The sequence below is a fragment of the Vicia villosa genome, linkage group LG6 (assembly GCF_029867415.1).
Source record: "Vicia villosa cultivar HV-30 ecotype Madison, WI linkage group LG6, Vvil1.0, whole genome shotgun sequence".
In the NCBI taxonomy this organism is placed as follows: Eukaryota; Viridiplantae; Streptophyta; class Magnoliopsida; order Fabales; family Fabaceae; genus Vicia; species Vicia villosa.
In genome coordinates, this window is record NC_081185.1 from 140,925,966 (window position 1) to 140,998,054 (window position 72,089).

At 30.9% G+C, this 72,089-nt stretch overlaps 3 protein-coding genes and 1 long non-coding RNA gene across 4 annotated transcripts; all 4 read right to left on the reverse strand.

Annotated features, from left to right (window-relative positions):
- Positions 1 to 6: 6 nt before the first annotated feature.
- LOC131610252 (phenylalanine ammonia-lyase 1) lies at positions 7 to 2,995 on the reverse strand. The gene is made up of 2 exons (XM_058882144.1): positions 2,419 to 2,995; positions 7 to 1,872 (listed from the first exon to the last, which is right to left on the reverse strand). The coding sequence occupies exons 1-2, from the start codon at positions 2,841 to 2,843 to the stop codon at positions 123 to 125; spliced, it is 2,175 nt and encodes a 724-aa protein (XP_058738127.1). The 5' UTR covers positions 2,844 to 2,995; the 3' UTR covers positions 7 to 122.
- Positions 2,996 to 19,500: 16,505 nt separating this feature from the next.
- LOC131612571 (uncharacterized) lies at positions 19,501 to 20,108 on the reverse strand. The gene is made up of 2 exons (XR_009287428.1): positions 19,938 to 20,108; positions 19,501 to 19,792 (listed from the first exon to the last, which is right to left on the reverse strand). It is a non-coding gene; the product is annotated as an uncharacterized LOC131612571 (long non-coding RNA).
- Positions 20,109 to 27,682: 7,574 nt separating this feature from the next.
- LOC131610253 (ethylene-insensitive protein 2.2) lies at positions 27,683 to 35,901 on the reverse strand. The gene is given in 8 exon segments (XM_058882146.1): positions 27,683 to 28,457; positions 28,778 to 31,444; positions 31,543 to 31,728; positions 32,835 to 33,047; positions 33,121 to 33,231; positions 33,346 to 33,432; positions 34,232 to 34,992; positions 35,636 to 35,901. Coding segments are annotated over 7 exon segments (3,921 nt in total). The 5' UTR covers positions 34,523 to 34,992; positions 35,636 to 35,901; the 3' UTR covers positions 27,683 to 28,091.
- A 15,649-nt stretch (positions 35,902 to 51,550) lies between these two features.
- Positions 51,551 to 52,234, reverse strand: LOC131614814 (uncharacterized). Its single transcript, XM_058886363.1, has 2 exons — positions 52,133 to 52,234; positions 51,551 to 52,063 (listed from the first exon to the last, which is right to left on the reverse strand). The coding sequence occupies exons 1-2, from the start codon at positions 52,232 to 52,234 to the stop codon at positions 51,551 to 51,553; spliced, it is 615 nt and encodes a 204-aa protein (XP_058742346.1).
- Positions 52,235 to 72,089: the final 19,855 nt, after the last annotated feature.

Sequence of the window (72,089 nt, forward strand, 5' to 3'; positions counted from 1 at the left end):
ATTAGATGAAATTGAAATGAAGATTTTCATATTAATTTTTTAAAATCATGACAAACCTCGTGATTATTGCAAGACATACATATATAGGTACAAAGAAATCTTTTCAAAATAGACTAATAAAATTAACAAATTGGAAGAGGAGCACCGTTCCACTCTCCCAAGCATTCAAGAAGAGGATCAATGATTTTTCCCTGACACATAGCTGTGAATAATTTATCACACTCTTCACCTGGTGAAATGACATTTTCTCCTGTTAGCAAACCAGTCCCCAACTCTTGTCTCACAAACCTATAAAGTGGATATGACCTGCATCCATTGATCTTGTTTGGAACTGTTGAATTTCCACTCTCATATGCAGCCCTAGTACTTTCGACCTCTTTTGGAAGAAGGGTCTTCAACTCATCCTCAAAAGTTGCAATCTTTTGGAAGATGGATGTGTTCAAATTCTTCTCATATTCACCATTTACTAGTGCATGATCCACTAACACTTGCCTTAGTTTTTGCATCAATGGATATGTAGCACTACAAGGGTCATCAATATAGGAAAAAATGTGTTCCCTATCAACCACTCTCAACAAGTCCTTTTCACAAAATCTTGAAGGGTGAAGTTCTCCATTGATACCTGTGGTAAGAGTCCTTTTGGCAACTTGGCTCACTATATTCTTGACTGAGTTTTTCAAGTTCTCTTCCAAATGTCTTAAATCAACTGCTTGACAAAGTGCAATCAAGAATGTGGAAGACATGAGTTGAAGGATCTCAATAGCTTCATAAGTTTTCCTAGAAGAAATCAAACCCAAAGAATTCACATCTTGGTTGTGTTGCTCAGCACTTTGGACATGAGTTGTAACTGGATTTGCAAGATATTGTAACTCAGAACAATAAGAAGCCATGGCAATTTCCGATCCTTTGAAACCATAATCCAAGCTGGGATTTCTACTAGCTGAGAGATTTGAAGGCAACCCGTTGTTGTAAAAATCATTGACAAGCTCGGAAAATTGAGCAAACATGAGTTTACCAATAGATGCAAGAGCCAAACGTGTATTATCCATAGATACACCAATAGGTGTTCCTTGAAAATTTCCTCCATGCAAAGCCTTGTTTCTTGATACATCAATCAAAGGATTATCATTAACAGAGTTGATCTCCCTCTCAATTGACTTAGTAGAGAATCTAATGACTTCAATCAGAGGACCGAGCCATTGTGGTGAAGTTCTAAGTGCATATCTATCTTGTTTTGGCTTCTGCAGAGGATCCATCTCATGCAACTTTTTAGCAGCTTTGACATAAGCACTTCCATCCAAAATGTGTTCCATAATAGCAGCAGCCTCAATTTGGCCAGGATGGTGTTTCAACTTGTGTGTCAAATGATCAGTAAATTCAGGCTTCCCCTGCATAACTTCAGCAAAAATAGCTGATAGGACTTCGGACAACACAGCCAGGATGTTAGCTTCAAATAGGACGATAGAAGCTAAACCAGAACCAACGGCGGTTCCATTAACAAGTGCGAGTCCTTCTTTTGGTTGTAATTCAAAGAAATCAGCATTGATTCCAGCTGATTGAAAAGCTTCTTTTGCATTAAGAATTTGTCCGGATGGTCCATGAGCTTTGGAATTTGGTCTACCGGTTAATAAACCAGCAATATAAGAAAGAGGGACTAAATCTCCAGAAGCTGTGATTGTACCACGGAGTGGTAAACATGGGGTGACATTATTGTTAATGAGTTTGGTTATGGCTTCCAAGATTTCAAATCTAATCCCTGAATATCCTTGGAGAAGTGTGTTGATTCTCACAAGCATAGCAGCTCTTGTTGCTGTATGTGGAAGTGTATGACTTGACTCAGTTCCATTTCCAAATATTCCAGCATTCAAAAATCTGAAAACAAGAATTAAGTAAGGTAAATAATAAGAAATTTTAAAATATATATATTTTAGTACCGATACATTAAAAAAAAGTATTTTTTGAAAAAACTAAGAAAAGTGACTTAACAAATGTTACTAATAAAAGATGTTACTTAAAAAGTTGCACCTATAAATAAACATTGAAAACTTTGTAACAGTCCACTTAAAATAAAACGCAAGTATATGTATTTATCAGTAGTGGTTAGAATACCCTACCACTTGTTTTCATTTTTAAGCAGTAAAAGTTGACAACAAAAAACACTTTAATATTTATTAACTAATTAAAAGTTACAAATAGGTAATAATCATAACAAAAAAATATTATAAGGATAAAATTTTGAAATTTGAAAAGATATATATATTGAATGAATTTAATTTATATACATGCAAAGAATTTTTTTACGTGAGGTTAAATAATTAAAAATAATTGACTTTTAATAATAAAATCCATGAATAAATTAATCTATCTACAAGGAGATAGAATATGCAAGTTATGAAGGAAAGAAAAAAAGTATGTTACCTGATGAGTTCTTTCTGCAAAGCACCACCTTGTTTGGTTCTACGGTGAGATGTGGCACCGAAACCGGTGGTAACACCGTAACTGTCAGTGCCTTTATTCATACTCTCCATCACCCAGTCACTGCTAGCCTTAACGCCCGCCCTAGCAGATTCTGACAACTCCACCTTCACACCATGATCATGTGCAGCAATGGCAGCCACCTGAGAAATCGTCAGCGTCTCACCACCAAGACGGACCACTGGCTTCCGGTACTCTTTCACCATGCGCTTCACCTCATCCAAGTGACTCCCTTTCATTGCCTCCGCCGCAATACCCCAATTCAAAGGATCAGCACCATTCACTTTCATGTTATTATTCTTAGCATTCGTCACGCAAAATGATTCGTAACCGTTGTATTTTGTTATGGCTGCTGCTACTGCTTCCATCTTAACTGATACTAAAAATATTGAATGTTTCTTTGTTGAGAGATGGTTGCAAGAATATTAAGAGAAAGGAAATTCAAATGATTATGAAAGAATATGAAAGAGTTATGAATTTCCTGAGATGTTAAGGAAGAGTGGTTATGCTTTATATAGAGATTTTGAAATGTAATGTGGTAATAATATTGTGTATTGCATGTGTGTTGGTGTGATATGTGAGTTTGGTAGGTGGGGAAAGACAAGTTGCACAAGTAGAAAAAAAGAAAAGTGGGTTTGTTGAATATTCATTATGGCCGTTTGATCATCACTTACTAATGAACGGTTCAGATATTGCCACGTGGAAACCTAGGGTCGTGGTTTTCTTTGTTTTTGGGTTGGTAGATAGATGCATGGGTGGATGGCATTAGACTAAGAGAAACACGAGGTAGTTGGCAAGAAATATGGTGGAAGCAACCATGCATGACCATGACTTTAGATTCAACTCTAAATGTCGGTCAACCCAATACACGTCTATTACATTATTTATAAATTTTTATAATACTAATACTTATCAATCATCATTTACTTAAAGAGTGTCTTAATAGGATTCAAATTTCTATCCTTTTTCAATTGTTTACTTAATGAAATTATATTCAATCAATGATACTATGTCATGCATAATGATGCGACAATGTATGAGATAATTCAATATAAAAGAAGCATATAAGGAATAATTCAATATAAAAGAAGCATATAAGAAAAGAAATTTAAATAACACATATCATTGTTAACTCAGTTCGGTTCAATATCACCTATCTTTCCTCTTCCAAGACAATTCTGCGTTATTTCCATCAGAGTTTATGTCCAATGTTTCGACATTCCAAACATTTAAATTCCAACCACAAACACTTTTTGTTATATTTTCTTTTTGCAGAAATTGTCCTTACAATTTTTTCGAATTTAATTCATTAAGTGAACTGAAATTTGTGATTTAATTTACTAAAAATACCTGTAAACAATAGTGCCACAAACATCAGCTAATATTTTGGAACTATTCGGTAGTGATACAAAAATAGACTAGATAGATGTGTGTTGAAAAAAATGCAAGGTTTTATGCAATATAGCCAATGGCACTGGTGTCTAATATGGAAAAGATGAGAGTGATTATCATCATTCTTAAATGACTTGGAGGTCAATGCTAAGGGAGAGGTAGAAACAACATTTTTTATTGCTCTATCAAGCTAAGGATACTTTGGTACTACTATTGTGTAAAACTATAGGACTTGGTATTAGAAGACTACTCTAATGAATCACCATTGTTGGAAGAATCAGTTGTTGCAACATGTATCTGATAAGATTTTCCCTTTAGTTTATAATCAGGTAGGTATCTATGCTTGACAAAGCAATGGCTACCTTAAATGGTGTGATTAGCCCTTCCACAATGAATGCAAATTATATTATTTCTCTTAGATGATCCTTTCCCTTTCCCTTTCCCTTTGATGCCCTGATTGAATTTTTGCTACTATGATTTAGCTATCAATTAACTTGATGACTAGACTAACCAACTATTACAAAATGTTGACCGAGCAACTTGTTGACCCGACAACAACTAATTGTATTTTAACAACAAATCATTAAAATTGCAAGAAAATCTATTTTTATATTAGAGTTTAGGCATAAATACGTCATTAACAAGATTTTGTGTTCTTGCATCGATTGTATTTTTGGCAAGATGCACTAACTTCTAACATGATACTTGTACTTTTATTTTAAAAAGGGTTCACTACACTATTATTTTCAAGTTGGTTGCTACCTAACATTCAGTATTGCAGTTGCAGTTAAGAAAATAAGAATCAACGTCAAGTTGCCGTTGTTAGAAGATATAATGCAATATCATTAAAAAAACACATGTAATGGATGAAATTTCATAAAAGATTAATTAGGTTTAAGCATCTAAGAGACAATGTGTTAGGATTAGGGGTGGCAATTGAATGCAATTATCCCTCCAATTCAGTCACTATATAATCCATTCAATGTATTCATTATATAAAATATTAGGTAATGAATTTGGTTCAATTCATCAATTTAAAGTCATAGATGGATCAATCCATCCAACAGATTCTAAAAATTCAATAAATTATTTTTAATTTTAAATTCAATGGACCAGATTGTTAAGTGGTTTGACCTAACTCAACCCGGTGAGAATTGCTCACACTTATAAATATATGTTTAGGTCATATATTGTCCGATGTAGGACTCCTAACACACCCTCTCACGTCTAGGCTGGAGCATGGAAATAAATGGTGGGTGGTCCATCGGATCTTAAACGAGACTCTAATATCATATTAAGAAATGTGGTTTGACCTAACTCAACCCTACGAAATCGGCTTATAAGGTGAGGATTGCTCTCACTTATAAACACATGTTCAGGTCGTATATTGTCCGATGTATGACTCTTAACACAGTTTTATTATAGAATAATTAAAAAAAATTATTCAACAATTTAAATTATATTTTGAATATATATTAAAATATTTAATATCACCTCTCTTATTTTACTTCAAAATATTCTATTACTCAAAATAAAATCTCATTTATTTATTTTATGCAATTGGCTTCAATTAATACAACCCTAATCTTAATTTTTCTCCATTAAAATTATAAAAAGAAATGAATAGATATTGTATGTATGAGTAGTGCTAACAACACTCTCTTCTCTTGCAGGGCATTTGTTGCAAAATGCAGAATCGAACCCAGGTTATTAAGTATTCATTGCTGTAAGCTAACCACCAAACCATGCATGTTTAGTTGTTTATAATTCCATAGGAGTTCTATATATTAATATTCAATTCTTTTGCAATAATATATAAATTATAACTGTAATAATATTTTAATAGCTGTATAAATGTATTATTTAATAATTATATAATTATAAATTATTTAAATGTATTTTAATTAATGTTTTTTTATAAAATATTTAAATGTATTTTAATTAATGTTTTTTTATAAAATATTTAAATGTATTTTAATTTACGGTTTTTTATAAAATATTTAAATGTAACGTTTTTTTATAAAATATTTAAATGTATTTTAATTAATTTTTTTTTAGAAAATATTTAAATGTATTTTAATTAACTTTTTTTTTATAATTATATAAATGTATTTTTAAATATTTTATAATAGTATAGTTATATAAATGTATTTTAAATATTTTAACATTTTTTATATTATTACAGTTTAAGGGGTGATGCACTGACAGTGTAAAATATTTTTACACTGTCAACCAATCACCACCCATGTATCCAATTAAACCATTTTTTTATTTAAAAAAAACTTAATGACATGGTACATTTATGATTTTCTATTGGATGACAGTGTAAAATTATTTTACACTGTCAGTGCACTACCTTTTAACTCTTTTTAATTTATATAAACGTTTTTATTAATAATTTTATATAGATAATGCAATGATTTAAAAGATTGAGCAACAATTATATATAGATAATGCAATGATTAAAAAAACTGAGCAAATTCCTAACAAATATTTAAAATGTTAATTAAAAAACTAAATAAAATTATTAAAAAAATTTAATTAAAAAAATAATTAAAAAAAACATATTAAATAAAATTATTAAAAAAACGTTTATATAAATTAAAAAAACTGAATAAAAATGTTTATGAAAATTATTTAAAAAATGTTTATATAAACTATTAAATAATACATTTATATAATTATAAAAAAAAAACTTTAAGTAAAAAAATTATTAAAAAAACATTTAAATAAAATTATTAAAAAAACATTTATATAAATTAAAAAAACTGAATAAAAATGTTTATGAAAATTATTAAAAAAATGTTTATATAAATTATAAATATTACATTTATATAATTATAAAAAAAACGTTAAGTAAAAAAATTATTAAAAAAACATTTAAATAAAATTATTAAAAAAATGTTTATATAAATTAAAAAACTGAATAAAAATGTTTATGAAAATTATTAAAAAAATGTTTATATAAATTATAAATATTACATTTATATAATTATTAAATAAAATTAGTTTTTATACTCAACGTTTTTATTTTAAATAACTTTTCAAAATGTAAGAAACTTATAATATATGGAACTCTTTTGCAATTACTTTCAACAAAACATGTATGGTTTGGTGGTAAGCTTACAACAATGTCACTGTAGTGACTTGGGTTCGAATAATTTGCAATTTTTTCAAGCTTCTCAGCCAAACATGGAACAGGGAGTATTTGAAAACAGACAAGTGACAGGGAGTATTTGAAAACAGACAAGTGAAAGTCATTTAACCCTTATAATAATATAAAAATATATTAAATGTTTTTATTTCTGTTTTATATATATATATATATATATATATATATATATATATATATATATATATATATATATATATATATATATATATATATATATATATATATATATATATATATATATATATATATATAAAAAAATTCTTTTTTAACAATATATTATTGGCTAAATTATAGTTTTGATCTCCTTATTATGTCTTGCTCACGAAATCAATCCCCTATTTTATTTTTAAAAGGTTTTGGTACCCCATCCGTAATTTTAATCCATAAAAATATTGAATTGTAGGTTTTTATTATAGGTGGCATTATTTGGATGACCTGGTAGGTGAGTTATTGGTTTTTAATTTTCCAAATCATTTTATAAATAGATTAAAGCAAATCATAATTTTTATTAATACATAAATTATTTATTTTAATCAAACACACCTCACCATTTCCCCTAATTTGAGAAGATGAACATGCATCACCATTTTTTGCATGTGAGAAGACACATGGTTACCAGAAGCAGAACTACAATTATAATAGTCGTGAAAAATGATGTCAAAAACAAAATATAATAGGAATTAGGGAAGATAAGAATAACATAAGAATTGGTTATATCAGCTATTCTTTTACTTTCTCATTAAAACAAGATTACAAGTTTACAAGAATAACAAATAACCTCTCTCACCCTAAATTAAGATTTGCAGCTTAGGAATGATGAGAGACTAGTATGCTATTTATAATAAAACATAACATACTAACTAATGGGCTTTTTCCACAAGGCTCATTACACAAGCCAACTTAATAAACAAACTAACTTAACAAATTAGGGTTTAAATACTAAAACCTAATTTAACATGCTAACAACCCTAGTATCTTCGACACAAGCATGTGAACAATCTTCGACTTCATGCTTAAATCTGCCGAACCAAGAAGCTACCATTCGACCATACTAGAGTTCGATTCAATATCCCACGATAATAACAACTACAACAACCCTGTTCTCTCTCTCAAACTTCATAACAACAACTACAACAACCCTATTATCTTAACAGTCATCACATCACCATCTTCTTAATTTTGCAACAATCTTCTTTTTATTCATTAAATTTTCTTCTTTTTGGTGTTTATGATGGTTATGGAGGTAAGGTGTTTATGGTGGTTTTATCTATGCAGGAAGAGTAAAGGGCAGTTTAAACCATACCAAAAGCTATTGGTGACATGAAATTTAAACATAGCAAATTTCTTCCTATTTCTTTCTGCTAAAAAACATGTTGACCGAAACTTATAGGAAGTGAAGTTTAGTACTGTAAGTCTCCGATTATGATACGGTGTTTCCGATTACGATAATAAAATCTCCGATTATGAGTTTCGTGTTGCTGGAAATACAATTTTTGGGACGGAGAGAGCTTTGCGATATCGGAATCGAAAGCTATTACTTATTGCTTGATTTCGTCCTGTTATGAAAAAGAGCTTGTCAAGGTTTACATTGTTATGAGAAAATCCATTGTTGACAAAGCCCTTTATTATCTTGGAGTTGAACGGTTAAGCTTCTTTCAGATTCAGAAAAAGTTTCGAGTTGGGATATTATCTGGAAAAAAATGGAGTTGGACTGTTCATCTTCTCAAACTTATCAGAAATTGGGGAAAATTGTGCGGTGTAATTGATTAAAATAATAATTTAAGTATTAATAACAATTGGGTTTAACGGTGATACGTGTAAAAAAGTTTTACACTGTCATCCAATCCAATGAGAATATATTTTTCTGGCATGTTATCTCAGATATTTAAAAATAACAATATGACTTGGTAAGATACATAATCGTGATTAGTTGACAGTATAAAACATTTTTACACGGTCGGTGCATGATCCATTTTCTCATAAAAATTATAGTTTATTTTAATCTATCTATAAAATGATTTGGAAAAAAAAAATCAACACATGTGCCATGTCATCAAAATAATGTCACATATTAAAAGAACTTAACTTCAGCATTTTTTAGACAAAAATTACGGATAGAAGACTAAAACTATTTAAAAACAAAATAGGGGAACTGATTTCGTGAGCAAGACATAATAGGGAGATAAAAACTGTATTATATTTTATGTAATTTTATGTTTTTAATAATATATTATAGTTCTGATTTAAAAAATAATACAATACATAATAATTCTGTTTTCAAAAAAAAAAATTAATAATAATAATATTAATAATAATAATAATAATTTTTAAAATAATAGTATATTAAATTTATTATATGTATCTATTTCTCTTTTAATAATATTGGGTTTATAAAAATATAATATTTTATTTTAACAATATATATATATATATATATATATATATATATATATATATATATATATATATATATATATATATATATATATATATATATATATCGGTTTTTAAAAAATAATTATAATATAATAATATTCTGTTTTTGAAATAATAGTATAATAATAATAATAATAATAATAACAATAAATCTGTTATTAACAATCTATATATAAAAAAATTGTTTTTTAAAAATAATAATAATATAGAAATATATAATAATATTCTGTTTTTAAAATATATAATAATATTAAATCTTTTATTAACAATATATAATAATTATATATATATATATATATATATATATATATATATATATATATATATATATATATATATATATATATATATATATGATATAACAATATATAATAATTTTATGTTTTTAAAATAATTATAATAATATTAAATTTATTATAAGTATTTATTTCTGTTTTAATAATATTATGTTTTTAAAGATATAATAATATGTTTTCAACAATATATATAAAATCAGTTACTAAAAATAATAATAACATAAAATCTGTTTTTAAAAAATTAATAATGATATATGTTTTTAATTATAATTTAATTATGTTATATATAACCTAAAAAATAGAAATTACAAAAAATAAAAAACAAAAATAATTACTCAATAAAATAATTAATAAATATAAAATTTTTTAACCTAAAAATCATATTTCATATCTCCAATTTGTTAACACATTGTATACAACAAAAATTTTACATAAGTAAAAAGTCCCAATTCTATCATACAATCATAAACTAAAACAACAAGATATACATCAACTACTCATGCAACTCAAGCAATAGATTTGATGAAGAGAAAAATAACAAAAAAAATAATAATAATTCGAGATGTGTACCTTTTAAAGATGAAGAGAAAAATGGATTTGATGAAAATCCGGATCCAACAGAGGATACCATTTCCTATGGCATTATTTCAACCAATTTAGATATTTCGTCAAAAAAAAAAACATTTTAGACTTGTGTTTTACAAAGCATCCATGTTTATGTAGATTGTATTTTGAAGATATCCATGCAAAAAATTAGTCTTGACATCCATTTATTCTAACTCAAAATTATTTTAATTTCCAATAACTATAAGTGCCCTTATAGAAAAATGATTTTTTATAAGTGAAAATATTACATTTTAATTAATTCCCTCCGGTTGAATAAAACACATTGCTCGAAGCATTGTTTTATACCTTGGATCGTATATCACCGTAATACATTTTTTTATTCTCTAATTCCTACTTGCATCCAACCATCACTTGTCTTACAACTAGTCTCTTAATTTTTCAAGCATAGTTTTTTTCAAATGAATGCATTTCATTATTCATTGTCTTAAATCATTTATGACTTTGTTTTTTTTCAAATGTCTCCCTAAAAATCTTTTGGTCCAGGGTCTTGCAACCCTTTAACCATATTTAAAGCATAAAAATACGATCAACATAATAATACATTTGAGGTGGTATAATCTCCATCTTCACCTAATCACGCGCCAACTTATAGTCTAGATTCGGTGTAGTTTTCCTTTCCCTAGAACTAGAAGAAAAACCTCAACATCCTCCTCATGTCAAATATCTCTAATTAAAACCTCCACCTCAAATTAAGTGTTATCCACTTTGATTTCTAAGTCTTTAACTTCCAAGTTCCATTATGTACAACTTGTATCCCTTCATACCATCGTGATAACCAATAAATAAACATTTCATATCTCCAAATTTATGACCATTAGCACACCTCCACTCTCATGGTCATCCTTATCTGATGCAACCATAATCTAAATATAATCACACTTGCTCCCCCGTCTCTGGACAAAAGGATTGTTAGCATCTAGTTGGATTCGAACTTAAGACCTTGAGAGGATCACACTCTCAAGACCCAAGTCTCCACCATTAGACTAATTCTTAGGGGTAATTTTTTTTTTAGTTTTACAATTTGGTTTAATTTTATGGGAAAAGCTAACATGTGCCCCAAGGGCACAAGTTAATGAGATATTTATAGAAAAAAAAATTTGGAACGCGTGCATTCAATGTACTCCCTCTGTCCCAAATTATAAGAGAAAATCACTTTTTAGATTCATTGAATAATTGATGTATCTGGTCTATATATAGATTAGATACATTAATTATTCAATGAATCTAAAAAGTGATTTTCTCTTATAATTTGGGACGGAGGGAGTATCGAAATTTTTAATATGACTTTATTGAATTTAATTATATTTAACTTTTTCCAATTATAGTATCCTTAACATGTGCCCTTATGGCACAAGTTAGCATGACCCTAATTTTATTTATATTTATTTTGATATTTGTTTTATTTTGAGATTTGTTTAACTTGATTGAATTTGTTTTAAAATTTATTTTATGTTGAAAGATTTGTTAAATTTATAATGGTGACATTGTTGCTTTTTTTTTTTTGGAAAAATTGATATATTATTCACAAAAACGAACGTCCAATAATACAAGAAAAAGGACCACAAAAGTCCCAAACCAAGCTATAATAACAGTTGGGCCGTATACTCTCTAAGTTTCCTATAGGCCCAACTTTTGTAAACTATGGCCTCTATAATAGTATTTACATGATCTATACTATTAGAATGATTAAAGATGACATTATTCCTCCTATTCCATAGCACATAAAGAGTCTCCACAAAAGCTATTCTCAGGATCTGTGCCTTGCTTCCCTTCCTCGAAATTTCATGCATAATCCACTTTAATTCTTCATTCCACGGCTGGGGACTGTGATCATAGCTCAACCAGTGCAGAATTTGTTTCCAAGTATCATAGTTAGAAGGGCACTCAAAGAAGAGGTGATCTCTGGACTCTTCACAGTTCCTACACAGCTCACAGGTAGCATCAGTTAACATGTTGAACCTAACCAATCTATCCTTGCTTGCTTGTTTACCATGGCATATCAGCCAAGCAATGAATTGTGCCCGTGGCCTGGCTTTGTTCTTGTAGAAGATATATCTCCAATCTACTTTTTCAACCCTCTTGTTGAGCTCACTGTACAGCATAGTCATCTGAAATCTATTGGAGGCAAGCAATCGATTCCATTCCACCGGTATTTGCATGACAGTTCCTCTCATCTCCATAATCCTTTTGAATATCCATGACCAGCTTGTAGACACTTGCATTGTCATGATCTCTTTCCCTTTCAAATAATACATGTGGATCCACTTAACCCACATATTATCAGCCTTCTTACACAGATTCCACAAGCACTTTATCATGGTAATCGTATTCCAAGTGGCTAGATTTATAATCCCCTGTCCTCCCTGGCTTTTGGGTCTGCATACAATGTTCCAGGCTATGGGACTTTTCCTACTGGCATCCACCTTACCAGTCCAAACAAAAGTCCTACATAGGGCATCTATTTTGGCAATAACAGCCTTTGGCAGAGGTAGGCATTGCATCCAGTATTGAGTGATTGCAAGAATCACACTCTTGACCAGCATAACTCTGCCTGAGTAACTCAACAACTTGACAGTCCAGTGCTTCAATCTTTGCAAAATTTTATCAATCAAAGGCAGATACTGATTTATACTCAGCCTTCTACTAACAATAGGCACTCCCAGGTATTTCATTGGTAGTTGCCCCTCATTAAAACCTGTGGCATGCTTCAGCACCTCCTTAGTGTCACTATCCATCCCTCCACAATAAAGCTTGCACTTGTTAGGATTGATAATAAGGCCAGTAGAGCTAGAGAAGGTATTCACCATATTCATCAAGACTTGAACAGAATGGATGTCTCCCCTGCAAAACAACAAAATATCATCTGCAAAAGTCAAATTGGTAATGCCGGCCTTCTTACATTTGGAATGATATTTGAACCCTGGATCTCTAGTCTTTTTCCTCAATAACCTGTCAAAGTACTCCATCATAATAACAAACAGCAGGGGTGATATAGGATCACCCTGCCTCAATCCTCTCCTTGCTTGCATTTGTTCAGTATAGTGCCCATTAATGTTAAATTCATAGGAAACATTGGTAACAGCAGTCATGATCCAATTGCAGAACTCCTTTGGCATTCCAATCTCATGCAGAACCTGTTCCATGGCTTGCCACTCCACCATATCATAGGCTTTTTGCAAATCCAGCTGTAACATGCATCTAGGAGTTCCACCCTTTCTAGTGTATCCCCTCATCAATTCAAAAGCCATGAGTATGTGATTATGTATAACCTGACCAGGGATGAAAGCAGCCTGGTTAGATCCTACAATTTTTGGTAATATACTCCCCAACCTCTGTGTCATGATCTTGGATATAATTTTGTAAAATGTGGAACATCCTGCAATAGGCCTATAGTCCTTAGCTGATTTGGCCTCATTAGACTTAGGGATTAAAGTCACTCCTGTTCTAGTAAAATCCCTAAGGATCCTCCCATGATTGAAGAATTCATGAATAGCGGCAATAACATCATCCTGAATTATATCCCAGCAAGCCTTGAAAAATTTGGCACCATACCCATCCATTCCAGGTGATTTGTGATCCCCAATACCTCTGACATTGTTGCTTTTAATAATAATTAATTTTTAATTAAAAAATGTGTTAAAAAATTTTGTTTGTCGTGTACACCAGCCAATTCACTAGCCTGTCCTTCGAGGAATTTAAGCGAAGGGAGACCTATAGAGGTTAAACATAACGGTTCTACTCATATTGGCATTCCTAATATTCACACTCGTACACCAACTATCGCAACTAAATCATCAGATTCACTGCATTAATAATCAAACAAAATTTCTCTATCAAATGATAAATATAACAAACTTAATTTTAGTCAATTTTAACCCGTACAAAACTTTATGTTATAATTTATTGCTCTTTTTTCTTGTCTACTACACTATCTTTATTTTTTGTGTTACACACATCTTTAACTTGACTTAACATATTTCCACAAACAACCTGTCAAAAAAAGAATAATATTTCCACAAACAAAGACTTGGTCATCTGAAACAGGAAAGATTACGATCATTTACACATGGAGTAAGTCACTAATGTCATCTATTTTATATCTTTTTGTTTTTCTACTAAATATATGCGCTCAACTTTATTGACTTAAAAGCAATGACCAAGGAATTAGTCTGCATGAGAAAGAAAATAAACAAAAACTTTAACATTTTTTCACCAACTACCATTACCATCAAACTGTGGTCTGACTGGTTCAAGTCTTGCTATTCTGTTCTTAATATTTGACTAAACTCTTTGATTTGTAGTATTTTTATTCATGGGAAACATTTGAGTTGGTATTCTAAAACTATATAATTAATTGATGATTAAATTATTCTTACAAGAATTAAAACTAAAAGCCAATACAATAATCTTTTATAAGATTTATAGTGAATTGGTTTCTAAAATAATATAAATATCCATTGTCTTATTGATTAATACTTTAATTAATTTTAGATAAATAAATATTTATTTTAGTATCTATTAAATAACAGATTATTTTATCAATATTTTTTCTCATATTTATTATTTTTTAGTGTATTTAGTTACATTATTTTTTTATATAAGCAAAAGAAATTTGAAATTAAAAGAGGCACAAGCAGTACTCACCCTATTACAACCAAGAAAACTTCAACAAACAAAATCAGTCTAAACACAACAAGCAAAAACAACTCCAACCAAAGACAAATCTAACATTCAAATCATGTTATTATCAACAATTAAGCACTTATTTAAAAGACTCACAAAACTATTCCCAACAATTTCTCGGATTGATACACTAATCCAACCATGATATATTTCTCCCTTTACTAATAAAGGTATTGAACCAATCTCAAACAGGAATCTTAATCAAACTCATAAATCCAAATTTTTGAGAATGCTACCCTTAAAAAGGATTAAGTTTCTACAAGATCAAATGGACCAACAAAAAGCAAGGCCAAAAAATTTTTTAAAAAAAAATTAAAAATTTAAAGCGACGAACCCATCCAATAAAGTGTCTACTGAAAAGAAAAAAAAAAGCATCCACTCCAATCTACAAAAAAATATTGTTCCGATTGATATTCGAGAAAGAGCAAAAATCCAACAAATGGTCAATATCCTCTTCTTCCAAGAGAAAGAAAGGACAAACCACCTTATAAGCACAATTGATTATTCCACGCTTAACCAACTCCATTCTTGTAGATAAAACAGGAGACAAATATGATCCTGAAATGTTTTCACAAGCCATGAGTTCTAAGGAATCAAATTTATGGCACAATGCCATGAAAGAAAAGATAAATTCAATGGCATCGAACAAAGTTTGGGATCTTGACAAGTTGCCTAATGGTGTAAAAGCCATTGGGTGTAGATGGGTCTTTAAAATAAAACAAGACTCATAAGGCAACATTGAGAGACATAAGGTAAGACTCATTGCCAAGACATTAACTCAAAGAGAAGGAATTGAATACACAAAGAAATTTTCTCCTATGTTCAAGAAATATTCTTTTTGAGTCGTTATGGTATTGGTAGCTCATTTTAACATTGATTTACATAAAATGGATGTGAAAAAAATCCAAAATGTTTCTCTAGATGAAGAATTTTACATGAAATAACCTGAAGAATTTTTCTCTATCGTAAAAGGTGATAAATTTGAATTAATCCAATGTCCATAAAATAATTTTGAATGGGAACACATGAAGAACATTTCATATGCTTCAGCTAAAGGAAGTCTTATGTATGCTCAGGTTTGCACCAGACCTGAGATTGACATGTTGTTGGAGTTTTGGAAAGATATCTGAGTAATCCAGTTGCTGGCCACTAGAAAGGAGAAAAGAATGTGATGAGATATCTTCAAGGAACAAATAATTTCATGCTTATGTACAAATGAATAGATAATTTATAATTAATAGACTGCTCTAACTCAGACTACGTTGGTTGTATTGATACTCAAAAGTTAACATTGGGCTATGTTTTTATGCTAGCTAGTGGAGCCATGTCTTGGAGAAGTGCAAAGCTAACCTTGGCTGCTACTTCCACTATGGAAGCTGAGATTGTTTTTTGTTTTGAGGCTACCTCACATGGTTTGTGGTAATAGAGTTTCATATTCGGGCTTAGAGTTGTTGTCTTTATTTCGAGGCCATTAAAGATGTATTGTGACAATTTTGCTGCAGTTTTTATGGCTTAGAGCAACAAAAATGGAAGTCAAAGTAAACACATCAACATCAAATATTAAGATGTAATAGATCATGTTAAAGAAAACAAATTGGTCATTAAACACATTAGCACGGGGTTGATGATTGCTTATCCTTTAAATAAAGGCATGCCACCAAAGAATTTTAAAATTATGTAGTAAAGATGAGACTTGGTTCCATGATGTAATTTTTATTTAATCAACTTTTTTTATTTTGTTGAAATTATTATTCATAATGATTTATCTCATTTGTTTATGTGCACATATTTATTTATTTCGAGTAAAATCACTCCATTTAGACCAGAAAATAACATGGGGGTTATTTCATTATGTTGAGGATCGATATTGAGAAATTTGATATATAGTAATACATGGAAGATACTACTCATTATTAGAGGATGTATCCCCATGATTCTTATGTTTTGTTTATGTTTATGTTTAATTATGAGTTATATGGATCAAGAGGGAGAATCTTAGTTTGTTCCCCTTTTTTATAATAGCAGGTGGTTATTTTTATTTGTAAATCTGATGTAGTGTGTTGTTGTTTATTGGGAAAATCTAACTAAATTGGGTCACTCCTATTCTCCCTTAACCCATGATCTCAGTATTTCTTCTAGTAACTGAAATGTGTTGAGTAACAGCCCTAAAACGTGTTACACGTTAAAATACGTTGTGATGGGCAAGACTCTCTCTCTATATATATATATATATATTCAAAACGTATTCACTTTGTTTCATGGTCACTAAACTTTCTTTCGCTCTTCATAATTACTGAAATTTTGGCCTATAGATTTCAGATGTCCTATGACTTATTGGGACGTCTGTTCTGACACAACTTACAACGGACAGATATCCATGAATGAAAAACAATACTGGAAAGTAATTGAACACAAAGAATTGTTAACCAAGTTCGGTGTACAACAACACCTACTCTAGGGGCTACCAAGTCAGGAAGGAAATCCACTGTTAGCAGTACCAATTTAAAGTACTATGCAAATAACCTCCAGTTCACACGTAAACAACTTTCAATTTACTGACTTCTCACTTAATCCTTATCTAGTGCAACTTCTACCTAAGAAATTCCTAGATAAGAGAAACCCTTCTCACTTCCAATCACCGCAGTGATGTCTCACAATAATAACACACGTTATTGATATTGACGACCCTTTACCTTACTCTTCAATTACAAGATACGCGAGATTAAGAAATTCTTAATCACGAATACTTGATCTTACTTAAAATCTTCGATCAAGAAAAATAGCTTGAAACACAAGCAACACACACTTAGATAACCGTATCAATGATACTTAAGTGACACACATACATTCAATAGTTAGCAGCTTATGAATGCATGACAGAACTTACAACTCCGTAAACAGTCCTACTCTTCTATCAACATGATATTTGAGAGGCTCACAATAAAAGGACAAACCCTAACCTAATCCCATAAGTTTTGCTCTTCAAAAGTTTTGTAGCTTGCTATTTTTAGCACACATCTGGACTAGACTTGGGCTTCAAAAACGCAGTAGGGAGACTTCTAGAGATCAGCAAAATATTCTCCAAGAAAATAGATCTTCAATCATTAGTTTCCTAAATATTCTCCATATTTAGAAACCAATCAAATCTCTTGAACACAGATAAAATATTTTATCCTTAGATTAAGCGTTATATTGGATTGCATGATATTCTTCAAATATTTTGCATCTGTATTACTTAAGACAGAATCCAAAATCCCAACTTAATCACTTAGTTACGATGTAGGATGATCCTGCATAGAACATCTTTTTCGACATGTTATACCAGATGCAGTAGATAGAACATCATGTTCAACATATATTTTCTACAATGTTGAAACATTCTATCTAACATGTTGTTGTCTAATTGGTTTTACTAAAATTAATGCCAACCATACAAATAGAGAATCTACAATTACACCATCAAGTTTGAGTGAGTAAAGGTTTGGAATAATGAAATAAAGTAGTTGCTACAACAAGAAGCTCATTTCCGACACAACAATGGCAGGAGGTTAGGGCTCACCAATTTGCTTCTACTTACTAGTTTAAATGTGTTTTTTATGATGCATAACATGATTAAATCAATTAATAATTACCATCTAAGAATATAATAGAAACCTTCACACCACTAAGAAAATGGCAAGCTAGATCTCACACCAAGAACCATATCAGCAGAAACAGAATCCTCCTCCAAAAATTCAAAAACACCCCAAGAATCAAAGCTAAGATTCTTAAATTCTTATTGGCTCAAATAGAGAAAATGATTCTCTTGGAAGTGAGATAAATGACATAATAGATAAAAAAACTATCAAGATACCATTGCAAAAATAGAAAAAATGATTTATTAAATGAAATGTTTGAAATCATCATTCTACCTCGTGAAGTTAATGTGGTTTTCTTAAATGTTATATTATTTCTTGTTGTTTTTTATTTTGTAAAAACACCTGAAGTTTTTACATTTCCTACGAATTTACTTACGTTTTTTCTGCTAGTAATAGTATCCAAAAGCTTCCTTCTAAACAAACTTGTTTAGTAATTTTCTTACGGAAATCATATGAATAATATAGTAACGAGGATTTATATGGTTTGAGAGAAATACTTAAAGTTTAATGAACATTTTTATAATTGAATCAAATTTATTTTTAATATTTCATGAAATAATCTGATCAGTCCATGGCAATTCATTTATAAATGTTGGTACAATTTGGCCGCGCGAGTTAGACTACTTGACACCTCTATGAGTGCTAACTTATTCACAAATGAATTCATGTTAGGTGACGTGTTGTGATGTTATGAACACATAGTTACATGCAAATAATGATCTCTTATTTTGTTAAAATAAACAATCACCCAACATAACCATTAATGAGACACCAAAACTAAATTTCTAAACAATTTATTCGACAACAATAGTAACAATCCATATCATTAGGAGATAGTTATTACAATTATGTAGCAATTTTCCAAATCTAGAATTGTTATATTCTATGATCCTTTTTGGTCTTTTGTTATCTTGGTTGGGTTTGTGGTAGAGAAGCTGCCTGGGCTTGTTTGCGACCCTTGGCTCTACCCAACAGGTAGCAAGCTATAGCCATTATCAAGACCAACAATATTAATGGCAACGATATCACCATGTCGAACATCATTCTCTAGAAATAATAGCAAAATCAATCTAGATACATAATCAAAATATTTAATATTAGATTCATGATTGTTATATAGAGGAATTTAAATATCATGGAATAAAAATGTGTTTGTTTTATTGGCAATTCAAAGTTGATACAAATTATAATGAAGAAAAATTGTTAATTGCATACCTGGTTGTATTAGTGATAATCTCAGTGAAGAAAGTATCGTCTGCAACAGAAAATCTAATCATGAAAATGGATGATGTTACTTTACAAAGCCACTTAGTTAAGAAATATTCTTGTATTTTTAACAGAAAATAATGGAAGATGAGATAAGATGGGATCTCATTAGGAGTTAACAAAGAGTCACCATTTGTATTAAGAAGTATTTTAATATAGTATTTACTTATTGAGAAATAAATGCAATAAGTATTTTATTATATTTATTTGAGAGGCAAAGGGTGCTAAACCATATAATATTATGCTATGTTTTTATTTACATGAATTATATTTAAAAAAGTAGCTTGAATACAAAGTAAATGTGAAAATAGGTTATGTTGGTTAGGTTTTGTAGTGTCAAAGTATGGTTTTAAGGCATATCTCTTATTCGTTATTTTTCATTGTACATTTAGTTTTAAATTTGATATTATTGGCTAGTCTATTAAAATACTTAAATTAGGTCCTTGATACGACGCGAAGTCGGGATGTGCCTGCATGGTTAGCACTCCAGCATTCAAGTTAATGAGGTTAGGGAGGTGACATTTTACAAGAGTGAATGAAGAATATGTTGAAATACAAGTGAGAGTTTAAAGTCTCATATTGTTTGAAAATGTGGAGGTTAATCACTTTGTAAATGATAGGACCCATTGTGTACTGTGGATTTTGGTAAACAAACGATATATAGTCTATTAAAAAAGGTTACTTGCAGTATTGACTAGTTAATCCTAAGACATATATGCATAAACTCATGTAATTTTATTTGAATGTTTAGTGTGAAATAAAAGGCTACTCTAATTTCTATGAAAACTCGAAATGTAAAATTGCAGAAAATAAGGGATTTAGACGTAGTCGAAATCTTAGTAAGAGTAATAGAGAGAAGGTAAAGAAATTCTTGTAAAGAGAAAAGTGAAAGTAAAAAGATTTTTCTTAAATATAAAGAAAGTGGTGTTCAAAATCATACATTTCACTCAAGTAATTCGTTTTTCACTTCTTCGATTGGGTACTTTGAGCGTGTGAGTTTTTGTAATAAATTTGACACACTAAATCATAACGCTAGAACTCATATTTATACTAATATAAGACTAACTGCTTGCAACGGCTTTCTCCTTAGAAATTGATACGTCTTCGCTACAAGCTTTTTGCCTCTGGATTTTCGTCTACGTGTTCCTTCGGGTAAAACCAAAAGACAGTTACTTATTTTTCTTGGCACCAACTTTTGTTGTCGAATCTCATGCTAACTTCTGATGTCGAAGGCCTGGATGCACATTTGACGTTAAAATCTTGAATGGACATTCTTAACTTTCATCCTATTTTTGAGACTTCGACTTCTTGAGTCGAAGGGATTGTATCGAAATGCTCTTCTAATCCTCCAGATTTTACTAAGCTTTTCTCTGAACTTCTCTTTCATATGCTGAGCTCAATGACATCAAAAATTCAAGCTAACAAATTTCCCCCAAAATATGTCATTTTCGACTAACTAGAGATAATAACATTTTTAATATTCTCAACATTATGTCCAGTAATGCGCTGACATCATTGTCATCATAATCACTTTACCAAAATGTCACTTCGAGACGTGCAGCCTCCAAAAACTCATTATGGCTCCGATTTTCCAAGACATCATGGGCTACGAAAATCAACCGTCTAATTCCTCTGCTAGGCGAAGAACACGTGTCCCACGTTTAGGCATCATTTTTCAAAAGCGAACTGAAAAGTTTCTTTTTTCTTAATATCCTTTTTCTTCATTTCTTTTTCTTTCATCTTCCGCTTCTTTTGGTTTTTAAATAGAGAATTTTCTTCAACTTTCTTTTTTCTTCAAACGTCAAGTCCATCATCTGCAATAGTGACCTCTTCTTCAAAAGTGAAAAGCACAATGGCTATTTTAATTTGGGAAGTTGTTCCTCGTGAAAAATAGTGAAGTGCAAAAGAGATTCAAAAGATAAAAAAAACTTCAACTCGGTGATTGAAATCAAAAAATAGAACTAGAGAAGACTAGGAAAAATGTGACCCGTATTTATAAAGAAAATTCAAGTTTATTTTCTTTCTTTGGCTTACAATATAATGTGTATAAAATATTCATACTTTATGTCAATGATAAAATCACCCAAAGAATTTATCTAAGGTTGTTTAGTAAAATTTTGCTATCCATTTAATTTTTCATCATCTGATGGAAATCAAAGACATTATTTCAGAGAACATAATAAAAATCCAACCAATATATATATATATATATATATATATATATATATATATATATATATATATATATATATGTCAAATATTGGATCGAACTCTAGTATTGTCGAAGGGTAGCTTCTTGGTTCGACAGTTCGACAGAGTTAAGCATGAAGTCGAAGGATTGTTCACATGCTGGTGTCGAAGTGTGCATGATGTAGTCGAAGATGGGTCTAGCATGCAGATGTCGAAGATGCTAGGGTTGTTAGCATGTTAAATTAGGTTTTAGTGTTTAAACCCTAATTTGTTAAGTTAGCTTGTTTATTAAGTTGGCTTGTGTAATGGGCCTTGCTGAAAAAGCCCATTAGTTAGTATGTTAGGTTTTATTATAAATAGCATACTAGTCTCTCATCATTGCTAAGCTGCAAATCCTAATTTAGGGTGAGAGAGGTTATTTGTTATTCTTGTAAACTTGTAATCTTGTTTTAAGAGAAAGTAAAAGAATAGCAGTTATAACCAATTCTTGTGTTCTTCTTCTTCCTTGTTCTTTATTCATCCCTTATTTTATACTTTGTTCGTGGCATTGAATTCACAACAATATATATAATGAAAGAAAACTCTTGTGCATCATCGTTGCTTATCACACAACAAATTAAAGATAATATTTTCACAAAAATGAAAAACTTATCAATTAATAACTTTAATAAAAGGGAAAATTAAAAGTGACAAAATGTCTAAATCAAAATATAATATTCTTTACTATAATGATATATAGATGTAGCACTTATTAGGTAATCCAACGTATTTTTCAAAAATACATTGAATTTTTATATTGATACATAGGTTTTTTATTTGACGCATTTGAAAATCACTAACGATTCATTATTGAAACACGAGATTTAAAAATAAAATGTGAATTCAAACATGCTAATAGTAACTTACCATAATTATATCATAAAAAAGTAACAATTTTAATTTTTAAAAGTTAAAAACTATTAGTCGATAGGATATGAATCCTCAAAATATATTTTTACTATAACAATAAATAGGCTTTATTTAATAACTAAACAGAAAAGTAATACTAGTAGATTGAATAAACATGTCGGGATATTTCAAGCCATCCAAAGATAAATATCCATTATTAGTGCTAGGCGAGAGATGTAGACAAAGAACGATTAAAGAATTTGTGTAAGGCAACGTTGATCTAATCACAAGGAATAAAAGGTTCAAAGCATTGCTTACTAAAACTCCGATAGACTTTATGTTAGGCTTACTGAGGTTAAGTTCAAATTAAAAGATATTTTAATGTATTAGCATTCGTTGTTTACCTTTTCTAAAATTGGTCTTGTCATTATTAGAACATGTGGGTGATTGTTGTAGTTAATGAATAATAAATATCTATGGGTGTGTTTCAAAATGACGAGAAAAATATGCTAGTGTGTAAATGACAATAAATGCATGGAAAATAGTCTCACTTAGAAAGTGTTACTCAATTAGAAAGCATTTATAAAGAGTTACTTTTATTAACTCAACAAACGAGCTAAAGAGGATAAAGTGTCACATGGATAAGTATGGTGGTTCCAAGTCTTATGTCACTTGTCTCTTCCATACACCCCCTTGCAGGTGTCGCCATAGCTCTGCATCTGGGACCGAGTCTGAGGACGTGGGAGTACAGGCACTAGTGGTGATTTGCAGGTTTAGGCACGATACATCGAAGAAATCGAGCTATTCGCGGAGTTAAAGGGCGACATCGGTGGCACTCTGGAAGTCAACCTTCGGCCGGCTTACTGCAGCAAGCCAACACACTTGGCAATGGTTGTTGTTCCTATTTTTTGTGGTCATTGTTTAAGATTGATTTTTTATTCGAAAATAAGCAACGCTTCGTAAAGTTTTGCAGAATGGAAGTAGCCAATGTTTGAAAGCATTGATGTAGGAAAAATAGTACACTATTTAAAAATTGTTGTTGTAGGAAAAATAATATAACATTTAGTAAAAGTGTTGCTGAAAGGGAGTGTCTCATCAAGAGTCAAAATCTTATGAAACAACACTACTTTGGCCTATAAATTAAATATTCCAGGTTTAGAAAAATACATTACAAAAATTTATCTTCATACAAAATTTTAGATTTCATTTTTTCTACGAGTTTTCATTAGTCTTATACAAACTCAAGTATAGGCAGAATTATCATATGTATTCCTGCGTCTAGACTCTTAAGATATTTTGAAACTGCTTGAAATACTATTATGAAAGTGATATAATTCACGATTCAAGCCTGAATCTATTCGATCTTCAAAGTTTATCTAACAAAAGCATTCATGGAGGTTGGTAGTGATAATCCTAAAGTGAAGGCCTCAAATTTTAGATATGTTCGGGTGGTGGCTCCTCGTGAAAGATGGTGAGGTGCAAAATAGATTCAAAAGATTAAAAAAAAAGAAACTTCAACTTGGTGTTTGAAAGAAAAATAGAACTAAAGAAGACTATAAAAAGTGTGACCCATATTTATAAAGCAAATTCTTGTTTATTTTCTTTCTTTCACTTACAATACAATGTGTGTAGTAAAATATTCATACTTTTGTCAATGATAAAATCAACCAAAATTTTTATCTAAGCCCATTTAATAGAATTTTGTTTTCCAACTAATTTTTTATCATCTGGTTGAAATCAAAGACAATATTTAACAGAACATACTATATATATCATGGAAGAAAACACTTGTACAACATAGTTGCTTATCACACAACAAATTAAAGATGAAATTATCACAAAATGAAAAAATTATAAATTAAATAGCTTTAATGGAAGACAATATTAAAAGAGAAAATGTCTAAATCAAAATATAATATTATTTTTATATAAACATAAAGAGATAACATTCGTTATGTGATCCACCATTTTTTTCAAAAATACAAATAATAAGTTTGTTTTATTTATTGCGTTTCGAAATCATAGCAAATTCATCATCGAAACATGAGATTGAAGAATGAAATGTGGATTCAAACATGACAATAGTGGCTTACCACAATTATATCATAATCAAATAACAACTCTTACTTTTGAAAGTTAAAACCACTGGTCCATAAAAGATAACCCTCAAATTATATTTTACAATTAAAAAAAGCTTTATTTAATAACTAAACAAAGAAGTAATACAAGTATATTGGATAAACATGTTAGAACATTTCGAGTCAACCCAAATAGGTAGTTTAGCTTGTTGAGCAAGAAAAAATAATAGAATGTTAAAAAATTAAAACAACATTTCTAAATTAGCTTTGTGTTCATGGGACAAGTAAAAATTTTGTGTAGAAATTGAGATTAATATCATTCTCAAGATGTATTAGAACAAAACATCATCCACAATATCAACTTGTAAGTTCTCATGAGATTCTTAAGAAACATCTCAAGCGCAATTCTTATATAAAGTTCACATATTAGAGTGGAAAGCAGACATAGAGGTCGGTAGCGGCAAACCCTAAATTGAAAGCCTCGACTTTTACATATGTGGAGGCGATGGCTCGGAGTGAAGGATGGTGAAGCGCAAAGGAAATTCAAAAGATAGAAAACTTCAGCAGCGCACTGATTGAGAACAAGAAAAGAACTGGAAAAGACTATGAAAAATGTGACATGTATTTACAAATTAAATTCATGTTATTTTCTTTCTTTTATATATATATATATATATATATATATATATATATATATATATATATATATATATATATATATATATATATATATATATATATATATATATATATATATATATATATAATATTCGTTATTAGTTAATATCCACACACACAAATTATTTAAACTTTTTTAATAAAATTTTACTTTTCTACCAAATCTTCGTCAGCACTCTCAAAATTAAATAATTATTTAGTTGAATAAAGTGCAAATCGAACGGGACAAATATGTATATAAAAGAGTGCACCATCGTTGCTTATCACACAACAAATTAAAGATAATATTTTTGCAAAAATGAAAAAATTATCATTTAATAACTAATGAAAGGAAAAATTAAAAGTGAAAAAATGTCTAAATCAAAATATAATATTCTTTTTTATAAAAATATAAAAATATAGTATTTATTAGGTAATCCAACGTATCTTTCAAAAATACATTGAATTTTCATATTGATACATAAGTTTTTTTATTTGACGCTTTTGAAAATTGCAACAAATTCATCATTGAAATGCAAGATTTAAGAATAAAATGTGAATTGAAACACGCTAATAGTAAATTACCACAATTATATCATAAACAAATAGCAATTTTAACTTTTAAAAGTTAAAAGCCATTAGTCGATAGGAGATGAATCCTCAAATTATACTTTAAATGAGAGGAAGTTGAGATTAACACTATTTTTCATCCCTACTAGATCTATACATCCTTTTCAATAAGGATAAGCTCTTGTGAAATTCTTAAGAAGCATCTCAAACGCATTTTCACATATTAAAGTGAAAAACATACATAAAAGTTAGAGGTGGCAATCAAAGGTAAAGCTTTAGTTTTAACATATGTATTGGTGGTTACTCGTCGCGGCGAGGGAATGTGAAGCGCAAAGGAGATTCAAAAAACAAGAAACGTCAATTGATGATTGAGATCAAAAGTAAAATCGGAGAAGACGTGACTCATATTTACGAGGTAAATCCATATTTATATTCTTCCTTTTACTTAAAATACAATATGTCTTATATATTTGTAGTGTTCGTCATTGATTAATATCCACCAAAGAATTTATCTTTAATTTTCTTTTCCACCCAAATTTCACCATCATCATTGATTAATATCCACCAAAGAATTTATCTTTAATTTTCTTTCCCACCCAAATTTTCCCCATCATGCTTAAACCTTAAACCATGATTTCAAGTATGCTCAATGATTAATATCCACCAAAGAATTTATCTTTAATTTTCTTTCCCTCCCAAATTTTCTCCATCATGCTTAAACCCTAAACCATGATTTCAAATATGCTCAAACCCTAAATCATAATTTTAAACTAGAGTCTGCAACCAATATATTGTTGATGTGGTAGTTTTCACAATCACATCAGACCGTAATTGCAGTGTGAATTAAAATCATGTGTCTGACCCATTAGAAATCACATCGAGCAAATTTTCTCATGTTTTTTTAAGTATTTTTATCAAAACTCATCTTAAATACTAAAAAAATCCAATTTAGTTTTTATGTAATGAAAAATCTAAACATTTTAAAATAACGCTATGCACAATAGTAATACATCACATCAACCACGATGAAGGTGATAGAATACATATTCTACAACCGCAATACCCGCAAGTTAAAACCGTACCCTAGACATTGTTTAAGAAAACATGGCATATATTTTTAAAACCACGTCCTAAACTTTATTTAAGAAGACATATTGAAAATCCACCCAGACCAGAATACATAATATGGAAGAAAAGAAACTCGTGTACACCACTCAATATCATAATGTAGACTGTACTATCACACAACAAAATTAAAAATAAAATAGAAATGTGTGCATGTGATCGAATAATACGATATTTTGAAAACAATTCAACCAATTTTGGACTTGTATTACAATTATTTCAGACTTCATTGTAAAAACTTCAAAACAACAAAATTCCAGTGTTTATACAAAAGTTAATTCTGGAAACAATCGGGTCAAAACTTAATTGTCTCCCTGCCTTCTATCCACTAGCTAGATAAGCAACGAAATCCAAACAAAACAAAAAACAGACTGGAACTATTTTCCATCTACCGTTTTTAACCGATTTGCCACAACTGCATATAATTCTTTTCTTATATGTATGTAACATACAAAGATAAAATCTGCTGCAAGGAATTTGATACATGGAGGCAGAGCACTCCTTGATCTAGGTATGAGCTGCTTCACAGTATAAATTATAAAACATCCCCAAAGAAACCTGATCTTGTTAATGCAAAATGTTATTGAGTGTATGTTCATGAAAAGGGGATCTTGCAAGAACCAGTCCCCTAATGATTACCAACAAGCTTCTTGGCTGATAACTTTCGCTTGTACCGTTTAAGAACAGATGCCAAATTTTCCTTCCCCTTTGGGAAAGCCACGTCACCAGCTGCAGTACCTGAACGTCCTTTTCTGCTAGAGATAGCGATATCCACATCTTTAATCAGCTCAAGAAACGTTGATGGAGTAGTGCATTTGCCTCGGCCTGCTTTCACAGTTGGAGGTAACATCCCGTTAGAAAGAGGGGGGCTTGACTTTTGCAGGTGTGTAGTGGGAACTTGAAGGCAAAAACAAGGTGCCGAAGGGGTACGGGGATTCAGAAAGGCTGGATCGATGATGCCCTGCTCATTAAAGCAACATAAAATGAAACACAAAAGACATACTAAGATTGTTGAAAGAGAATGCAAGGAGCGATATAACAAGTGATGAATATATAACATGTTGATTCCAAGTGATCGATCAACAACAAATGAATACTCCTTTTTTTAGGATTTGAACAATAGAATACCACTTTAAGAGCATATAAACATGTGTTTTCTTCTTTAGAGATATGCAAAAACCAGCAGTCTGTGACTAGGGTCCATTTCTAAATGTATGAAAAAGCACGGCAAAAATAGACATTCTGACTACTTAAAGATAGCATATTGTTCAGATAATTTACCTGGAGGCGATTGAGCACATAGGTGTATTTCCCCCAAAGCTCTGGCCGGCTTTCCAAAATTGAGAGGTCAAGAACACGGTGGATACACCAGACGCCAAAGCTTACTACTAAATCTAATCTCCATGCACATCCCTCCCCACAGTTAGGAACTGAGGAAACTAAAAGACTAGAGGCATTTGCCTCGCTTTTCATCGAAGAAACAGATTTCCTATCAGAAGAAAAGTAACGAGTATCGCTCATATGAGCGATCTGACTTGTCTCCCTAGCTTCAATTTCATAAACAAACTTCTCCCTTGCTGCTACACGATCAACCAGATCTTCATCAATTCCATCATTCTGTTTAAACAACCAATCAGACCCCTCCAGTTTTAAGAGCTTCATAATGCAAAGTCTGAGAGATTGAAGAAGTTTCCCTTCTGTATCTTCAAATGTAGTTTCTTGAACAATTGCATTCGGCCTTCTTCCTGCACCTTCCATTCCAACATTATGAATTTTATCAGCAACACCAAACTGCTCAAAAGGCTGTCTAGACCAGAGGGATCCAGTGTCAAGACCAGAACTCAACTGTGAAGAGAGTGCTTCTCTGTACACTTTAGATGGGGAGACTTCATCAAAGGCCAAATGAGCTCCTGCTCTTGATCCAGCATTTGAATATAAAGAGGGTTCGTATCCCATCCTACCAGCATAAGAACCATATCCAACAGAACCATTCCACGGTGCATTCTTATCAGCCACGTAGCCAGCTCTGTGAGGGATGGAGTATCCTGAAATGTCAGGCAAGCTGTGGTACTTCTTAGTGTTAACTGAATTGATTGTATTAGCTGCAGGGCCAGAGGTGCAAGAATCGTAATTGGACCTCTCAGATAGTAGTTGGCGATTTCTAGAGACAGCTACATTTTCAAAACCAGGGGGGTGGCTTACACCTGAACCATTATGCAACTTTTTCCCCAAAGCAAATGCAAGGGAATCTCTGTAGTTTGAATTACCAATGGAAGGGGACTTCAGTGATGACAATTGCATTGAACCATTTATGTTTTCAGAACTTCTATCTTTCACACCCCGGCTAAGATAGGATGCAGTCTGATAACCATGTATTGTAGCTGGCTGATAATCCCAAGCCTCGGATGAATGAAGACTGCGCACACTGGAATAGCGCCTCTCACCAGATTCAAGGAAATTGCGGGCAGAGTTTTGTGCATATGCATCCAGTAACTGGATGGGATTTGCCCGCACTGAGGAAGAACTCCTTTGAAGACCATATGACAACTCTGAATTACTTTGCATCCTAGTCTGCGCTGAATAGTCATACGGACCAGCGTTAATTGAAGTGTCGGAAGCTCTACTGCCTGCAGATACTAAGTATTCCGGATAGTCCTTTCCACATGCATCCATTTTCTGCAAGGAAGTGGTGGGTCTTGAATCTCCTTCCACCCCCAGCAAAACATCAAATTTCTTTGCTGTCTCGGAAGCCACCCCATGAAAATCATAAAGCTGTCCCCAGAACTCATCAAGAATAAGAGTTAGCTGACGTCTTGCCGCACGTCCTAAGCCTTCTATTCTCGATAGACTTCCGAAGCTACCCCCACCGTCGTCACTTTTCCCACTAATACTCCTGAATGATGGAGGGCCTTCTGATGTTGAAGATGGGGCATTTGGCAAGACCACTCTGGATGATTCTTCAGTTTCCCAGGACTCTCCATCATCATCATCCCTTTCAGCGTTTGAATCCTCTTCAATTTCCACAGTCTTCTCAATTAGGGCATCTCTTTCCATTATAGTTTTTGTATCTGCAAGTCTAGAATCAGAACTATCATCAACTACAGTAGATGCTTCCCCAGTCTCTGATGTGGAAACAGATGGTGAAACAGAATTATTCCCCTTTACGGCATTCACTTGGGGATCAGGTTCCATTTTGGTTTCAGGAATGGAACGAAAACTTTCAAGTGATACTTCTGGGTACTCAAATGTGCTAGCTAAAGCGGGTGTTGGTTCGTCGACTTCAACAGATGCTTCTTCATGATGCGCTGTTTCAGTTATATATGATTCTTCACCATCAACCAGTGGAATCGGTATAGTCTCTGGCATATCCCAGTTCAACACCTTATCATTTAATTGAATATTGGCAGATCTTAAAGGTGTGGCAGCTAACCAAAGCATCAAACATAATGACATAAAACCAACAATGAGAAGAACTGCATATGAGACAGACATGCCATTCCCAACATTCCACCTCAAATCAGCCGCCCAATCACTATTGCCAAATATCATTTCTACCAAAAAGACGATATTCAAGCCAAGCATCCCAATGAATATGGTCAATGCCAAAAGTTCCAGAGACTGGGAGATTTTGTGTGCACCCATTATTGATCTAGACATAGCAACTCGAAAAAGGGGAATCACAGACGATGGAAGTTGCAGGGCTACTAAAACCTGAGTGAATATAAGTAGTTGATACATCCCTTCGGCTCCTGAACTCCAGACACAATAAAGGGCGGGCAGCACAGCAATCACTCTAATTGTCGCATAATGAAGCCAACCTGGAATATCTAGTTTTAAGAAACCATTCACTACTACTTCTCCCCCTAAACTCCAAGTTAATGCTGCAGTCTGATTTGCAAGAAACAAAATGAATACAAAACTAAGCAGAGCTATTGGGCTGCGCAACACCTGCAATAAGAATAACAAAACTATATTAGTTCAGAATGTGTATGACAGGAAGGATGAGAGCAATTTTTTATGTCAACCAATTATGTAGTAAAAGAGACCTGTTCCATTGATGACAGTGCATCTTGAAAAGTAATCAAAACAGGACCTGTACTGTAAAACTCATTTGCTGATGTGGTCATCAGCATATTATTTACCAAATAAAGGCCACTGAAAACAGATAAGATGGCCAAAAAATGGTTATGACACAATGCATCCTTAGAAATGTTTTTTGGTCCCTGATGCCACTGCAAAAAGAATATGAAATATCAGATCGACAAAACTCAACTACTACAACCAAATATGACAGAACATGATGTGCATTCTTTCCTTCTAAGTGCATAGCTGACAAAAAGTGTGAAAGAATATCAGATCATAGACGATATCTTATAAGAAAAACACACATCGGTGTTATCGATGGTGGATGGAAGAAAACCAAATATCCGCCGTATCCATCATAAAACACCATGGGGCAGCCATCCTTTGCGACCCACATTGATCAAGAGATATGTGTATTTTTAATACTTAATAAGAAACCTACTGGGTAAGTAACACCATATTCTGTATGCAAGAGAAACCATCTCTAAAGGACTATCAGTTTGAGAATTCATAAAACACTTTTTTCCCATTTAAAATGTACCATTACAATGCTCCAATTTCATATCATGCATTCCTCAAATAAGACACTTCCGATGAACATCCTTACAGTAAGGCTTTGTTTGCGAGTTTGAAGGACAAGGGGGAGGAGGGCTTTGGAAAATAGGAAGGATTGGGTGAAAAGAATATAAAGATTTTGGGTTGGAGGGTTTGATTTTATTTGTAACACCAAAAAAACCCCTAATATGGGGAAACTCAAAAATTGTATTGAAGGAGGGGTTTTGAGGGTTTTGGAGGGATTACATAAATTTTTCAAATATATTTTAGATTGTTATAGTATTCTAAAAATTAAAAACATAGTAATGATAATGACTCTTTTATCATTGTAAACAAAATCATTTTTTTAAAAAATGTCAAATATTTTCCTATATTTTCTTAAAATTTCGTTTTCGGAAGCCTTTCCCTCCCCTCCCCTTCAAACTCGCAAGCAAAGCCTAAGAGAATTGATAGGCAAGAATCTAAAAGTCCTATTAAATAAGACCATTTATAACTGGACGCGCTCCCAAACATGTAACACAGTTTAGATGAAGCATATGCCCACACAACACAACCATAGTATCAAAGAGAAACTACCGGATGTTTCAAATACACACACAAGCAAATAAAAGATATTTCTTTGGCAGCATGCCATAGAGACTGACATTTCACTACATTTGCAAAAATGCAAATAGAAAGTGAGAATGAGAGGAAATAATACCTGTACAAGAGAGGAATGAAGGTAAAAGTTGTGAGGCACAAGAGTTGCTCCAAGAAGACTCATAAGCATAAATGCACTCTCCCCACTCAACTTTATTAGTATTCCATTCACAGAAAATGGAACTTCTGACTGATTGATGAGTAGTCCAAGTATAAAAGATAGTAACACAAAGCCTGCCACAAACTGTCCTAGGAACTTTGCCTTCTCAATGTCCTACGAAAAGGCAATATAATAAGTCCAGTGTTGATCAACGAGGGATGGTGAACAAGTGAAGAATAATACTTACAAGGAGGACAGAAAGAAGTATATGAAAAACAGCACCAGTGGCAGTTAAAAAGACACAGGTGAACAAGTCCCACCCAAAAAGAAGATTTAATCCTTGTGCCATGCCCAAGATCTTGCAAAAGAGTTTAAACCATAGTTACAAGTCAAAAGATACTGACAAATAGAAGATGACTGTGTAAATCAAATTCACTGGATATTTAATGTTAATCAAGAGTAAGGGAATTACCATGTTAAGATCTAGCATAATAACTGAAAGTTCTGTTTGAATTCCAAGGAGAAGGCATGTCCAGGTATCATACTCATCACTGCAAATCTTTAGATAACAAAAGAGAAATTAGTCTATAAACAAAGCATACAAATCAAGTGAATTTATCAAATTCAATTTAAGCTTGCTCATGTAAACACCATATTATCAGCATGACTTTGAAGCAGAAATACAGAAATCCACTATAGACTCAATAACCAATTCAATAAGCAGAATGGAGAGAAGACAATCACAACTCACAACCACCATAATTAGACTAGTGTCAACAGGGTAAGAAAAATACTATCCATCTCCAAATTTTTCTCTCTTCCAGTTTCACAACCATAACACATTTGATTGAGGAAAGAATAAAATGGAAAAAAAAACGGGAGCGTAAGAAAGAAATGAGTGGAGGAAATGGACAATCTAATTTGTTTTACTGAATTACACTTCTAAGATGGAAGAAGAAAATTAAAAAAGATATCAACATAAAATACAATATCCAGTTCCATATAAACTTTCAAATTTGGTCTGTCAAAACTCTAGTTGATTAACAAACTGCACGAACAGAAGACTGAAACAAGCAACAATTAATTTTTTGGGTTCATTTCTTTTTGTGATGTGACTTCTTCTTAATAGCCCTCTATATTTCAATTTCCTAATGTCAACTACTTATTTGACAGGGACTGAATGGCAAGGTACTACATTAATTAGTATAACATTAACCTAAAAAAATGTTTAAAAATCATACTGATAGGTTTTTTGGGGGGCGGGAGTTTAAATCAATTCAGAGTTCATGAGCTTTTTAAATATAAAATTTTTACTACATGAGTGGTGTATCTAACTGTATAAACCCAAAAGTTGATACCTGAGCAAGATCTCTTCCAGTGATTATAGCAACCCGGGCAGATAAGTACTGACAGAATATAGCTGCAAAATTGAAAATAAGCGTGAAAGCCACCAGATCAAAACCAAACCTTGAACCGCCTTCAATACTTGCCACCCATTTTCCAGGGTCAACATATCCAATCGAAATCAAAAGCACGGGTACAACAGCCGGAAGAGCTCGGCTAAGAAAGCCAGGAGCGTGATTAGAGCCCAGTGTCTCTGCCCCCATTTTACTCTTCAGCTGCTCACTACTAAACCTCTCTGCTTCCATTTCCTCTTCGATACAGCCCAGAAGATAAAACCCGGAAAATAAGATATACTCCGACAAATACTTTGAAGTAACTAAAACTTTCAACGACCAACAGATGATTGTACAATTGTATTGCAACTATATTTCTATCAAAAGACTAAATATTACAAGCCAATCTTCAATAAAATTGAAAAGGACTTAAACTATAATAAGTCAACTTATAAAATTGAAAAGGACTTGCAATTTGCAAATAATTCTACAAAAAGCTTATCCCTACACCAGCAGCCAACCAGTCTATAACAACATCAACTATTAACTGAGATCATCAAATACAAATCAGATATCTTCAATCAAGTCAACCTATATCCCATCACAAAAACCAATTTCAATCATCACCTCAACATAACAGAAAATCAATCCGATCGATATTAAGCTTTCTCACTTAGAGCTGCAGCGATCCTCAAAATAAAAAACCAACCACTTTTCAAATCCTGCATCAACCAAAAAAAAATATTGATCAATGTAACAAACAAACAAACATCAGTATCAAAACATAAACAGAACAAAACAGAGAAATGAATTCAGCATTTAAGAACTAACAGTTACTCCTTCTCTCAATTCAGATTACAACAATTAATGCTTACAAATTAAAAATAATAATAATAATAATCAAACAAGAAAACTCATACGTTTTGAGTTCATCCAAAGCAAGTGTCAGCATAAAGCAAATAACAAATCAATATGAAAATAATAATAATAAACCGACTTTATCAATATCAATCATGAAAATCAGAGCCAGAAAAAATCATACAGTAAAAAAAAATCGAATAATTAAATCAAATCAAATCCAATCCACGTAAGATATAAGACAAGTGGCGAAAGATGATTCATCTAAGAAGAAACACAAAGTAAACGGAAGAGAGAAAGAAAAAAACGCACTAGTTGCAGAAGAAGAACAAGAAGCAGAGTAAAACCCTTAACCCTACAGTGAAAAAAGTGAAGTAATAAGAAAAACACAATGAATGAAAAACGATAGCGTGGATCTGATGCAGGTGGTGAAGAACATTTGCACGAATTTCAAAGATGATGATGACACAACAGTGGAAGAATTTTTAAATTATTTTTCGCAATTACCGTAGAATTAGGGTTCTGTAATCTCGCTACTCGGCGAAGTAGATCTCACACAACTCTGAATAAAAACTTCACGGAACGGAACCAAGTATATCATCATCAAAATTATAATAATAATAATTTTTATATTTTCGTATTATTGATAATTGATTGATGATATTATTATAATAATAATAATATATTATTTTATCTGTACTATGAAGAGAGAGAGAAAATGAAATGAAACTATGGGTTGGGGTTTCAAGATGAAGAGAGAGAAAGTGAGTGTGTTTTTTGTTTTCTAAAGGAGACTAGAAAGCTCTCTGATATAAAGACATTTATAGTTTTTCTTTTTCTTTTTTTTCTTGGGTGCTTTTTATTAATTTTATTTGTAGCTAGGTTATTGGTCTTTTTTTTTGTTATTAAAAACACATTTTATTGTTATTTATTGATGGTTGTCATTAAGATATATTAATGTTGATTTAGGTAGAAGGGTGAGATCATGTTTACAGGCTTATTTATAAGAACCTAGCTATTTGCCAAGTTGTACTATCAAGCAAATCTATGAAAATGTCTGCAAGTAATAAATGGCAATCTATTTGTGATGCTGTTTATTACCTATAAGTTTTTGTCATTAAGATATCCTCAATTTGGTAGAGTACTTTTGTTTTAAGAGAAATGATGGGAAACTCATAAGATTGCTAGTTGTACTTCATTTTGATTATTAATCATCGTCTAAATTAGAGATTATTAAGGTAGTTATAGTTGGCGCGAAACTTATTTGGTAGCGCGTGTTTGTTTTAGTGCGGGATTGAATATATTTGTGTGGGAAGAGAAGTTTGGCGCGAAAATTAGTTTTTAGTGCGTGTTTGTTTTGGTGTGTATTGGAAACGTTCATGTGAGAAGAGAAGTTTGGCGCGAAAGTTATTTTTTAGAGCGTGTTTGTTTTGGTGGATATTGAAGGCAATCATGTCGGAATAAAAATTTGATTATCAAATTTTGTAAATTTGCAATAATGAGATATTGAAATAAAAGAAACCTCAATTTGAATGCAGAATTAATGAAATAACTAGGTGAAAGATTCTCAAAAAAAGTTTAAGAGAGAAGAACTATTAAATATCTAAAATATAAAATACTAATCTAACCACGGCTATTTAACTAAAATTTTGGCACAAAATTTCTTTTTTAATGAATGTCTACTGAAATGTGAATTATATGCATATGTATACTTAGAAATAAGTCTGATTATCAAGTTTTGTATAATTGTAATAAATACGACATTGGATAAGAAAAAATCTCAATTTTGACGCAAAATCGAATAAATTATTAGTTATTAATCATGTCTAAATTACGAATTATTAATGTAGTCACAATTGGCGCGAAAGTTTTTTCTTAGCACGTGTTTATTCTGGTGCCGATTGAATATCGTTGGCGCGAAAGTTATATTTTAATGCGTGTTTGTTCTGGTGTGAATTGAACATTATTGACGCGAAAGTTATCTCTTAGTGATTGTTTGTTCTGATAATATGATTGAACGTGTCCGTGTAAAGAGAGAAATTTGAATATCAACCTTTGTAAAAATGCGTTAACACGATATTGAGATACATGAATTTCAACTTGAATGCACAACCAAACAAGTTATTAAGGATTACATATGAAAGATTCTTTAAACTTTTTAAGAGTGTATTAGATAAGAAAAAAATTACTACTTGTATCTAAAATATAAACTATTAATATAACCCCAACTATTTAACTAAAGTTTTGGTGCAAAATTTTATTTTAATGAATGTTTGCTCAAATGTGAATTATATATTTGTATACCTAGAAATAAACTTGAAAATATAAATTTTTAAAATTGCAATAAACTCGGTATTAGAATTTGTTTTTTTAATGAATGCTTATTCAAATGTGAATTATATGCATTCGGATACTTAGAAACAAGCTTGAATATTCAGTTATACGTACTTGTAATAAATGCGACATTAGATTAGAAGAAATTTCAATTTTGATTCAAAATCAAATAAATTATCAATTATTAATCATGTCTAAATCAAGAATTATTATGTAGTCACAATTGGCGCGAAAGTTACTTCTTAGCGCGTGTTTATACTCGTGTGGATTGAACATCATTAGCACGAAAGTTATCTCTTAGCACATATTTGTTCTGGTGTAGATTGAACATTATTGACGCGAAACTTATCTCTTAGTGACTGTTTGTTATGGTGATATGATTGAATGTGTCCGTGTAAAGAGAAAAACTTGAATATCAAGCTTTGTAAAATTATGGTAACACGGTATTGAGATACATGAATCTAAACTCGAATACACAACCAACCAAGTTATTAAGGATTACATATGAAATATTCTATAAACTTTTTAAGAGAATAATAGGATTACTACTCGTATCTAAAATATAAACTATTAATGTAACCACAACTATTTAACTAAAGTATTGGTGCGAAATTTTATTGTAATGAATGTTTGCTCAAATGTGAATTATATATATTTGTATACCTAGAAATAAACTTGAATATAAGATTTTTAAAATTGTAATAAACTTGGCATTGGAATTTATTTTTTAATGAATGTTTACTCAAATATCAATTATATGCATCTGTATACTTAGAAATAAGCTTGAATATCAAAGTTGTGTATAATTGTAATAAATACGACATTGGATTAAAAGAAATCTAAATTTGACGTAAAATCAATTAAATTATCAATTATTAATCATGTCTAAATCAAGAATTATTAATATAGTCACAATTGGCGCGAAAGTTATTTCTTAGCGCGTGTTTATTCTGGTGTGAATTGAACACGAAAGTTATCTCTTAGCGTGTGTTTGTTCTGGTGTGGGTTGAACATTATTGATGTGAAAGTTATCTATTAGCAATTGTTTGTTCTTATGACATGATTGAGCGTATCTGTGTAAAGAGAGAAACTTGAATATCAAGCTTTGTAAATCTCAACTTGATTGCACAACCAAATAAGTTATTAAGGATTGCATTTGAAAGATTCTCTAAACTTTTAAAGACGATATTAGATAAGGATAAAAATACTACTTGTATCTAAAATATAATATATTAATGTAACCCCAACTATTTAACTAAAGTTTTGGTGCGAAATTTTATTTAAATGTATGCTTGATAAATGTAAATTATATATATTCGTATACTTGAACATAAGATTTTCAAATTTGTAATAAACACGGCATTGAAATTTATTTTTTAATGAATGTTTACTCAAATGTGAATTATATGCATCTATATGTTATAAACTTGTATTGTATATATTATTGTTATATCTGCAAGACAGTAACATATGCATATATTTACAAGTGAGTCTTGGAGACCAACATCCAAGCATCATGCTAGTTATAAAGTCTCACCACTAATATGCAAACTAATAATGCTAGACTATTAATGAATGTTAATTACAATTGATATTTTCATGACATATCCAAGATATAAGGGGTTATGTCTCTAATTCCCCCTTCAAACTGGTGGTGAGAGGATCACCTCATGTTTGTCTCTAAGTTGATTGAATCGTATATGGCTTAGGAACTTAGTGAGACAGTCAGCAATCTGATCAGCTATAGGAACATAGGCAACGACAATATCATTTTGTAGCACTTGATCTCTGACATAGTGGACATCAATTTCAATATGTTTTGAACGAGCATGCATGACTGGATTGGATGCTAATGCCTTAGCACTTAAGTTGTCACACCATAGTATTGGTTTCCTTGAAAATGGAAGCTTGAGTTCAGCAAGTAGTGATCGAGTCCATGCTACTTCAAAGGCCAAATCAGCCAGTGCTCTATATTCAGATTTTGTACTTGATCTTGAGACTGCCTTTTGTTTTCTTGAGGACCAAGAAATAAGATTTTCACCAAGGAAAATGCATTAGCCTGCCATTGATTTTCTATCGTCAATACTAGTGGGCCAATCAGCATCTGAAGACCATGTTATGTCTAGATCAGTTGATTGCTTGATATGTAAGCAATAATTGATGGTGCCTTTGAGATACCTCAAAATCCTTTTTATGCCTTGCCAGTGATCAATGGTAGTGAACTCATGTATTCGCTAAGTTTGTTGATGGAGAATGCTATGTCTGGTCTTGTGTGTGTCAAGTGTTGCAATCCTCATATGGCTTGCCTAAACACTGTTGGATCTTGTAACTTGTCCTCCTCAACTGTGAATTGCTTCCCTGTTACCATAGGGGTTGGACAAGATGAAGCATGTTCCATCTTGAATTTCTTCAACAAGTCACCTATGTATTTGGATTGCTTGAGTTACATGCCACTTGCATCTCTATGGGCCTCTATTCCCAAGTGTATTTCACCCGGGTCTTTAAATGAGAAAACAACGTTGAGTTGTTTGATATATGCATCAAGAAACTTGGTGTTGTTGCCTGTAATTATGAAATCATCAACATAGTTGAGGAGAAAAATAATATGATCTTTACCTTTGAGTATGAAAAGAGAGGAATCACTTTTTATATTTTGAAATCCCCAGCTAAGCGGTGCATTTTTTAGACTATCAAACCAGGCTCACGGTGCCTGCTTTAATCCATAGATTGTCTTCGACAATTTTCATATGTGATTTGGTTTAGTTGAATCTACAAATCCCATTGGTTGGTGCATGAATATTTTTTCTTTGAGAGAGCCATTGAGGAAGTTGATAGGATGATCTTGACAGTGCTTGCTTTGACCACAAGACTAAATGCCTCTTCATAGTCTAGTTTTGGTGATTGTTGGAAACTTTTGGCAACTAGACGTGCTTTCCTTCTTTCTATACTTAGAAATAAGCTTGAATGCCAAGTTTTGTATAATTGTAATAAATACGACATTGGATCAGATGAAATCTCAACGTTGATGCAAAATCAAATAAATTATCAACTATTAGTCATGTCTAATCAAGAATTATCAATGAAGTCACAATTAGGGGCGAAGTTATTTCTTAGCGCGTGTTTATTCTGGTGTGGATTGAACATCATTGGCACAAAAGTTATCTCTTAGTGCATGTTTGTTCAGGTGTGGATTGAACATTATTGACGCGAAAGTTATTTCTTAGCTACTGTTTGTTCAAATGATATGATTGAACGTGTTCGTGTAAAGAGAGAAACTTGAATATCAAGCTTTGTAAAAGTGCGTTAACACGGTATTGAGATTCATGAATCTCAACTCGAACGCAAAGTTTCACAAAACCACATTTTTATGAACTACCCAGTTCACCTCTCCCTGTTGTGTGTGAAGTCACAGGTCCAATAACATGTAGGTGCATTTTCTTCTTTGGTAAGTTTTTGCCTAGGGTCAAAATTTTCCCAATATCGATAGATAAACTAGAATATCAATCAAACTTTGTAAAATTGCGATAACACGATAATGTGATATGCAATTTTCAACTAAAATCCATAACCAAATAAGTTATTAAGGATTTCATGTGAAAACGTGCTCTAAAATTTGTAAGAGGATATTAGATAATCATAAAATTACTAATCGCATCTAAAATAAAAATTATCAAAGTAACCACAAATGTTTGTTGTTAGCGCAATATCGGGGGAGGGTCGAGTTCGGGAGCATTGTTAATTTCCGGAACATATCACTTGAGCAACATACTTTTGTGAGAGACACACCACTTCTCCACCTAAAACCTTAAGGTGATAAGTGAGTGGGTTCTCTCATCTATATATGCTCAAGTTACCACATGCATTTCCAATGTGAGACTATTATCCAGACTCACACTTGCATTATTCTCAACACTCCCCCTCAAGTGTGAGTCCATAATGCCCCCCTCAAGTGGAAACTCCTCTTCCACTTACACTTGTACCGCCGTTAGACACACTTCAACGGGACACTCTACTCACTTGCGGAACACATACCAACGACCATGTGGAGATACTTTCGATACAAGTAAGTCGGTCTCTTTCTCGAACCAAAGGCTCGTGATATCAATTGTTAGCGTAATATCGGGGGAGGGTTGAGTTCGGGAGCATTGTTAATTTCCGGGACATATCACTTGAGCAACACACCTTTGTGGGAGACACATCACTTCTCCACCTAAAACCTTAAGGTGATAGGTGAGTGAGTTCTTCCACTTATATATGCTCAAGTCACCACATGCATTTCCAATGTGAGACTATTATCCACACTCACACTTGTATTATTCTCAACAATGTTAACTACAATTTTGGCACAATTTTTTTTTAGTGAGTGTAAAATGTGAATTATATGCACATGTATACTAACAAATAAATTTAAATAAAGCTTTGAAAATTTATAATAAACACCACATTGAAACACAAGAAATTTCAAATTTGTTGCAAAATCAAACAATTTATTATGAATTTTTACTTATGAAAGTAATAATGAGTTTTCACCATAATAAAATAATGAGTTTTCATTAATATTTTTATAAACTAAAATATACATGTATAATTTAGAACAAAACAGGTATTGTCTACCTTCTCTAATATAAACAAATTTTAACTTCTTAAATTTATGCATTTCGACTATATAAAAATTACTTACATCAATTATTCAATGAGTTAAAATATTAAAATTATTTATTATAAGAAATGGAATGGGTAATTATTTTAATACTAAGGGTGTGTTTGTTTGATGGATTAAATTTACAATCTTGAGAATGTTTTTCCTAGAAATGTTATTTTGAGAAAATAGTTTCCATCAATTTGTTTGGCACATTATTAAGGTTCCTAGGAATATTTTAAAATTTTATTTTATTTATAGTTTTAGAATTTTAAAAACAAATTCAAAAATGTTAAAAGTAATATAAAAGTGGGTAGTTATTGGTAGTTACTTTTATTCTCGAGGAATATAGGATTCCCACCCATTAATATGAGAATAAAACTTTCAAATTCTATGAGTAAATTTTATTCAAGGAATAAAAGTAGCTAAGAATAATTTTTTAAACATTCGAACAAATATGGAAACATGGGATTCTCAATCCCACATTCTCGTGAATCTTATTTGAATCCATCAAACAAACATTAATGGTTAAGAGTGTAACAAATAAGCACTAATAGTTCAATAGCATCAATGACAATGACAAGGGGAGCGTCTTACAAATATTCACAATTGAGATTCAATTGGACTTATTAAAGTGTGCAAATATTCCGTGTATATCGACCATTAGCATGTTTGGTTTGGCTTTTAGAATGGCCAAAAGCACTTCTACAAATGTAGAATTGATTTTGAGTGATTTTAAGATGTTTGTTTAGGCAAAAGTAGAATTGATTCTGTCTCCAGAATTGATTCTACTTGAAGCTAGAATTTGTAGCTTCTGCCTCTAGAATTGATTCTGGATGTTTTTTACACCGAAATTTATTATTCAACTCACTTTTACATAAATGTATCCAAACATAAATCAATTCTGCTAAACTCAATTCTGATAGAATCAATTCTACCAAACTCAATTCTACTAGAATCAATTCTGTCCACCGCCAATCCAAACACACCCCATGATTTGTTTCAAATAATTAGGAGGTTGTTTTTCTATTAAAAATGAGCACTATATAAAAAAATATAAATTTAATTTTACTATTTTTACTTAAATTATAAATATTATCAATAATATCAAAAATAATCATTTTTATTAATAACATAAATAATATTATATTATATATATATATATATATATATATATATATATATATATATATATATATATATATATATATATATATATATATATATATATATATTGAGGCATATAGTACTATTAATAAAAAAATAGATTTGGAATTTTTTTATTATTCTATCAAATTTGTATCATTGAATTTGAACTAGTTAAATAATTTTGCAGTTTAATAGATAAATTAAATTAAAGGATGATTAACTATTTGGAAATAAAATTACAAGTTAGTAAATTTACAATAAAAAAAAAATTAAGTATTAAAAAGTAAATTTCATAGAATTAATAATTAAAAACAAAGAAAGAATTTTTTGAATTTACAAAAGAAGAAAAAATATAAATTAACAATTATATCATATTTAATTGATTTGAAGAATGTTAAATTTGCTCTATCATTATTTTTATTCCATAAAATCTTACGTAGGCTTACCAAGTATTGTAATTTATGCTTTTTAACAATTTTACAGAGTAGGTGATAGAGGAAATGTGTACAGACCTCAAACAAGATTACCTTATGAAATAGAAAAAAGTATACTAATTATATTGCTATATAATACACACACAAAAAAAACTATTATGAAGAAAATAAAAAATATACTAAAGAAATTGTTAATACTTTAAATAAAAAATGCTTGCTTATTGGATCCTGAGAGTATGTTCCTCTCAAAGTCTCATATTCGAAACCCACTAGATACAAATTGCTTATTAAAAAAAATACTGTATAAAAATGTCACTATCCTTAATTTATTACTGTCAATTTCTTTCGTGTTTTTTTTTTGGTAAAACATCAATTTATATAGGAAAATACTTTATTAAATTTTTTATGTAGCTCGTGTTTTAGTCAAATAAAAATTTAATTAATTTTTCTGTTATCGTATTTTTTTTATCATAAATTGAATTTTTTTTAAGCGGAAAAATTTCGTGGATCAATTATATAAAATTAGAATATCAACACTTTCTTGTTGTAGACATTATTTGAGAATAAAAATTGTCGTTTCTGCTATCTTGATTCGAAATCTTGAAAAAATAATTGATCGGATCTTCCTCTATATCTCACGTTCACAATTCTCAATGGGACAAGTTGTGGAGCCGCCAATTATCCAAGACACACTAAAACTAAAATGTATTAGATCAACAACAATATGTCTTCTTTATATTTAATGAATAATTATTGTTATTGAATGACTTTTTTTAAACTATAGAATAGAAATAACAAAAACATATACTGTAATTCATAAAATAGTAAGTTGTTCTGGTTTTTGAACTCACAATTAAAAATTATTTTTAGATTTTTTTTAGGACTAATTTGAATCTCATTATTTTCTTTGATGATTTCTCAAATCTAAATTATAAGGATTAGAATGTGGGTTGGGTTGTTTTGTTGACGACTCCCTTATTTGTTGAGGAAATTTACTAATTTCATTTGGTAAAAATTACGGAGTATCAAACTTGAAGATTATAAATATTATTGAATCATAATTTGTCACAAAGTTAAACTAATAAAGACTTTAATGGGTAGTTTATATTGGTAATAATGAAAAATATATTCTAACAAAGCTTATTTAGAAACCTATGAATAGATTATAGGGATGAGGTTTAGGGCTACTTTGTTTCAGCTTTAAAAAAATGGATTTTTTCTTTGTATTTTTTAGAATAGATTTTCTAAAACCGTTTTTCAAAATATTACAAGATTTTTTATATTCGTTTTTTCTAAAATGAAACACTTAACTTGACATCCTATAACATAAACATACATAATTGAAGACCAAAACTTAGTCAAAATCATAATTTTTTCAAAAAATTGTATTTCAAAAATGATTTTTATGAAAGTCTATTTGAAATAGCTTCAAAATTAAGTGATTTTTTTAAATTTTGATATCCAAATTTTTTCCCCATAAATAGATGAAATACCTAAAATCACATTTTAAGAATAACTATTCAAACAAAATTTTCATTTGAAGCTTTTATAAAAAATTTCTTTGTAAAAATTTTTTTCACAAAATTTGGTAACACTATAAAAATCATTTTTAAAAAAAGCCAAAACAAACGGGCCCTTACTTAGTTTTCTCTTGTGTACCCTATATATATATATATATATATATATATATATATATATATATATATATATATATATATATATATATATATATATATATATATATATATATATATATATATATATATATATATATATATATATATATATAAAAATTGTGTAAGCAAGTTGATATTAATGAGAGAATTAAGGATTCTCTAACATTTTTACACAATAAAATGGAAAATCATGCCGACAAAAAGGACAAAGAAATTACCAACCAAATAAATTACGAAAAAAAAGAAAACAATCTTTGCTAAATTCGTAGAAACTAAAGTTGGAATTAGTAATTTCTCCTAGGATCGTCCATTTCCAAACCAAAATCTTAATATTCCAAATCGTATTATCGACATTCCACCTATCATTCCGAAAACAAATACCGTTAAGGAGTAACCAAATAGACCAAGAAGTAGTAAGCCAAATAACTCCCCATTTGCCCTCTTTAACTTTCTTCCCTTTATAACAAGAATATCAATCCATAAAATTCGAGAAGCATTCTTCCGCCCCACCGGTTTACCTATCCAATTAGCTATCTCATTCCAAATAATCTTCACCACTTTACAATCGAAAAAGAAGTGATCCCAACTGTCCAATTCTATATCACAAAAAAGCACACTTTAAACAATTTAAAGGAAAGACAATACCTTTTGTCTTCAAAAGATCCTCCGTAGGGAGTCTATTCACCAAAAGCCTTGATTTTGTAAGGAGCCTCCGAATTCCAAACTATACGCAAGGGGTCATCATGTCTATTCCGGAGCCCAAAAGGAGTGCGAAAGAAAGCATAAAAGTCATAACAAAAAGATACCGAAAAAAATTCGTTCAAGTCCGCAGTCCAAAACACCTTATCATGATTGGCCTCCTCGACCCCGATTCTTCCTAATTTTGTATAAAGAGAAGAAAGAGACGCCCGATCCTCCTGATTCAACAATAATTCCCTAATGCCAAGATCTCCCCAAAACCAAACACCATTTTGCCATCCTCCCATATCGGCCACCGACACCTTTTTCAAGCCAGATAGCGCATGAAGACCCAGAAACTCCTCACACAAACTAAGCTCCTCCAACCAAATAGCTTCTCAAAATGGGATATTAAAGCCATTACTTAAACTAAACTTACATAAAGCCGTCATCAGATCCTTGCTAGAAGAAGAACCTATCTTGATAATATCCTTCCACAAAATAGATTGAGAAGAAGGAGTTAAACCGCTTCCAACACCACAAAAAGTCTTCAAGGAAATGTCTCTGTAATGAGCTTTCAACAAATCATACAAAAAGTTGTCATAACCTTGCAAAATCCTCCACCTCCATTTGTTAATAAGAGCCAAATTCAAATCCAACAAATTTTTTATTCCTAACCCACAAAATTCCAACGGTAAACACACCTTCTTCCAACTCACCCAATGGATCTTTCTCACTCCCTCCAAACCGCCTCATAAAAAATTGCCTTGGATACTAATAAAATCTTTCATAACCTTCGTCGACATCTTGTAGAAAGATAAAGTGAAGATGGAAAGAGAACAAAGAACCAATTTCAAGAGAGTAATCCTAACTTCGAGGATAATAAACCAGTTTTTTCAACCCGCTAGCCGCTTTTCCATTTTGTTCAAAAGAGGAACCCAAGTGTGAAATTTCCTAGGATTGGCTCCAATCTGGATTTCGAGAAAATTGTACTTATGGGATTCCAACTTGCAAGAAAGAAGGGAAGCCGCGGCTTTTGTAACGCCCCGAATTTAATTAATTATTTAATTAAATTACTAAGGATTTAATTATTGGATTTAGTCGAAAATTGGATTCGTCGATATTATTTTAAGAGGCGTAATTGGAGTGTTAAATTAAAATCGGATTTTTAGTCGGTTCAAGCAGAGGAATAATATTAAGAATAATATTATTTATTGGACTAATTTTTATTTAAGTAATTGGATTGAATTGTGTGTGATGAATAACAATGCGGAGGTGTGTGGAAATGGCCCAATAAGACAATATGAAATTATATTATTATTTGGAATATAAGAAAAATATTAGGTTTTGTTGGCGGAGGAAGTTTGGAGCTTTTGGAATAGATCGTGAAACAAGGCTGCAAACACGGAGAACGAGGTTTTGGCAAAAAGGAGGAATTGATCATTGATCGTTGGGAAAAGACTTGCACTCGATCGGATTTTAGAGGCGGTCTCCATATGCAAGGTAAGGATGGGGTTCGAATCTTATAACCGGGATTATGATAGTTGGTATGTGAGATTGGGGTTATTGATTTTCCTAATGTGTTTGTGTTGAAATCGTAGTGTTTGATTATGAATAAAATTTATGGCCGTCGTTGTTGAAATTGTATTGAACAAATCATGTATATGGTTGCTATTGATGTTGTGTTTATTTGGAATTTAATAATAGTATAATATATGACTGGTGTTGGTCATTGGAAATTGATGGAATGTTTGATAGTGGGGTTGAATCGAAACTGGAATGTATGAAGAAGAAGAAGGAAAAGGGTTACGGGACGACCGCCCCTGGGTGAAGGAGACGCCCTCCCTTAAGGGCAGTGGGCAGAAGACAGCCACCCTTGTGGTGAGTGAAGAGGAGACGTCCGTCTTGGGTGGTTGGGTTAGGGAGACGTCCGCCCCTTAGGATTAGTTGGGTGGGACATCCGTTCCATAACTTTAGGGACCCACGACATGTGTATGTGTGCATTATTATAACTCTATATTTTTCCTTGTTCTCCTTACTAGATTTAATTGAACTCTTGACTTAATTATTCTGTCTCAGACAATAATTAGTTGGTAAGCAATATTAAAACATATATTAGTAATCCCACGAATATTTATATGAACAGATAAATTAATTAGGTGAACCAGTGATAACAGAAATAGAATGAACAAGTGGTTGTAACAGTAGCGGCAAGAATTAAAGTAGTGCGAGTGTATATAAAGCCTTGACAGAGAATAGAAATTAAAACAGTAGTTTCTAGTAGCAGAAAACTAAATCAATGACAGGGTATTGGCTAATAGTAGCAAAGTCATTTTTAATTGTAGCAGAGTTAGATGAAAACAGTACCGAATTAGTCGAGTTAGCGAATTAAGCGATAACAATTAGTTATTCGGAATTAGTTGAAAATTGTCAGGGCCGGTCGCGTATATTCGTAGATATTTTTGATTGATTTGTTTGTTATAATTATGTCGAATAAGTTGATTTGCAAGTGCGGTTGAATTGTTCCGGTTTATGGAATTGTGTTGTTGATGAGTTGCTATTGAATGTGTTGTTCTGATTACTTGTTGTTGATTTCGTTGTTGTTAAATATGTCGTTGTTGTTGAGCTTCTGTTGATTATAAGTTGTTGTTGATCAGCTGAATCGTCCCGATTTATGGACATGTTTGAGTTGTAGGTCTGATGACCAATGTAGATTAAGTTGATGCAATTGATGCATATTTAAGTTGTTGTTTTGTTGTTGTTTGATTTCGTTGTGATATTTTTGATTTGATGTCGTCCATATTGTCGCATAATATTGCATTGATTAAGTTGGCCTTGATGGCATTGATTATGTTGGCCTTGATGGCACTCTGTTCAAGTTGTTGAAATGCCTCGATAACCCGGCTTTCTGTTTAAGTTGGGAGTTATACTCCAATGGATCTACGTGCATTTGCATAGTTGAGTCGCATAATGCGTCGTATGTTATTTTGTTGTTGCTATTAAGTTGTTGGTATTAAGTTGCTTGCTATTGTGATGAAGTTGTTGTTGTAATGTTGTTGTTTTGGTGATTACTTGTTGATGTTGGAATAGTAGTAAAATTGTATGATTCTAATCTAATATATCAGTTATCATACTCCTGTTTATATTATTGGATATCTCACCCCTTCTGCTGATGTTTCCCCTACCATGGGAAATGGACAAGTACTCAAGATTAGCTATGGAAGTTCGAAGTAAATTTATGAAGTCTTTAGTAGCTGTTAGTCGAGTTGGTGTCTTGCTCAGATACGTATCACTCGGGATGGAATTATGATTGTATTTGTTGTTCTATTGATGTTGTTATTATTATAGGTGTTGAATATCCAAGTTGAATAATAAGAAGTAATTACTGTTGTTTAAGTTGTTATTAGTTGAATAAAAGTTGACGAATAATTATAAGTTGAAGTTTGATCTAGTTGAATAAACTTGTGTATGAATTATAATTTTAAAATTGTAGATGTCGAATGCTATGTATCAAAGATAAATGAAATACAGGTTATTTGTGGTTTTAAGTTGAAAATGTAATGCCTCATATTTGATGTTTAAAATTTTCCGCACTCTGATTTTATTATAATTACTGGGTAGAAAATGGGGGTGTTACATTAGTGGTATCAAAGCAGGTCGGCCCGTCCGTCCAGAGTCGTCTAATTGTTGTTTATTCCTTAGTACGCGACAAGTGTGTACAACACTGTCGGTACTTGTTGTTTTCTGATTTCTTGTTGCAGGAGTTAGTTCGAAGCTAAGTGGGGGAGAAGTTGTGCTTCTTTGTTATGCTACGGTTGTAAGTTGTTGGTGCAATTTACTGTTTAAGGAGAAAGTGTGAGTATAGTTGGAGTTTGTTGACATGGATTCAAGATTTTGGTGGTTAATCAAGAGGAGCATCTTAAGGAAGAGGACGATCAAGGATTGTTGATGTGTACTTCTCGAAGGATGAGGAGCAGTGTAGTAGTTGTTGATCTGCAAGTATGATGCAGATTACCAATATTTTTTAAGGTAACTATTAAGGATAATTGTTATGCGATGGAATTTAGAAAGTTACTATGTTCAGTGTAATTGATGGACTAAGAAGCTGTTGTTTGAGTAACTATTGTATAAGCTGTTGACGAAGGAATAATGATTAAATGGCGAATTGTTTTGGATTATTAGTAAGTAATTATAAGAGTTTTCGAAGTTGTTGGAAATGCAAAGAATAAGATTTCAAGGATAAGAGGTGTTGATGAGGGCATAAAGGAATTTTGTTAGGATATTATCACAAGGTGTCAAGTAGTATGTAGCTGCAGGACGTCGGAGTTACCAGGTTCAGATGGTTTTGCAAGTTGTTAAATTGTGGTACTTTTGGTGAGGTAAGTACAATTTCCAAAGGAACACTATTATAGTTGGTAATGATGGTTATACTTCATTATGATTGTCGGCTTTCTATTGACAAATTGAGGACTTGATCATCCTTAATCTCTTGTCGATAGTAGACGAAATTGTATTGGATGTTATAGATTTATCTTGCTATCTTAATGGTGCGTAAAGTGGTGGATGCTAAAGAAGGAAGGGAACTTAGTTGAAGCTTGTGAATCGTGTAAGTCGATAGAAACTCTTATAATGGACGGAGAATTAAGATGGATGATTAGAGTTGTGTAGCTGAAGCATGATGTGCCAGATGTATTGTGTTTTCTTGTGAATAGGACTGATTGTAATAAGATGTTCTTGTAAGTTGTTGGTTGATGATGAGGTAAGAGTATATTATCAGATGTAAGTGAGTGGTTGCTGTTACTACTTAGTAAGATGTTGTTTCAAGATATTGCCAAAATGGTTGGCGAATAGTAATGATTATGTTGCAAGAGTAATTGGACAATTGGGGTATAAGTATTGGATTTAAACCATGGTTGGGTCGTTGTTGAATCGAAGGATTAGATGCGAATGTTGTGTTAAGGATGGTTGTGTCGGATAGAATTTTTGAGGACGGAAATATTCTAAGTGGGGGAGTTGTAACGCCCCAAATTTAATTAATTATTTAATTAAATTACTAAGGATTTAATTATTGGATTTAGTCAAAAATTGGATTTGTCGGTATTATTTTAAGAGGCGTAATTGGAGTATTAAATTAAAATCGGATTTTTAGTCGGTTCAAGCGGAGGAATAATATTAAGAATAATATTAAGAATAGTATTATTTATTGGACTAATTTTTATTTAAGTAATTGGATTGAATTGTGTGTGATGAATAGCAATGTGGAGGTGTGTGTAAATGGTCTAATAAGACAATATGGAATTATATTATTATTTGGAATATAAGAAAAATATAAGGTTTTGTTGGTGGAGGAAGTTTGGAGCTTTTGGAATAGATCGTGAAACAAGGCTGCAAACACAGAGAACGAGGTTTTGGCAAAAAGGAGGAATTGATCATTGATCGTTGGGAAAAGGCTTGCACTCGATCGGATTTTAGAGGCGATCTCCATATACAAGATAAGGGTGGGGTTCAAATCTTATAACATTTGCATTTCTGTCAGTGCACCTTTCTTGCCCAGTCTGTATGTTGCTCTAGCTTGGTATATCGGGGTAATACTTGTGATATTTTCTGGATCTTTGTCTTTCAAAGCAGACACGGTGTACCTTGGTGCCATATTGTACTTCGTCATGTCATTCACAAACTTTCTCCCATCATCTTTTAGACGGTCCAAGATGTCATGACCTAACATATCCGTATCTAGTCTATGATTATGCATCCCACATTTAACCATCACCTTCCAACCAATACCACTCAAAACAGATCTCAGCCTAAATGGACATCTAAGCCTCATAGTAGAATGTCCATCAGAAGGGGCCGCAACTTCATTTTTGTTTTTGTAATTTCCTCCTCTATCACAACCTATAATAAATTTATCCTTCCTCCCTCGCATTCCATTAGCAGACTCGGATCGGATTGTAACAACAACAATACCATGATTTTTTCCAATAGCACGAGTCCATTCTAGAACCTTATCTCGTGATTCAAAAATCTGACATTCACAAAATCGTACTATTACTATTAGATAACCGCATCAATTTATAAAGTAAAGTAAACATACTATATCTGTCACAAAGTACTGCGTAAGATCACTGCATGAATCCGTAGAAAAAGCAGAAGTTGCTGGTTCAGGACCGCAAAGATATAAAACTTCATCTGCCATACCGAAAATTTCAAGTTTTAATTAAATTTCCGGTACACACCAGGAATTTGGAATTTTCGGTACTGGGTTTTCTACCGGAAATTTGAGAAATTTCTGGTATGGGGTAACGAGTTTTGCAAATGTACCAAATTTTTTAAAATCTCTGGTAAATCGCATCGAAAATTTGAAATTTTCGGTAAATGGATACTGGAAATTTGTTAAAATCAAATAATTTTCGGTATCGACCAAAAAAGTATAGGAAATTTGGTAAAGGTTACCAGAAATTTATTTTTTGCCTGATTTTCTCTAACATTAATTTTTTTTCAAACATGATAAAAGTTTTGAGTTAATAGTCTCAGGAGTATTTTGGGAATACTGCAAAATGGGGGGGGGGGGGGGGGGGGGGGGGGGGGAGTATAATATGGGGGTTGGCATCTAAATTTCTCCAAAAGTTGATAGGTTCTGTAAGCAATGGCACACACCTATTGCAGTCCATTATTATTCATTCAGCCCAACAATGAAACATTCCTAGATCGAGAGAATTTTATCTTGCACCCTACAAATTGTACCTGACACTCCATGTTGACAATAATTTTACTATAGTACATTTAAATTAAAAGAAAAAAATTTTAAATTTTTCTTTTGTAAAAGCTTAGATATATATCTGAATTTTGAAATCACCATACTATATTGACAATTTTAAAATATCCAATAAAATTTAAAATTTGTTCGTATTTTTTTATGATAAAATTCATATTGTAGTGCTGGATCATTTGCTTAATTTTAAATTAAAATTAATAATTTTTAAGCTTTTTTTCTTTCTAATTTGAAGTGATCAAAACACCCATATCTCTATATTTGCAACGATGATCAAATAATTAATTGTTTGATTGAAGTTGGTATATCAATTTGAAGCAATCAAACACAAGTCAAAAAATCAAACAATACTCTATTAAAACGATTAACAAAATAATATCAGTGAGATGAAATTAAGATAGAAAATCTATGATCTATAAGAAACCATTTTTAATTTGAAAAAAATAAAGTAATTCGGAGTGTGATTCAAAACTAAAAAAATTATTAAAACCACCATCTCTCCTCATGGAAAGAAAGAAAGAAAAGAGAACTTAGAGAGACTGAAAATTCACTTAAAAAAATATGGATGGCTCTAAGAAAAATATAATGTGCTTAATTACATTTTTTAATAATTGTAATAATAAGTAATTTTAGTTATAATTAAGTTGAAAACACTATAGATGATTATAATTATTATAATTATAGTTATAATGATTTTGATTTGATGAAAGCGAGTCACAGACATATGCACGACATTTGTTTGTCCATATAATTATGATCTTGAAATTATAAAATTTTAAAACATGAAAATTATTAATATGGGTCTAAGATTGGGAATAGTTGAGACAAATAGTTTAAGTTACCCATAAATAAATAGAATCACCACGACATGGGAATCATGACCATAATCCTTTTTACCAACATATTCAATTACAATCAAATTGCCTTTTAGAGAGGATATTACAAACTTTTTAGTCTTAGTAATTCACACCAAAACTTAAACTTTTACCGGTAGGTATGAAAATAAAATCCATACTCGCGGATATCCATCCAAATTTATTTTGAAGTTGACGGAAAAATTCGTTTTGACTGGATTTGAGTTTGAGTTTGAGTTTTTTTCGATTATAAAATATGAGGATGGGTCGGATAACAAGGACATTAATATCCACCCCGAACCCCTCCCATTTATTTCATTTATGTACTCCCTCCGTTTTTTATTATAAGTCGTTTTGGAAAAAAAATTGTATTTAAATATAAGTCGCTTTACAATTCCAATGAATAATTAATGCTACTTTTCCTATTATATCCTTAAATATTTATTATTCTCTCTCCTTACAATTATGTAAATTTATCTTCCATATGTCATTAATGAAGGATAATTTTGTAAAAACCTTCATAATTTCTCATTTTCATACAATAATTATTATTTTTCTTAAACTGTGTGAAAAGTCTAAAACGACTTATAATAAAAAACAGAGGGAGTATATTATTATTTATATTTCATAATTTATATTATTAAATATGTGGCTGATGTTTCAATAATTTAATTTGTATTTATTATTTAAAATATTTGAAGTGTATGTATGAAATTTTTTGAGATTGTTTTATTTTATTATTTATAATATAATTTTATTTTTGAAAAAGTAAATATTTTTATTAAAAAAATTGATTTTACTAAATGGATGGTGGCAGAGCGGAGATACCCGAACCCGTTTGGAACGAATTTGGATTTTAATTCTCCATCTCCGTTTGAGTTTGGGGCGGAGATCATGAATTAATTGGGGATTCATGTTTGGGTTTGACGGCGGGGATCATGAATTGATTGGGGATTCATATTTGGATTTGAGGGAGGTAAAAATTGTCTCCGACCCATCCCTTTGCCATATCTATTTACAAGTGCGGCCACACAATTGCAAACTTATGAGCTATAGAAGATATTCAATACTTTCTCTATTCAAAACTATAAGATGTTTTATACATTTTATACCAATTCAAAAATATAATTATTATTTTATGAAAAAATAAAATTATTTAAGATTTTATAAGCAAATTTAATATATTTCGATTCATTTAATAATTAGTTTTTAAATAATATTGTAGGATAAAAAGACAATATATATATATATATATATATATATATATATATATATATATATATATATATATATATATATATATATATATATATATATATATATATATATATATATATATATATATATATATATATATATATATATATAAATGAAATATTTTAGCAAGCCCAAACTATCATAAGCAAATTAATTTGTTTAAATTGTGATCATAGTCTTAAGTTTTGGATAGAGAGATTAAAGTAATGATTAGAAAGTGCATGCATTTAAGAGACACCTACATATTTTAATACTAAACTTCCTATCTACTACAACATCATATTCTTATACACCTTAGAAATCTGTCTTACAAGCTAAGCCAAACAGAAAAACTAAGAAAAACTAAACCTATTCATTAACCATAATGCACTATTGGTTTGATATCATAATTTTTGCGTGCTTGCCTACAACTTAGTACATCGTCAATATACTGTTAAATAGATACTAGTAACAAAAGAGAAAATGTGAGAAAGAATGTAAGAGATATTATGAGAAAAATAAAGTCGATTTGATATTTTAATTAGTAGAATTGAAAGAAGTGAAAAATAGAACAGAAAGAGACGTGTTTATCTCCTATTTCTTATATTTCAATTGAGATGAAATAAAAATGTGGTAGAATTCATGTGTTTATTTTGTCTTCATAAATTCTTTCCTATCCAATCAAGAGAACTAGTGTAATATTTCTCTTCTCTTTCTCTCTTTGCTAACTTTCTTTTCTCTAACTCATTCAAACCAATCACACTTTTAAGTCACATTTTATAAATGCTCCTATTGATCGAAAAATATGGGTAGACAAGAATCACGCTATTGTTTTCAAATGTTTTCAAGAAAAGCAATAAAGCACATGCAACGTAATTGATTGTAAATCATTTGTTCCTTGCTTAGGAGTACTTTCTTTGACTAGAAACCACCCAGTTTTCAATTTTATACTCCAATATTAAAAGTTTATAAAGTAAACTAATGACCATTATAAAGTAAACTAATGACCATTGTGAATGTATACTTAAGAAAATAATGTTTCTTTCGAAAAGTTGTTAGTTTTGTTGAATAGAAATAGAAAAGAATTGAAACTTGTGAAGAATCAAGAGCAATGTTTTAAAAATTGGACCGGACATTAAACCGGTGAGGGTACTGGGTCACTGGTTTATTGGTCGAACTACTGGGTCACTGGTCGAACTGCATGACTAAACCGGGTTAAACCGGATAACTCGGTTGAATAGACCGGTCTTTATAACAAAATTATATAGGTGTAAAATTTGTCGAACCGGATGATTCAGTCCCTACAAAATATAACTAGTACTTTAATTTTTTGAAAACATCATATTATAAAAAAATTCACAAATTCACAATTTAAATTCAAATTTTACACATAAGTATCACACACAATCAAATAGTACATAATTATAAAATATAAACAAAAGTTTAATCGCAACATAATTTAATTGAATAATTTATAACAAAATAATTCCATTGTCTACTAAATTTAATTTCAATAAAAGAAAAATTGTTTCAATGTTGGATCTCCTTCTTCAATATCAAAATTATCTACAAAATCAATCGCATCTATGACCATTTTTTATTTTATTTTTTATTTTTAATTAAAATAGTCAAAATGACATTGTTTTAATTTTTTAAAATTAAAAAAAATTAAAAAAATTTAAAAATGCATTTAAACCACCGGTTCACAAGAACCGCCGATTTTCCCGGTTTTAGCGGTTTACACCGGTTTTGACCGGTTCACACCGGTTCAATGACATTCCCGATCCAGTTATTGAACCAGACCGGTTACCTGGCCGATTCGACCGGTCCGGTCCGATTTTTAAAACACTGATCAAGAGTGCATGAGTTTATTTATGCTCTTGTGTTGTGTTGTCTCTCTCTATCAAAAATTCAAACTAATTCATTTAATGCATGTTATAGTACTTTTTTGTTTTGTCGACGCCGAAATTTGTTAGAGAAAGCCTTGTTTATCGTTGTAACTAATAACAGCATCAAATTCAACAAGTAGACAAAAATTGACCAAGGTGGGTGGCTCCAAAAAACAATGCAATCAAGATTATGTTTTGTTCGTTTCTCATTCCTATAAATTAGGCTTTGGGTGCTTTGATTCTTCACTAATTAATGAGAGGGAAGACAATTCTTTCCCACTAGAATAACACACTTTTCCTCCCTTAATCCCAATATACTATACTCATTTCCTTAACATATCTAAAAACACACTCCATTCCTTTTCTCAACATATGAAATAAAGTTATGTTTCACAATTAGGATTGATTAAAAACAAATGAAAATAGAGCGTATCAAATATAATGTATTTCATTCCATTCCATAATTTTTTTTATCATCTTTTATACATTTTGATTTGAGTAGAATGACAAAATTGCTCTATTCTATTATGAAGTACTCAAATAATGAAATGAGATATTTATTTCATTCTGGTCCATTCCGCTCTATTCCATCTTGCTCCGCTTCATTTCGTTATGTACTTTTTATTGTATCTAAACATAATCTTAAGTTATAAATAATAATAAAAATTGATATTTTTCATACGAAGGTCAGTCAATTGCTCTGATATTTCTATATATTTTTTTCTTTCCATTTATTTATACTAGCGTTCAAAAAGACACTCACATGTCCGTCTGTCTGCTTTCTTTAGCGTGCAAGCGGGTAAAATTATAAACGGTTTTTTTATGTCTGGATTTTTACTTTTATTTTAATTATTTATAAAAAAAATAGAATGAAAGAGGTTTGAAAACCGTCCTATAACATCTAGTAAAAAAGAAGTGGGAGTTAAAGACAACATCTAAAAAAGGTATAATTGAAAACAAAATTGACTATACAAAAACTACGTTCTGCCTTTATATATAGATTCTGCCTTTATATATAAATATAGATTATTAATTATTTAAGTATTTACTACTTAAATTATTAATCAATTTAATAAGTGGCAAAATTAGAAAAAAAAACTTAAATAATAAAAAAAAACAAGTTTTTTTAAAATGTGTGTATTGAACGTATTTGATTAAAAAAAATTTATTTAAAATTCTTAAAGAGTGTTCCGATGAAAGTCATTAGCATTTTCTTTAAAGATTAAAATATAAAATTCAGGTTAAATTATAATTTTAATCTCCCGATTTATGCGATTTACGAAATTAGTCTTTCTATTCTAAATTCAAACAATTTTGGTTATTCTATTTTAAATTCAAATAGTTATAGTCTCCCTCTCACGTTTTTTTCCAAAGAAAAGTGATGAGATTTTCGTTTTTTAGCTTATATATTTATCTACAAAATAAAATAATAGGTTTATATACGATGAGTTGTCATATTTTACAAGTAACTTGTCATTTAAAAAATGAGAAGTGATGAAAACAATTTTTTATCGTTAATTTTAAATACAAAAGTATGAGAAGAAGTCAAAACTGTTTAAATTCAAAATAGAGAGAGCAAAACTGTTTAAATTTAAAATAAAGGGGACTGATTTCATGAATCAAATAAAATATGGGGACCAAAACTAGAATTAAGTCTAAAATTAATTATTTAACAATTTTTTCTATTTAATTAATTTAGATATTAATGAAATTATTAATAACATAAAATTTATTGAAACTTATAATATTTTACTTAATAAATATTTTCTGCAATTAAAAGATAATCATTTTATAAGTATAGACCACGTTGTATTTGTTCTAGCCTTAATTGTTTTTATTATAGGCTCGTCGTTCCAATTTGACATTGGAAACGAAGATTTTAATCCGTTTGCTTAAGTAAAAGCTTTTTACCCTTCAATGGCGTATTCTTTCAACATGCTTCGTCTTCATGCTTCAGTTTCGTGCTTCGTCCTTTAAAGTTTCGTTCTCCTACCTTCGTCTTCGTCTACAGGTCTTTCAGCGTTTGATTTAGGAATGAAAATGTAACCCTAATTTTATAGGGGATAAACAATAACATATTAGACATTTGTGCCGACTAGACCAGTCAATCATTAAAAATGAAAGATTATGTGTGCCAAGTATCACTAGGGGGCCAAACATACGAAATCTTTACATTAAAAGGGGGATAAATTTTTTTTTTACCGGGGGTGTTAAATAGAATCTCGCTAACATTACAAGGGTGAAAAATGTATTTAACCCTTTTTTAAAATGTTTTTGAAAGATGTTATCTAATGCTTTTGTGTTTTATTAATGAATAAGGATTCAATGAGAATTTACTTTGAGGTGGATTTGAATTTTCAGTAATTGAAGACATGCAAAAACTGTTGATTAAGACCACACCTGAATGGAGAGTTACGAAATCTAAGAAAAATAAAGCATCGTACCACATACATATCAACTAAGGATGATAATCTAGATTTACAATATGATTGGGAGCAGTTAAGAATTATTTAGATGTCTCGTGTATGCTAAAGATCATGGAAAATATTGGAGATGTGATTGTTTGGATTATTGCAGTGTATTAGGTCCTTAAACAGTATTTTGTTTTTGTGTTGCTAGCGTACTTTTGTTGAAGTGATATTCGGTTGTAATCAAATAGTTTAATTAATATATATGTTGCAATTAATATAAAGAACAAAATAACATCTGAATGATAATGAATTTTATTAAAATATAATAACTCTAAAAAATACACGTGTCTAATTAGAATTGCTTCCAACATTGAGACAAAATTTCCAAGTATGATCTGTAAGACGATATAGTCCATGTTTTCTTCCGTGTTTATCAGCAATGTACATTTTTGTTCTAATTCGAGTGTTGTTTGTGCAACCTTTCTTGTTCCTACACATGTTTTTATTATGGCGTATTATAATCCTTTGATGAATAAGTCAATATTTGTTATTGGGTGAAAATAAAAAGTTTTCATTGTAGACCCCAAATATGTTTACAACTTTGTAAATGCCTGGCATATGCACAAAAGCATTGTGGCATAAATATATACATGTTGTAATGATATCTGAGTAAGGCACACGTTAAAACTTGAAATTTTCCACAATTGTAGGTCAAAATTATGATCTAGTTTTGAACACCGAAACAATAGTTTTCTTGGTCAAATTTTGGTACAAGGAGAGTGTTGGATTTGTGACTTTCTTCTTTCATCACATTCATGCAATTTTTAGTGAAAATTGGCTAAATTGTAACATTGTACTCTATTGAAAACCTATAATCCCAAACAAAGCTTGCAACCTATACTAGGTCAGCCTCACCAACATTGAGATGGGCAAGTTATGGGTGCCTTTAAAGACAAAGTTCATTGACTCGTTAAGGTTTATTTTCATATGACCTCATCTCTGACGTGTCTCTCACCAAGGTGCACATTCATACACTATGTATCAATGCTCCTAGTAACTCTCCCCCAACATGAACTACATCAAATGATCTTTTCTATTGTTCTACTTGAATATTGTCAACCCACCTTTAAGTTTTTGAGTGTTCAAATCATTTTTTTTTGCGGTGATACTAGAAGGTTGAATAGTTTAATGTATACATTGTATTATCAAAATAGTTAATATAAATGTAGAAATATAAGTGGAGTTTGTAGTGGTAATGATAAATAAAGATCATTATACATATTAACTACTTTTTTTCTACAAAAACCGTTGTCTTTGATCTCCCACATAAATTATGAGTATTATATTTGATACAATACACATGTGAATATAAAGGATTTCGCCAACCATATTCAAAATTATTATATGCATTTTTTTATCAATTCATTTTTGTCTAAAATCAAATAAAGGTTGGTTTAGGGTGTAACATCAATACTCATATTGTTTAGAAAGAAACTTCAACCACCCATGTCTTACCTTCAATTATGACGAAAGCTATTGAAAAAATATTGACGTTACTATCTTGTTTGACCTCCATCAATAGTGTTCCTTTGTACTTACTGTATAACCACATTCCATTAATTTTAACAGCGAGTTTGTTATTTCAAAACATCTAATGCATGGTTTTAATGCCCATAATAGTCAGTGGTAGATTTTGGCACCATTAACACATTTGTCATCATTTTTATACGCAGAATATGTATATATTACTACCACAATACCAAAAACCTATTTTTCTATTGCCAACAACCATTCTAGAAGTTAAGTGTATGTTGCCTCCAAGTTACAATAGACTTCTTCAACTAGTTTATTCATCTCTATTAATGCTTTCTTGTACGAGGATTTGTAATTGAATTCTAAACGAACGTGAGCGATAATATTACTAGCTTTTCTTCATGAATATTTATCCGCAAGAGGCTTAATTCTTTGACACGTGACATTTGAGCCAAACTTGCAATAATTTTGTGAAAGATATGTCATTGTGCTAATGTAGGGTGCATCAATACGTCCTATCTCCCACTTATCACTTCTCTTTCTATACGATACTCTTAAGCCAAACTTGCACGGTTCATTAACACACAGTCACATACCTCTATGAATCCTTAAGATTTACCTTATAATCTTGTTGACAGAGTAAAGCGACAAGCAAAAGATTGGAAGTATTTCATGTTTTACCGTCTCCACAGGTATCAGTGCGAGGGAAAGAATTTCGTTCAACAGTTTCAGTGTTTCTGAGTTTGGGTTGAATGAGTTTGAAATGGTAAGCTTATTAACAGAAAAAGAATTCATTCTTCGGAGAGTAGAGAACTCCCGGGTTTGCATTTCATTTGCCATATTAAATACTTAAACTTACTACTCAGTTGTACTCAACCTAAATCACTAGCCAATATCATCACATATCACTCACACATAGGTTATGTCTTAACGCAAAGTGAGATATCAACTGTTTTGATCTCGTCAGTGATGTCTCACGCAACTCAATCAACACGGAGGCAATAAGAGTCAATACCCAAAGTGAATACTAAACCTAAACCTATCTCTAGAGTCTAGGACCTAGCAAATATTCATCCAAGAACAAGATTTGAGAAGTTTATGTCTAAAACAACTAAATCCAAGCACAAAGCAAAATTAAGGATAAGCATCAATATTGATTTGTAAACTAAATTTTATACAACAACATGAGCAATAAATATACATAAAATCAAGGTAAAGTGACATATAAACTCCAACAAATAGAGATTACAAAGAGAAAGAAACCAAACATTTCTTGTTTTGTCAACACCAACCGATGAGAAATTCGACCTCATATCATCCAGATGCAAGCTCCATTGTTATTTTCTAAGCTCTCTAGACCAAAAAATGAAGGTTGATGGAGTTGAGAACAAATATCCCAAAACCATACCTTAAAAATGTGTGTTTTTGCCCTTAAAATGTGTTTCTATCCAAGAAATTTTGCCTGGCGACCAAACAGCTTGCCCAACGCTTAAAACAATATTTTTTTTCATGCTTTTGCACACTTCTGGGTCGCCTGTGACTCACCCAAGTGTGTCATGAACTTAATTAATTTGGAATTCTCCCAATTAATTTGGAATTTTCCCAAGTTTCATTATGTGTTAACACTTCTGTAGCTGCACCAACGGAAAAAACCAATTTTAAAATAAAAGAAAAATACTTCCTGAGGTACATCTATGGAAGCATGGAACATAAATGGAGTTTCATCGGATGACTAAGAGATTTAAGAGGTGGATTGAGATTTTCTCTTAATTTTAAAAATAAACTAAAATAAAAAAAATTTTAAATTATAATTAAATTTAAATAACGAATATTTTTATTCAAAATTATGAATGACTGAATTTTATATAGATTAAAAATCTCAAAAATTTTGTTGATTTTTTTATAAAAAAATTTATGTATGGAGTAATAATAAACCCAACAAAAAAAATCAAACCTCAAACTCAAAGATAACCCAAGCTATGTATCATTAACAGCAATGAAAAAGTTGATGCTTAATTTATGCATAGATCATCAACTGAGCAAGACACATAGAGATGTAGACATGACACTCCCAAGAAACAAGCAACCTTATCCAGCTAAAACTACACCGTATTAGAGTCTATCTATCTAGCCTTTCATTTTCCATTATAATGGGAAGATCGTACCCTGCAGAGCCTCTGCATTTTTATCAATCCTAATCATGAATCATGATTGTAACAGTAATTGATGAGTCTACTGTTTGTGGCAGCATCATAGTGTCATAGTGGGATGCCACGTGTAATCACCCTATTGCCTTAACACAAGACATTAATTGAGCAAAGAGGTAGAGCTACAACCTATATGCTAATGTAGCAGTCTTTGTCGTGTTCTTTTTCTATCATAGCGTGAAATTATTTATACCAGCATGTTATTGCTGTTGTTGTGAGTTTGTTGGTAAAAAAGATGCCAAGCTCAAGCACTCTTTGACAAAATACTTTGGCTTACCTTATCTTTGTTTGAATATTTTTCAGGAAAAAGTAAAATGAAAATTTTCTCCATAGGGATTTGTGAGCGATCAGAATATGCTATTTTATCATGATGATCTTATTCATATTCGGTGGAGGTGTGAAGTGAAGATTGAAGACTCCTTTCCGTTTCATACAATAAAGTTGTTAACTTGTTGATGATATCCAAACTATACAAGAAAAAAAAAATTCATGAGTTTTGTCATTTATTTCATAATGTCGACCTTGGTTCGGTTTTAACTAGTAGTTTGGAAGTAAAAAAAATATTCAACCTAAAAAAATAAAATTATATATGATTTGATATTTTTTAATTAGGGAGAAGTAAGGCCCATGAACAAAATTACATATTTACAATTTTTTTATAGAGGTTGATTTGGTTTAAATAAGTTATTACAAGTATATGATATGATTTGATCAATTTAATATAAGGGAAATAATATATTGACATCTCAACATATATTTATATAGTATACATTATGCAAATATATTAATTTTGTTCTTATAATTCACTTAACAAATAAGAGGAATTTGGTCATTTCGAATTGAGTATCAGGTTAACTCAAAATCAAACAAAGATACATTCTCTCTCTCTCTGAACTCAAACAACACCATCTCCCTCTCACAACTTAAGCGATGTCCTCTATCATCGATAGTGCTCTCTCTCGACAATGTGATCTCTCATCGATGATGCTCTTTCTCAACGAATGAAGGAAGCCTCTTTCCTCTCTCACCAACCGACGACGTGAAGCCATTCCTCTCATCACTCAAGGACGATACTGTTGCCCTTTCACTAAACGAAGGAATAACTTCTCTCTCAAGGTTAGATGTTCTTCATTATTGTGATTTCTTCCCTCCCTTTATTCCCTTTTCTCTATTCCTTTTTTATTTGTTGTTAATTCTGTTGTTTAAAGAGGAAAATTGAAAGAGGAATAAGGTTTAGGGTTTATTCTTTCAAATTGAAAGAGGTATACCTGTAACCATTTAAATGTCTTTATTTTTCTGTCTTGGTGTGTTAAGGGTTAAGGTTTATCAGCTTTAGTTATTGGATATATCTAAAAACTCCTCAATCTCAGGTTGTTGTATTGATTATGTTTTTATTTGGTTTTGTTTTATTATTAGCTTGAGTGATTTATTGATAAAACTATGACATCATCAAGAAATGGAAACGAAACTGAAGTAAGTAAGAAGTATATGCACAGTTCATTATTTGTTTTGTTATTCTAGTTGGATTGTGGCATCTTATTTATCAGTGAAGTTAATAACGTTTTTTTTTCATAAATTTAAGGTATAGATGAGGCATAGCTGTTTCCCGGTGAATTTGAGCAATATCAACGAAAGCTTAACAACAACTCAACGTGCCTATATCGAATGCACCTCATTCAAATGGGTGTTGGATAATTTTAACAACTTCTCAATCTCTGATGGTTTATTATGGGAGTTAGTAAATAGATGAGACGTACGTAGTAGGGGATTTAGGGTTAGGGATATGATAGTTTCCTATATTTAGGTTGATGTTTATTTTGCTCTTGGATTGCCTATTGTAGGTAAGTCTCTAGTAGTAGAAGAACACAAACAATGTGAAACATTAGGTCTATTTAAAAGGGCTAAGATAATCGTTGTCAATATTTGCAAACAACATCGTTTTCACAAGCATATATTATTTAATTTTGTTAGACTTTACATATTACTCTCATTTGCGGAGTTTTTTCCCCAAAAATGGAGAATAAGGTATTTACGAGATTTATTAAGAAATTGGATGATTTGAATTCACTTGATACAAATAGTTGGGGTCGATTTATTTATAACTTTGTGGTTTCTGGTTTATGTGAGTCTTTGGTTGTGTTGAAGGAGGAAAAAAACAAGGCACATAGACATTTATATGGGTGTGCTTCCATATTGCAAGTATATGTATTATATAAATTTATAGTACCATCTTCTATTTTGAAACTTTTAATTTACATCTTCTAATAATTACATCTATTTTGAAACTTTTAATTTACATCTTCTATTTCAACCACTTATCTTTAGGGAAACACTTGTTGTTCTAGGTTTTCTTTTCCACGTGTATTGAATTGGCCGATTATAAATTTGCAGAAGAAAAATATTGAAAAATTATTTGACAAAAATATGGTAAGATTTATGAAGTCAAGCTTCTCCAACTTTGTGTTTTTGAAGAAGACAATTTTAATTTCTCAAGATTATGCGCATGAATCAAAGGATGAACAAAAGCATCATGAGCCAAAGCTATGGAATCAATACTTGTATCTCAAGCAATATTGTCAAAGATGAACTTGGACCTCTTTAGAGCTTGATCATCATCTTCTAGGTACAAGTTGGAAACCCATTTTTATGCTATACTATAAGTGCTCAGAAATATGTTGTTAATTTCATCCAAATGCATAAATTGTTTCAAAACATCATGGCATTTGCATACAAATAATTTTTATAAGTATTTTTCAATTTTATAGCACGTGTAACCGGTTACACCAATTAGTTAACTGACTACATCAACACAAAATTGATTTTTTTTCTCCAGAAATTGTATCAGGTGTAACCGGTTACACCTTTTGGCTAACCAATTACACATACGAAAAATTCAAATTTCAGGTATTACTTCAGCTGTAACCGGTTACTATGATGTGTTAACCAGTTATCACTGAAGCAGTGACACTTTTTGGTTAAAAAATCTGATTCTAATGTATTTCAAACTTCATTCATCAATCAATGTATAGATTCATCATATTACACTCTTTCATAATAGTATGATGTATGTATAAATACTCTATGTTTCAGATTTTGACTCTTTCTATTCAATTCAAACTCATTTTCTTTCAAAGTTCAAAACAAGTGCTTTGTGTCATAAACCTTTGTGTGAAATTTACTACATTAAATTTTATTGTACCATTCAAAGTTTTAATATTACTTCTGAGCACTTGTATAACATATTGTGAATTGCTTACTTGAAAGGGAAAATCAATTCTAGTAATTGATATACATCTCACATATTTAAACTTATTATTAAAAATTCAGAATTGTATTTGTATACCTTGGTGTCCAGACTGTTGGAAGCAAGAGAGTGGAAAAGGAGAGGATTGCTCTCTTTTCTACTTGGTTGAATCATAAGGTGATTTGCATTAGTGTTTTGGTTAGTTACTTGTGTATTGATATTAGGATTAGGCTTGTACATGGTTCTAACACTACTTAAATCTCTTAGGGTGTGTTTGTTTCAAGTTTAGAAATAAGATTCCCGGGAATACATGAATAAAAAAAGTGTATACCCATGTTTGTTACAAGATTGAAAATAATTATTCCTAGGTATAAAGATTCCAAGGAAAAAAATAACTTCCCATAACTTCTCATATTCCCATGAAATTATTCCCATATAAAAGAATGTGAATGTGGATTCCAATGAAATCTTATAAACTTTTTATAAAAAATTAATTAAAACTATACATTTTCCTAAGAATATCAAAATGTTTGCCAAGCAACTTTTTAAAATTATTCCTTGGAATAAATTTCCTATCTTTACTTTCCCGGGTAAATATTTCCTGGGAATAAGTTATGATTCCGTGAAACAAACGCCCCCTTACATGTTGTAAGAGGACTAGACGTACTCTCGGACTGTGACAGGAAATAGTATAATCCCTCTGTGTTCTTTATTTTTATGCCTTTATCGCTTTCATCACTTAACCATAAACCATACAAATAATAATACTTATCTCTAAAAACCAGAAAAATTTAAAAGTATATAATTCACCCCCTCTTTGGTGCACTTCATACTTACAATTGGCATTAGAGCGAGTTATAGGTAGCATGTTCTTAAAGATCCATAATGGCTTATGCAAATGCAAATCTAGTTTTTATAGACGGTGGTAGCAATAACAAGCCTTCATGGTTCTATGGTGAATACTTTGACTTTTGGAAAATCCGTATGAAGCCTTATCTAGAGGCACAAGGAGATGGAATATGGGATGTTGTTGATAATTGTCCGGTTATCCTTACTAGTGTTGTTAATGGCGTTGGTACACCCAAAATCAACAGTGCTTGGGACGAAGATGACTAAAAGAAAAGACTATATAACAAGAAAGCTATAGACTTGCTTCAAGGAACACTTATCAATGATGAGTTCTTTCGTCTTTCACAATGCACTACGAAAAAGAAAATATGGGATACATTGGTGGAAATTCATAAAGGAACCGCTGAAGTTAAAAGGTCAAGATTGAACACCTTGAGTCAAGAATACGAGTTATTTAGAATGCAGCCCGAAGAATCAATCATTGACTTGCAGAAAAGATTCGTTCATTTGACAAATCATTTGATAACACTTGGTAAGACTTTTTTAATAATGAACTTAATCTTAAAGTTCTTAGATCTTTAACCAGGGAATGACAACCAAAATTAACGCTGATATCTGAAAATAAAAGTCTATCCACTATGACGTCCACAACGTTGATCGGACAACTTTAAGAATATGAGACAAAACATGGAAGACTATAAAAGTATGAGAATCAAGAGAAGAAATTCTAAGGTATCGCTTTAAAGGTTAATTCAAAGGAAGTTGAAAAGGAAGATGCTCTAGAAGAAGAGGAGAACTCCATGCTTCTTGTATAAAGGTTAGGCAAATGGTTAGGTAATATTGAGAATTCTAACTTTGTGAAGAAGAAGCAATTTTTAAATAAGAAAGAAGCCTCTACTTCAACACAAAATGTAACTTTCTATGAATGTGGGAAACAAGGATACATAAAAACGGATTGTCCAAAACTTTCAAAGAAAAATAGTTTCAAAAGAAGAAAGGAGTCAAATCCTAAAAACATTGCATGGGATGATAATGAAGTAAGTTCATCATCCGATTCGGAAAGCGAATAATGTGTAAATCTTGCATTAATGGTATCACACCATTTCGATGATGAAGAAGATGTTAGTAATGAAATATTTTCTTATAATGATAATGCACAAGGTGCTATAGATGAATTACTCAATGAATGTAAAATCCTGTATAAAATAGTGTCAACACAAAAGAAACAAATTTTATCTCTTGAAGAAAATATTGACACCGTGCAAAAATATTTTGAAGTTGAAAAACAACATTATGTTGACAAAGAAAAATAGAATATTACATGCAAAGAGTGTGATTCACTTTCTTTTCAAATTGTCCAATTGAAAAGAGTTTTTGAATGATATGAAAAATGACAAATTGGATTGGACAATGTCCTTAGTCAACAAAGATACTCCAATGATAAAAGTGGACTTGGTTATTGTAAACTTGATAAATCAAATACTAGTAAAACTATATTAGTTAAGGAAAGTGATCAATCCAGAACGAAGAAGATGAAGTTATTGTTGAAGTTAACTGGAACCAAAAGGGCTACAACAAACCTATAACGGCTAAGACATAAGCTATTATTAACTTTCTCTCGGTGGCTTGCCTCATAGGGATGACTAAGCTTCAGATCCACACTGATTTGTTTAGAGATTGTGGAGAGAGTGATTAGGAAGCGAAGAGATGGAGATGTAGGCGCTCAAAAAGGAGATCGTACTCACATAGGGTACCAAATAAAGCTTACCATCGAAATCCTAGATGGTTTTGATTCTTGATGCATTAAACATATTAGCAAGCTTAGGAACCACAAGGCCTATATACAAGCCCGATTAGTGATACACAATAAATATCAGTTCATCCTCAAAAAGCCCAACACAAATGTAACTAAAGCCTTTATTAGCATTTTTCGATTAAGAGATTAATTGTTATGCACTGTCAATGTAAAACTTTTTACATCGTCAATCCATCATAATCATTCGTTTGTGTTACTTTACATGTGATTATAATAAAAATAAAACTTTTCTAACAAATCAATGAATATAATTAACTGACTATGTAAAATATCTTTATACTATTCATGAATTTCAATTAAATTCTATTGTTGATTGATATATCTTTCATTTTTTTTTTTTTACGAAATGATGTTGCCAAAACTGGGTAAATTTTGAAATTCAACTAAATGAACATTGATCTCATTCTCTTATTAATAGGGTCGCCTAAGCATGAATACACACAAAGACACTCCACTTTATTTATTTCTTATAACCTTTTTTGATTTTGTCTCTCTTATCAATAAAAAATTAAATTTATTACATAATTAATGTATTTGACTTTTAAATAGATTTAGTATATTAATTTATTAATATTTTTTTATTTATAATAGTAATGACGGAAAAGAATATTTTAATTATAAAGTATTCAGTTTAACCATAATTTGTCCCTAGTAACAATTGAAAAGTTGGTTCCTCTATTTCAATTAAGTTTTTTTTTAAAAATTTAATTTATGTTTGATTTTGCAACGACAAATTTTTTAAGTGAACGCTTATTTAAAATTGATTTTATTTAAAAATGAGTTAAAAATTAAAAATTTATATTTAAATAAATTTATATAATATTAAGTTAAATAATAAATTTTAAATGAGGACAAAACCCAACACTAACAATGAGGACAAAATTTTATATAGTTTATTAGTATAACAAATAGAATTAAGGAGTACAATATAATACACTTTAAAAAATGAGTAAATAAATCTAAATCGTAAATTGAACATGAGAAAAGGGGACAGAAAGCGACTACACTTATATTTGTAGGATTTTCACCACAAAACATCGAATTGACTTTTTCTAAATTTCCATAAACTTTCGGTTATGATTTGCTGAAATTGTTGCAGCAGTTTAAGGATAAAGTATAAAATTAATCCCTTTTGTTTCCTAACTTTTATGTATCTCTTAATTTCATACAAAGAAACTAGACATTACTTAATCATGTAAAAATATTTGATCATATAATATGATCCCCAAAACGTAAGTAGATGTGTTTGTCTTCCTTACGGTGTAAGAAAGAATTTATATATTACTTCTATCTTAATGCATTATCATTGTTGTTTTTCTTAATCCTTTTTCTTTTACATTGAAAATTTTCATTATAACATATATAATATATATTTTTAAATCCCTAAATACCGCTTACATATAAAAAGACACAAATAAATACTATCATATATATTACATAGATTTAAATGGCATGTTTTCTTTTAGAAATTAGATATATTCTACGCGCAATTGGAAAGATCAATCCCTCGAGTCAGGTGGAACTACAGTGGATGGCAAATTCTCATTAAAAAAAATTAACAATGTTGCGTGTTTAGAAGTATGATCGAATCTATAAGTTGTGATTAAATTGGAAGAGATCTTTTACGATCTCATCAAAGTACTCTTGAATACATGTTTTTCGTTTTCATATGAACTAGTAAATTAGAAAAAATAGACCAACAGAGATAAATTACAATTTAAATATTTGTCCTTTGACTCTCACTCAATATAGGAGATATAGGATTTTGGAGTCTAACCACCGATGGAGTTTTTACTTTTTATTGTAGTCTTTGTTTATCAAGTCCAGTTAGATCTTATTAATTGTTGTGTTTTCTCTCTTGATTGATAATCTTTTTCTCATTAAGATTAGTTGAAGTGGTAATTTTTTCTTGACAAGTTTTGCAAGATATGTTCCTTTCTAAAAAGAATCTTTTAAAATGAATGGTGATTGTTGACTTTATTAGAGCCTATTGTCCTTTGCGTGGAGGATTGATAGAGTCAGTCTCCCATTTGTTTATCAATTGTGAGATAGCCTCATTTATGTGTATGTGCGATATAGAATCTTTAAGTGGTTAGGATGATTAGTGGCTCTTCCTATGGATTTTAGACTGCTTTTTAGTGTTTTCTTTCTCTAGGTGGTATGGCAAAAACTAGGAATGATCTTGTTAGGATTTGACACTCTGTTGTTTTGACTACTTGGAACATTTAAAATGAGATTATCTTTTTCGGGTTATTTAAGAATTATAAAAGATATGGAGGAAATGTGCACCTTTCGGGATTTGACGTGGTATCATGGTAGATTAGTTGCAAACATATGTTCTTTCTCTAACTGGCTTAAGAACCCTATTATTTATCTTAACTAATAGTGGTTTGAGAGTTTATGGATTGGATCTAATGTTTAATAGTGGTTCATTTACTTTTCTAGGAGGTCTTTCTTTATACTTCATGGTCTTTCTGGTCTTTCTGGCTTGAGATTTAACCCGATTTCCTTTACGGGTGTGTTTTTTTTATGATTAGATTTTTTCTAGAGTTGTTTCTCTTGTGGTACAAGTGTGAGTTAAGCTTCACATTATTTGTAAAAGTAAAGTTTAAAAGAATATGTGATGTATCTTTTTCTTGTTTAAGTTCTCTTAACTCACTATAAATATCGACCCATTCATTTCTTTATTTACTCTTGAATCACATTTTCTCTATTTTATTGGGTGCTTATATATATATATATATATATATATATATATATATATATATATATATATATATATATATATATATATATATATATATATATATATATATATATATATATATATATATATATATATAAAGTTTGTTAACGTAGACTCACTTGATTTTATGAAGGTCTATTTTAACAACATGTATTTTAGGGTGTATTTAATCATTTTTAAGTTAAAACTGGCTAAAACACATTTTCAAAAAAATAAGTTGATGTATTTTAGCAAAACTCCCGGGTTAGCTAAAATTCACCCATTTATTTTTATGAAGGTGTGTTTTAATGACATGGACCTTAAAATGAGTTTAACTATTTTTTAGTTAAAACTTGCTAAAATAGACTTTCATAAAAATAAATGGGTCTACGCTAATATATATATATATATATATATATATATATATATATATATATATATATATATATATATATATATATATATATATATATATAATCTTGTCATTTCAAAAAATTAAATATATTTTTATTTAA

Coding starts and splice junctions, on each gene's coding strand:
- LOC131614814 (XM_058886363.1), bottom strand. CDS start 52,234: ATGGCAGATGAAGTTTTATATCTTTGCGGTCCTGAACCAGCAACTTCT. Junction 52,064..52,132: donor AGTACTTTGTGACAGATATA/GTATGTTTACTT, acceptor TGTGAATGTCAG/ATTTTTGAATCACGAGATAA.
- LOC131610252 (XM_058882144.1), bottom strand. CDS start 2,843: ATGGAAGCAGTAGCAGCAGCCATAACAAAATACAACGGTTACGAATCA. Junction 1,873..2,418: donor TTGCAGAAAGAACTCATCAG/GTAACATACTTT, acceptor TCTTGTTTTCAG/ATTTTTGAATGCTGGAATAT.